A 62,092-nucleotide genomic window follows, 5' to 3' on the forward strand; every position below is an offset into this window, starting at 1 on the left:
GCTTTATGCATACTGTACTTATAGAACAATGTTTAAAATCCCACTATATCATAGCCAAAGTCCCCATACAATAAAAAAAAATTAAAGTAAAAAAAAATAAGTCATCAGGTTAATAAAATAATGTCAATTTCAAGATTAATCCCATCCATATCGATGAGTGTTGGTGTTCGTAAGTCGGGGACCTCCTGTATTATAATTAAGCTCCTTGTATATTATTTTTATTTGGTCTGGTTAGGTCTTTTTGGTTTCATGTACTGTGTCCAAAAAATATATATAAATATTTCTGAAAGTAGATTTTCCTGATGATTCCAAAAATATTTATTTTGGCGCGGGGAACATCTCAGTGGGATGTCCATACCTGGAGCTGGTGGACGCCCGCCCCACAAGGGGTCACAGCTAAGGATGAAGAAGTCACACTCCAGAAAACTGTGAGGGCAAACTTTTTGGAGTGAGAATTGTGAACTCTTGGAACAATCTGTTGTGATGGCACTGAGTGTGAGCTGTTTCAAGACCAGACTTGACTAACACTGGAACATGTTCAGATACATTCAGTAGCCAGTGCATTCCCAGTACTTGTCAACAGTGCATATTAAAGACATAACCGACCGCCCAAGTGGCTAATGAGCTGATCAGACTGTCAGTGGTGATGATAAAAGTAAAAGTATCGCCCATCAGATATTTTCACACATGTATGTTGCTATAAGGATAATAACAAGATAACTCTATAATTTTCATCCCAGAATCATTTCTTCCGTGAAAAGTTTTGAAGTTTATTTTAACTGCACATATATCTTCTTTCCTTGTGGTTATATATATATATATATATATATATATATATATATATATATATATATATATATATATATATATATTTTTGAAGAAATGAGATTAAAGCTTTATTAGATTGACAAGGAGAGTTCCGTGGTCTTCACTTCACTCTCTGCATCAGGTGATCGATGCTGCTATAAGTCGGGTACACCGTAACACAGATGGTATTTTTACTCGTCACGCAGAAATGTACCGTAAAATTAACATGTTATCGATAAAAGAAATGTCAAATTTTGTACAACATTTTAATATACACAATTAATAATGACAATTTATGGGTAAAATATGGAGTGCCTTGTGTTGTTGGTGGTTAAATATTGGCAGTACGGTAGAGTGTTGCTGGCAGCCTGAGTTGTTTACTGTGTAGGTGGGTCGACTCCAATGGAACCTCCTCTAGGGACATCTCAGCTCAAGCAGGTAATATTGTTATGTGGATACACTAAAATACGAAATCATATATTTTAATGACACTCGGAGTCCTGTGGTAGCAGTATGGCAGAATTCTTGGGCAGTCATACATGGACGCTGAAAAATTAAGGAAAGCTGATAGACGTTAAGGCATTTGGTACAAGAGGTAACAATTGTATAGGGTGTTTGCACATTACCCTGCTGATTATATTTACAAACCTTAGACGAAAACATACCTCATAAACACTGGTATATGAATTGTCATTATCAGCATATAACTGCAGTCTTCATGTCTTCTGTCGCTCAGACTTTCAGGAGGAAGTAAAGGTTTCTAGGATGGTTATTTGGGAAAACTTCACTTGTTGCCACCCAAAAAAAATCGAAAATTTTTTGGTTGTAATCAATGGTAATTACTTACGACTTCACAGCTGCTATTTTTCAGAGAAAATTAATTTTAAAAATGCTGCAATTCGGTCCGACTAATTACCCAAATGTAGCCAAATGTAGCAAAATGAAGTCAAATAATGGTCCTACATGAATAAATCGGACTGCCAATCACTTCTCGACTGGTATTTGGTGTCACGAAGTCACAAAAAATTGGTAAACTTAATTTAATCTGAGTTAATAGATCAAGTGCATGTACCTAACCTAACCTAACCTAACCTAACCTAATCTAATCTAATCTGATCTAATCTAATCTAATCTAATCTAACACAACTCAGATTAAATTAAGTTTACCAATTTTTTGTGACTTTATGACATCAAATAATAACCGAGAAGTGATTCACAGCCCGATTTACGCTTGTATGACCATCATTTGACTTCATTACGGCTCCCTCGGTACATGCACGCGATCTATTAACTCAGATTAAAGTAAGTTTTCCAATATTTTGTGACTTTGTGACACCAAATACTAGTTGAGAAGTGATTAGCAGTCCGATTTATTCATGTAGGACCACTATTTGACTTCATTTTGCTACATTTGGCTACATTTGGGTAATTAGTCGGACCCCTGCAATTTCACTCGTGTTTTATAGTGGAGACTGTCGTAGTTATGGCAAATATGTTAAAAAGTGTTTATTTAAAAGTTCAAGTTAAGTTAACATAATCTGATCTTACCCTAACTTAACTGTAACCTAACCTAACCTGAAAGTAACCTAACCTTAAACTAACCTAACCTTAAACTAACCTTACCTTCACCGAACCTAACCTTAACCTAACCTAACCTAGTATAACTTGACACCTGCCATAAGTGAACTTACTGTTATTGAGATGGGGGGGAAGAGGCTGTGAAGTCTTCCATATTAGCCCAATCAATAGTTTAGACAATTTTAAGACCCATTTCTTTTACGACGTTTCTCTTGCAAACGACCTAACCTAACCTCTTAACTGGGGGTTCTGCCCCCTGGGCTCCTGGGATATGTTAAGTCATTTACAAGGGAAATTTCAAAGGTAAAAAGTGTCTTAGAATTGGTTTATGTATTGATTTCAACCATAAAATTCTCAAAATTCTTTGGTGGTAACAAGTAAAATAATACTGGTTATTTTGTTCTTTACACTGACACTAGTAAGTCTGCAGAAATGATGAGGAATACAGGTAATAGCAAAAAATTGTGAAATACAGTACTGTACTGTATTAACTTGTATTTTTTGCAAAATTTCAATTGTTGCCACCCAAAAAAATTTAGAATTTTATGGTTGCAATCAATACTTACGACAATTCTAAGACTTGTTCTGTGATGTTTCCCTCACAAACGACCTAACCTGGCATATTATAGGTACAGTATTTTGGATATGTAATATCCTCAAGGGACTACAGTATATACAGTATACAGTACAAACTCTGCTAGAATTTTGGGAGGAGCAACCACACCTGAGATACTCCCAAAAATGTTTTAATTCATGGAATGGCAATCTTGTAACACACCAAGAAATAATATGATTTTAAATTTACTCATTAAAAAAATAGCAAATAGTCTGTGGCCCTTTTGCGGCATCAGACAATTGATAAAACCCATCACTGAACTGTGTTATTATTAGTACCAAGCCATTGAGTGATACCCTAAAAACAAGTTTGCTAGTACAGGTATTAAGTGGTTCCTTACTTCTAAAGTTATAAATAGTTCAGCTTTGTCAAAACATCAAGCATTCAGAGGTCAGCCAAATTGCCATATAGGGGCAATGAACAGTTTCCGTTTCTTCCTTTTGGTAGCACTGGATTTTAATGTTGTACAGTACAGTATATTGAAATAATGGAATTATGTAAAAAAATTATCACAATGCAGTAAACACCTAGATACTGTACCAGTTAAAGGAAAAAGATTGGTTCAGGATATTGGTGTACAGTAGTTTCCCTTTCCTTCTTTATGGTAATAGTTTAGATGTCAATGTAGACATCATAGCAATCACTGAAACTTGGATGAATCTGGCGAGCAAGAACTTTTTATCAGGGTACCACTTAGAAGGGTACAACCTTTTTCACAAGGACAGGGAAGATAAGGAGGGGGAGGGGTCGCACTCTTTGTCAGGGATACATTAAAATGTTGTATTTATAATTCAACAAAGGGTGAAATAAGAACCGAGTCTGTATGGGTAGAAATTGCGGAAGGAAGATAAATACTAATTATGGGAGTAATTTACAGGCCCCCAAGTTTTGGGAAAGAAGCAGCTCAGCCCATATGGCAGGAAATGAGTAGGGCAGCAAAATACAACAACCTGTGCATTATGGGGGATTTCAACGTCAGAAATATTGACTGGGAGAACATTATAGGTGACTGAATCTGAAGACTTCCTAGACGCAGTACAGGACATTTTTTTAAAACAACTACCTGTAATTACAGAACCTACTCGAGGTGACAATATATTAGACCTAGTATTAACAAATAAAGAAAATATTATCAGAGATATCACAGTAGGGGAAGATCTAGGGAACAGTGATCGCAGAGAAATCAGGTTCACCCTAAATTGAGAAACAAAAAACAATGACAATATGGTCAGAGTCCCAAACTTTTGATCGGCGGATTATGAGGGGTAAGAAGGTACCTAGGTGAGGTCGCCTGGGAACAGTCAGGTCAGTCCCCGGTAGGAACGGGTGAGGTCACCGATGACACAAGAATTGATTATGACTATAATATATTCACTAGTATACTACGTAAAGCACAGGAACAAAATATACCATAAAGAAAAATTAGGTCAAATAAGAATGAGCCAAGGTGGATGACCAAAAAACTTAAACATGACATAGGAACAAAGAAAGGAATTTATAAGAAATTAAAGGGAGGGGAGGAGCATCTCAGAATAGGTATAATGAACTATCTAGGAATGTTAAGAAAAATGTAAGGAAAGCAAAGCGGGACTATGAAATCAGGATAGCAAGAGAATCCAAAGCGAATCCAAAGGGATTTTTCCATTGTATAGGACAAAGGTCAAGGACAAAGTGGGGCCTTTAAAGTCAGAGAGAGGGGAAGTGATCGATGATAGTGAGAAAATAAGCAAAGCATTAAACAGCTACTTATCAGTTTTCACAGAAGAAATTCACGAGGAAATGCCAGAGGTGGAACTGATATTTAGGGGAAATGAAGAAGAGAAACTAAAGAATATCACTATCAGAAAAAAGGATGTTCTTAAGAAGATAAATAAATTAAAGAAGACAAAATCCCCAGGGCCTGATGAAATTTTCCCTTGAGTTTTGAAAGAGTGTAAGGAACAGATTAGCGGACCCCCCGTAAGTTTATTTACAAAATTATTAGACACAGGAGTTGTGCCAGACTTGTGGAAACAGGCAAATGTAGTACCGTATCCATATTCAAAAGGGAGACAGCATCAGTGTCAAATTACCGGCCGATAAGTTTGACATCAGTAGTGGGGAAATTTCTTGAATCAATTATAGCAAATAGCATCCTATCACATTTAGAGAAAAACAAATTAATCTACGACTCTCAACATGGATTTACAAAGGGAAAATCTTGTCTAACAAATCTGCTGACTTTTTTAGGAAAGTCTTCGAGGTAATACTGTAGATATTGACGAAAATTACTATGTTATTTACTTAGACTTTAGCAAAGCGTTTGACAGAGTACCGCATCAGAGGCTTCTGAGAAAAGTTAAGGCTCATGATATCGAAGGGAAAGTTTTAAATTGGATAAAATCATGGCTCACCGATAGAACACAGAGGGTTAGCGTACTAGATGGTGTTAAATCTGAGTGGGGCTGTGTAACCAGTGGGGTTCCCTAGGGTCAGTACTGGGCCCACTCTTGTACATAATCTACATAAACGATCTAGATACAGTACTGGGATCAGCAGTGACATAAGCAAGTTTGCGGATGACATCAAAACAGGGCGGCAGATTAATTCAGGACAGGATGCAAATGCACTAGAGGAGGATTTAAATAAAGGAAATGGTTCTACTGTTCTGGTGAACTGTATATCTACTCTGAAGCAGTTCCCACAAGTGTTTTAGTGTCAGTAATAATGCTTTATCCATTTTGGTAACACAGTTGAATTTTCTATTAGTGTATTAATTTACAGTTTTTGCAAAATCTAGTGTATGCAAATCTAGACTTTGAACATTAATACCAAGGTGCTTGATGGTTAAAACAAAGGATACTCCTAAGGTCCCCTCACCCTCCACCTAACTCCTAGGAGTTTTGAAAGGACCAACCATAGTCTTTCAAGGATTTCTTAGGAAAAATTGTACAGTACTGTGCTCAATGTGGCACATTAAAATCTTTCTAAAACTATGACAAAATGCCTGCATTACATCGGATGGTGGGCTTGTAGCGTAACGTATGTGGCCAGTTGTCAAATTCTCTTTGTGTTTGTCTATTTTCTCTTTGTATGGCTCACATAAATACGTACATGTAGGAGATGTCGCACTAAGGATGGAGGTAAGAAGAGAAACTCACAATGGTGTTTTCTGTATATATATACTGTATATATACAGGTATATATATATATATATATATATATATATATATATATATATATATATATATATATATATATATATATATATATATATATATATATATATATATATATATATATATATATATATATATATATATATATATATATATATATATATTATATATATATATATATATATATATATATATATATATATATATATATATATATATATATATATATATATATATATATATATATATATATGTATATATATATATGCAAGTAAATCACTGTAGCGTGATCTGGGTATATGCTGATAACCAAGGAAAAGAAGAAAACACGAAGTTCCCAAGCGCTTTCGTGTAATTCACATCTTCAGGGGTGAGTACAGACTAGAGAGAGTAATACAAATCAAGGTGTATATATACAGAGGAGGGTGAGGCCAGGTCCACAGTGGTCAGGTATTAGGTAATGACCTTACTAATCTTTAAATAGCACACAACGGTTGGTGGTCAGGATCAGATGGTCAAGTGACCCGGCCTTCTCACCTGATCACAAATCTTCTTAATTACAAAATTGTCCAGCTTGTACATGCCGTTACTCAAATTCATGTTGGATGCTTCGGTATGTTTAATAAGACTAGATTCTATGATTGGATCTGGGGAAAATAAGGACCTCATCCTCCGAATACGAGGGTTAACATCCACACTTCAGGATGAAGGCCGTCCTGTGACATTCCTATGGATACCTAGTCATGTCGGTATCTTGGGGAATGAGGCAGCAGATGACCTTGCCAAGACTGGCTGCAACAAGGCCACACCTGACTACGTTGTTCCTCGAACACTCTTACAGATTAGGACCCAAATCCGCCGCAAACAGAGAGAAGCTCGGGAAGCAGCCATCCCCCTGGACTCCCCGCCCACATGGTACGATGTCCTCCGTAAACTTCCTGACTTCTCATACGTCTACGGGAAAGGGTCGCGGAAGGGGGACGTGATTGCTGCCCGTATCATCATTGGTTATGACTTTGCTTGGGAGATTGGTATCCCCACATCCCCTGAGCAACGCTCTTGTGCGTTATGCAGAAGACCCGACAGCCGCACCCTTATTCACTACCTCCTTAGATGTCCCCACACACAACGCTTCCGTGACGCCTGCTGGACCACCACTCCACGACCCCCTGACAGAGACACGATGATCCTCCCAATACTGGCCAGATATTTTGTAAATAATATTAATTATGTGTTAAAGGAACATCCTTCCTTCCTTAGGCTTTAGTAAGCCCCTTTATAATATTTATACTGTATATACTTTTCACACTTGCCAGATGATTCTGGTGTCATTGTACAGGGGTACCTAGTGACAGCACTAGGATCCCGCTTCCTCTATCAAGGAATAAACAATTGAAATTGAAATTGATTCTATGATGTTCCTACTATCAATTGAATTACATGGTAATATTGAGGAGGCATTATCCCAGTCAATGCAATGCTTGTTATCCCTCAAATGAACAAACAGAGCATTGGATTCCTGGCCTGTCCTAACACTGTATTTGTGTTGTTTAATTCTAGTTGCAAGATCTTTACCTGTCTGGCCTAAGTAAAACATATTACATTCCTTGCAAGGAACTTTATAAATGCAACCAATTGTGTTGTTGGGGGAGTTCTTGATTAACATTTGTTTAACAGTGCATGAGTTTTTAAATGCCACATTGACGTTCCAGGTTTTTAGCTGTGCAGGAATGTGTGAGAAATTTTTGTGAAATGGTAATATTAAGATATTCTTATGGTCATGGGTGGGCTTGGGATCAGTTCTATAAAAAGTTTTCTTAGTAATGTTTAAGCATTTGTCTATGAAAGATCTAGGGTATTTAAGGTTTGAGCCAATATTATATATATATTTGTATTCCTCATCGATGAATTCCGGACTGCAAATTCTCAAGGCACGTAAAAACATTGTTGAAAATACTGACTGTTTGACTTTATTATGGTGGGCAGAATAATAATGAATGTATGAACACACATTAGTTGGTTTTCTATAAATACTGAACTTAAAAGTGTTACCTATTCTGTGTATCAGACAGTCTAGGCCAGACAGGTAAAGATCTTGCAACTAGAATTAAACAACACAAATACAGTGTTAGGACAGGCCAGGAATCCAATGCTCTGTCTGTTCATTTGAGGGATAACAAGCATTGCATTGACTGGCATAATGCCTCCTCAATATTACCATGTAATTCAATTGATAGTAGGAACATCATAGAATCTAGTCCTATTAAACATACCGAAGCATCCAACACGAATTTGAGTAACGGCATGTACAAGCTGGACAATTTTGTAATTAAGAAGATTTGTGATCAGGTGAGAAGGCCGGGTCACTTGACCATCTGACCTGACCACCAACCGTTGTGTGCTATTTAAAGATTAGTAAGGTCATTACCTAATACAGTGAGTTCTGCTATAACGCGTGTTTTGACAACGCGAATTTGCTCGAACGCGATTTATGAATTGAGGAACGATATTTGTGAAACACGAACTCGTTTGCTCTAACGCGATTCCACTCGAACGGTTGTTGTGGCTTCAGTTCACGTTCGACATCACATGTTCAATTGAGTTATGTGTTTTGTTTGTGAAGAATTGCAGAAATAATTTATGTAATATTTATGTATACAGTTAAACCACTCACAAGGTCCTACAGTACCACTAATTATTTTATACTGAAACTTACGTTTGGTAAGCTGGATTAAAATGAAGATTACCGGTATATTAAAATAATAAAAATGTATTATAAACCAGTCTAACATACCGTAATAAACACAGCTGCTATTATCATCCCCCCACCCCCATTTGCCAGTGACAAGAAAGGGAAAGTGTCCTTGACTGTGACCGCCTGTGGCTATTTTTAGCCGTCCTTGTGTTCGGAGGTGGTCAGTAATGCATATCTGTATATTTACTGATCATAATACTTATCTCTTATAAATAATTCATTTAAAATTTATTTTTTTGCAAAGAATATTCAGTAAATGACTGCATTAATTCTTGAAACTACCTACAGTGGTAAATTTAGGATATAAATAATGAACAGAAGTCACGTCATGGATTCGGAGTTTGGTCCTGAACGATCACCATAAATGTAGCCTCCCGTTTTCGCGAAACACGTATATAAATTAAAGAAAATACTTGCAGTATATTTAATATATTACAGTATATTATATATAAATAAATAAACAAATAAATTCAAATTCCCTTATCATCCTGTGTCATATACAGAAATACTTGAGTCCCTGAGCGAGTACACAAAAAGAAAACGGAGGACTAAGACATCCTGGAGTGGATAGAGAACGAACATCTCTACTGGGGGACTCAAACGTTTCTTATGTTTTGTGGGCGCTCTAGCATAATATGAATAATATGTAAATTACAATTGACACACACACATATATATATATATATATATATATATATATATGTATATATATATATATATATATATATATATATATATATATATATATATATATATATATATATATATATATATATATATATATATATATATATATATATGTGTAAATTGTAAAAATTTAAATAAAAGAGAAAAACTAAATACGTAGCGTTTAAAGTGTTAAAGTGTACTGTACAGTGTTGTGGCTTGGCTCAATGTTTTCAGTTCACGTTCGACATCACTTGTTCAATTGATTTATGTGTTTTGTTTGTGAAGAAATACCTGTACAGTATATGTAAATTGTAAAATTTTAAATAAGAGAGAAAAACAAAATAAGTAGCGTTTAAAGTGTACTGTACATTGTGGCTTGGCGCGGGGTTATGCAGTGTTTACAGTTCACGTTCGACATCACATGTTCAATTGATTTACGTGTTTTGTTTGTGAAGAATTGCAGAAATAATTTATGTAATATTTATGTATAGTACAGTATAGCTGTACAGTATATGTAAAATGTAAAGTTTTAAATAAGAGAAAAACAAAATACATAGCGTTTTAGACCCGCGCTCTCTGTTTACTCCCACTCTGTTTGAAACAGGTGAAGTTTTTAAGTGTCCTCAGTGAATTCTGATTACTGTTTCTCCAATTTTGTGACTATGGAAAAGAAGAATATCTCTGGGAAGCACTCTGGTGATCGCATTTCCGGTGGTGATCGTAAAAGAAAGGCTATAACACTTGAAGAAAAGCTTGATGTTTCATGACTCCTCAGCCTCAACATCACCCTTCTCCCCCATCAAGTTATATTCATATTTTTTCAAGGTAAAGTGTAACATTTACTGTATGATTTCATTATTAGATATGAATGTAACATTTATTTAGACTGTGCTATCCTTTGTGTTAGGCTAACTACGAAATTTTTTTTCGATTTGGAGTAATCTGCACCTAACCCTATTTTCTCCATAAGCCGTTATTTCTATTACATGAATTTCTATAACACGATGTTTTACAAGAACACTACTATCGCGTTATAGCAGAACTACCTGTACCTGACCATTGTGGACCTGGTCTCACCCTCCTCTGTATATATACACCTTGATTTGTATTACTCTCTCTAGTCTGTACTCACCCCTGAAGATGTGAATTACACGAAAGCGTTTGGGAACTTCGTGTTTTCTTCTTTCCTTGTGGTTATCAGCATATAGTTGAGAGGTCTTGTTGATTTGAGAGCGTTGAGTAGAATGGCCTTCACGGTGAGGCTGGGGAGTATTTATGCGATTCTGCAGGATCAGGTAGAGAAGTGTGAAGTGAGCGGCCCTACTGATTGGCTGAGGTGAAGGCGGTAACGGGCCAATCACCGCGCAGTCCGAGAGTGAGGCTCTGTCTGTGAAACTCACTGCTGATTGGCTGGTAAGCGGACGGCAAGTGATCAACCAGCAGTTGTACGGGAAGGTATCCACTATAGGGTCTTACCCTTAAATTTGATTTCACAAATGTACTCATTTTGCATGAAGATCTGGTAAATGATCAACTTTGATATCTATTTATTTTCTTAATTCCAACAGTCATATTGTAGCTTGTACAATGTGAACTGTTTACATGGTCATTGTTTATTCCCTACAGGCAGAGACATATGTATAGTACAGTAGTCTCTTATAAATTTTCCTTCCCAAAGTGGTGCTAAATGAATGAGTTTGACTAGTATTTCTCGATACATTATTCCTGACTCAAAGTTTTGTATCATTTAGGCTGATGCACATACAAGATCTGGCCTTGCACAAACACTGACTGTGCCACGTAACCAACAATGGCTACACTTGCAGCAATGGCTGACCTGTTGTATGAGGCTATCAACATTGGAGATGTGGATACTGTTATGGATTTGTTAAAGAAAGGTTTGTATGGTAATACCTTGCTTATGAATTGATAATTTTATAGGTACTGTACTTACTAATCAGTTATATAATAGTACATGTAGTTTTAAAGCATTTTTGCATAATTATGTAAAAATAAAATGTATGGGCCACCTTCTTTATGCTGTTTTTACAAGAATTGAATTTGCACTTACATAATTTGTTTCTTATTATTGTAGCTACCAAAATTTTCTTTATGTCGGGTTGAGGTTTGCACATACAGTACATGGTTGTTCCTTGCACTTTTTACCTTTGTCATACATACCCTAATGCATTGTGGGAAAACACCTTTTATGCCCAAACACACTAGAAGTATGTTGTGTATAGATATACAGTAGGTTTAGTCATTGACTTGATTGATCTATTTACCACTAAAAATAGCTTCACCAAAGCATCCTTGAAGTATCCAATAAGTAAAGAACCCCTGGAATGGGATATGGTTAACTGATATAAAAGACCAAGTTACCCCCGACTCAATGCTGTTATTCACATAAAGCTTTTTTGTCTCATTGATATTTACTGTACATATTACATCCATTGCAGATTGTTGAATAGCTAGCCAAAGTAACATAGATCATCACTGATATCGCCTTCAGAGCGATTATGGGATAATAAGACCAATTCACGTTCCACTCGAAGTTGTAATTCGGTCAAACCTGTTGGATGCAATTCACTCTTAGTACAGAGTATTTCAAATAATAATTCATACATAGGTAATCATACTTAAATGTTTAATCCACTACATACTCTCACCACACTCATACCTATCTTAGCTGTATAATTTGTACTTTCTTAACCCCTATAATGAGTACTTAATGTGCCATATTTCCATGTTGTCACAATGATAAACGATACAATGGACAAAGTCTACCTGTGTAAACTTAGGTACAGGTTAAACTTACATATTGATGGTCTCAAACAGAACAGGTTGAGTGTTCACTCTAAGATGGGGAGAGCTCAAATGCCAGTGCACTTCGTCACATGTGCTGCTTGGGATGACGCATTTTGCTGTGTCAGGAGTTTCATATACAAAACACCTCTCCTCTGCTAATACACCACATCCTTCTCTATGTCTCTCTCTCTATCTCCACTTATTCAATACTCTACATACGGGCAGGCACCCCCGATAAACATGACAGGACTTAGAACCTAACATAATATTTGTTCGAGGGTTATCCCTTTCATTACTGTTTGTGGGAACAATCACAGTGTAGACACAGTAAAATTGCACACGGATTTCATTCAGAGAGAGAGAGAGAGAGAGAGAGAGACCTTTCTTTTAGTAAAATGTTGTTGAGTGGAAAGGCATTTAAGAATACCTGTACCCTGTATTGGTGTGTGCATGATTTAAATAACAAATATTTGTAATACTGAGATCACATTTCATACCCACTGATAGGATTAGATACTCTCACATTACCATTTTCTTAAATGGATTCCTACAGGTGCCAATGTGAATGTGCTTCCATCATGTGGGCGAACAGCATTAGGTCGTGCGGCACAATTAGGACACCTGGCTATTGTGTGCCTTCTCCTGGATGCGGAGAAATTTTTCATTACACCAGAGGAAGAAGATGTGGACACAGAAGCTTTGTTTTCGTGTGTGACATCTAATGCTGGCTCAGGTGTTGCTCAAGCATCCAGCTCATCAGCATGTGCATCACTCGTCACTGCCTCCAAAACAGCAACATCTCCAGAAACGTGGCCTTTACCAGTTACTGTAACTTCAGTCTCGGCTGCCCCACCTTCCAATCTCCGTCCTTCACTTGGGTCTTCTTTACTGAGTCCACAGCCACATAAATGTTGCTCTCCAAGTATTGACTCTGAAACTTGTACATGTAGTGATGAGGTCTGTTCTCGACTCCTGTCATTTTTCATTATTTGACTATTATATCATTCTTACAACCTCTCAGAATAATTCTGTTTATCATTCTATATAAGATGTAAAATACTGTATGTAGATTATGCATAGAATTTTAATTACTGTAAATGTATTCCACTGCTATTACTTGAGGAACATATATATATATATTATATATATATATATATATATATATATATATATATATATATATATATATATATATATATATATATATATATATATATATATATATATATATATATATATATATATATATATATATATTTGTGTTTCTTCTTTCAGCTGTGGGGTTTGGACCTAAGCGACACAAATCAACATAGTGATTGGGAACCTGGAAGATGTAATCTCCCAAGTAACAACAATGAGGAAAGCTCAGAAATTGAGATGGAAGGAGCATATAGTGTTCCTGTGTGTAGTCATACAACAACCCAGTATACATCAAGCAATATTGGTTATTATGTGTATGAATATAGGGAGGAAGATGAAGATACTGGTAAGTGTCTGAAACGGTAATAATGATGATGTGTTTGATAGATTGGTGTTCATGTTGAGAATATATTGTTGAATTAGCTGATCACATTTACATGATGAATTAAAAGTTAATTTCAAATAAAAGAAGGGATGCAGCATGACTTGGTTCCAGGATTTTCATCTCTGCTTCACGTTATGTTATGAATGACGGATTGCAGCTTTTGTAAGATTAAATTAAAAAATTATGGTACACAAATAAGAGGGTTATTGCGTAATTGTGATTGAAAATGCAACTCATCAGGCAAAAAATTATCCCTGAATATTGTACCTGCTACTCTTTCCTATCCCCAGGCTGTAGGGGATTATGATAGGTGTCTGTGTGTGTACCTGTCTGTCTGACTGTAATCATATTTGTAAAATCAACTCATCTGCAAGTATTCAACAGATGGTGTACAAATAGTATACAGTATGTAGATGAATGATGTGGCTACATGTACCCCACCAAGATGGTTCTACTGTGATAAGTCTCTCCATCCCACCTGTAAGGCTGGATGGGATTGTTTTTTCAGGTGCCTTTGTTCCTTTGTTTTCCTTTTCAAAGTAATATATGTGTGGATGATTCTTAAAAGACAAGTTTTTCTTTTTCACTTTAACAAATCTTTTGGGGGTTTTTACTTACAGGGGATTCCTCTGGCCCTGTTCTGTCCTCCACAGAAGATTCAGATTCTGCTTTGATAGAGAAACGCCACCATCATCATCTTCATCGTCACTCATCTTCCATTCTCCTGCAACGCACACTTGGCCGAGGCCGGGCTAATATTGTATCCTCAGATTCTGAATTTGAAACTGAGAACAGAAGGCGTAGAAGACACGCTCGCCACAATCATCGTTCACATCGCCATGAGAGAGAGAATGGTGAGACATAAGTTCTGTCTTGTCATATATATAATCTTTCTGCTGTATATGGATGTACTTCAAGAAGTATTTATTACCTTAGCTCTTCTATGGTGTATCTGACATTTGATGGTACATCTGATATACTGTATGATATCCCCCATTAACTTACATATTTCATCCTTTTCATTAATAGTCTTTTTCTAAATGTGTTGAGTAAATTGATTTTATAATTAAATTTTTATGCTTGTGTTTATTCCTGTTGAATATATATAGTGTTTCCTTGTTTAGTAATGGATGTTTCTCTGGGTCACTGAGAAACATCACAAAAGTTTTTACATCTCCATTCAACCAATTGTAATCACAGGTTTGTCTCCCCCATTACACCTTTGAATTTCCTTAAAATTATTCGCATTACAGTTATTCACTTACTCTGTTCTTCTTTACATAATAGGTGTCCACTTATGTGATGTGGAAGAAAGTGAATATAGTATTGCCTCATAAGTTTCGTGGAGCTATTGTACAGTATATATAGTTTCTGTTTTTAATACATGTGAGAGTTTGAGTTTTTAACTTCTAATCTTCTTTGATGGCAAGGACACTTTCTTAGTAATATATCCATTAGGCAAAATCCCCCATTAGCCGGAACTCTCCAAGACCTGAAATTGAAATTAGCTCAGAATTTTTCTGGAAAATTCTCTCAATTCCAGGTCTGTGAATGAGTTTCCGAGGTTGAAAATCAGGCACATTTTCCGAGAAAATTCAAGAAGGTTCTGAGAAAATCTACAAATCTTTTCATTCTGGGCCTGAGAATAAATTTTCTGGGCATTCCGAGATATTGCATATGCTCCAACCCATCCCCACAAGCCAGGTGCATAAGTGGCCTAGCTGCTTGGATCACTTAATTCATATCCTGTTGCCATTGTAGTAGGTTGTTCCCTCACTAGCTGCTGTTTTTGCATACAATTTATATTGTGCAGTGGTATCTTTACTGTACCATACCAAAATCAGCCAAGAATACAGTGTTAAGAACATAAAAAGTGATTACGATTATGTATACTATACTTGTACTGTACTGTACATTCGGTAAATGGGAAACACCGGTGCATCTTATCTTTTGCCTTGAATCAAGACATCTTCAGGTCTTGAGACCCACTCATCCATCACCCAGACAATGCATCAGGTCAGGTCAGTAACATGCCCCACTAATCCTCCACCTAACCTCCATCGCAAGTGAACAGTGTCTGCCTACTCTAGGCTCAAGATGACAGCATCTGCTGGTGAATACAGTATATTCAGTACGTATAGTAGTAGTATACATTATATTGTTTACAGTATTAACAATATATTGTACATATACAGTGGTGTTTGCATAAATAAATACAGCTCCATGTGAGAGGAGTTGTTTAAACTAGGGAAATTTTCCTGTGAAAAGTGGAAAATTACAGTCTCTGCTGTAACACAGCTTCAATCATGTCGGTGTCATAAATTGTTTTTTGTTTTTAAAGATACATAATTATTTAACCAAACTTTTAGGTAAACTATTCAAGATTATTTGGTAGAAAATGGTGTGTAACTTAATTAGAACTTAATTTACTGACTCCGGTATAAACATTTCTTATTTTTTATATATATATATATAAAAGAATGGAATCCCCATCATTATTTTGTGTCAAAATATTTTTTTAAGGATATCTTATTGGAAATGCCTTATAGAGAATTTATTCAGGATCATTATGGTATCAGATTTATCTCTTAACACAATTAGTACAGATGTTGTTTATAAAAGTTTATTTAGTACACTTTTTCACGTGGGCATATGTGGTGAAGTAGTGCGCCTGTGAGGGAAGCGACTCTTGGGGGAGAAATTGACCACTACATGGTCAGTTTCTCCCCAATGGTCGGTTCCTCCGTCTCACCTCCGCGTCTCACCGCCTCTCTCACCCATTCTACTAATGTATGTCATCCATGATAAAATATTGTACAATATATTTTTTATTTGTTATTCATTAATTAGTAAAGATACGTTAAAACTGGAATACAGTAATCTGTGATTATTAATACGTGTGCCCTTCATATATAGTACAGTACAGGTACTGTATATATACAGTATATCATAGTTAAAAAAACATCAGGAACGCATCTCCCTATAGTAAGTCCTCGCTTAACGTCGTGATTCCGTTCCTGAAAACGGCGACGTTAACGGAATCAATTTTCCCCATAAGAAATAGATAAAATACGGGAGTTACGTTCCCTAGCCTCCGTTTGCCCCATAAAATAAATTACACATACATAAATTCAATGTAATTTTTATAGAAAATAGTATATATTATAACCAAAAAGATAATAAACTAAATCATTTTGTATTGTACTCACTGATGGGCAGAGGTGGAGCAAGTGTGTGGTGGGTAGTGGAGAGGAGGGTGGCTCCTCCTCCCGCTCTGACTGGGTGAGAGAGGGTGATGCACTGTACAAAGTAGTCCTTGATGACGTTATACCGAATCGGCGGGACGTTATCCGAATCATGGGTATCTAAAGAGTAACGACGTTATAACGAAACAACGTTGTCGGGGGCAATGTTAAACGAGGACCTACTGTAAATATTTGATTTTAGTACAGTAATCGATTACTGGCAACTTTCTCCCTTTCGGGAGTGTGATAGAAGGTGCACACACACACAGTCAGTGTAGTTCAGTGGGCTCCAGCCCTTGTCAACAGAGTTGTAAAGTAACAAAATAAATATACTTGAGTACTGTAGTCAAGTAACATATTTGGGTATCTACTTTTTAAAAAGTACTAAAAAAATTATACTTTTACTTAAGTATGATTTTCTAATACTTTTACTTCAATACAATTGAAAAACAAAAATTGTTCATTACATGACCCAAACAAAGAGTTTTAATGTCTGTGGCAAATTAATAATACATTTTTAATTAATTAATCAATACAGTGGTCCCTCGGTTAACGAACACAATTCGTTCCACAGAGTCGTTCATTAACCGAATCTATTATTTCAATGGGATATTGGGAAATTGGTTCCAACTCACAGAAAAAGTACATACAAAGCACTGTATACCAGTAATAGAATTAACAAAACATTAAATATAAACTAAATACAGTACTGTACTGTACTGTACAGTGTACTGTACAATAATAAATAAAAAACAATAGAATATTGTACGGTATTAACTTACTTTGAGGTGTGTATGTCGTATTACCGGCAGCTTTGTTTACATATCAAACAGCTGATTGTAGAGGTCGATGATGACATGCCATATTCTTTACAGAGTGCATTGGTTCTAATGCCTTCTTCATGTTTCATAATAATTTCTGCACTGTATATTATCAATATGTTAACTAAATTTCTGAATGACCAATAATTTTAATGTAAAAATGCAAAAATATTCAAGAGACCAACAAAATCGATGTTCACTCCACTGTAAACAAAGTTAAATTGAGAAGGGTGATTCAATCAGCTGATGAGGACACTAAAACTGTTCCCTATACTGTCTATATTATCAATATGTTAAATAAATTTCAGAATGACCAATAATTTTAATATAAAAAATGCAGAAATATTCAAGAGACCAACTTTCTTGATATTTACTTCACTGGAAATAAATGTAAACATAGAACCAATTACTGTATTGTTGGACTAGCCGATCAGCTAATCAGCTGATGCGCACAACAAAACGTGTTTGTTGTAAGGATTTTGTTAGTCGAATTGAAAATCCTTATGGGAGCTAATTCGTTAGAAATTTTGTTAATCGAACCGTTCGTTAACCGAGGGACCACTGTAATGAACCATTATAAAAGAGTTGTGTTGGTGAAGAGTATGGTATGGGTGGAGCCGTGAAGGGTAAGGTGTGGGGAGACACCATGCAGTGGTTTCGTGAGGTGAGGTGAAGTCAGGTCAGGTCTGTGGTAGTGGCCATGAGAGCAGACTTTCCCTTTGATCTTCTTGTGTCCATTAGCACCTTGACTACCCACCTCACCTAGTCTACCCTCTTATCCCGCCTCCCCCATCGAATCTCCTCTCTTCTCCCCCACCTTTCCGTTATAATTCGGTTGCTCTTTGCATATATTGTACTTTACCTAAAATGAATTTCAAAGAGGCTGTGATTCTAAAATGCTTTACATAATTCCATCTTAGATATAAAGTAGGTATCTCTCTCTCTCTCTCTCTCTCTCTCTCTCTCTCTCTCTCTCTCTCTCTCTCTCTCTCTATATATATATATATATATATATATATATATATATATATATATATATATATATATATATATATATATATACATATACAGTATATATATATATATTTACAGTAGTACCCCGATTTACGCGGTCAATTGAACCCACAGGGTACCGCGTAAAGTGAACAACAGAACATGTGGGATTAATTCCAATAGAGACTGGCCCGACCCCCAAACTCCACTTTTTGACGACACACAACTATGTTGTAGTAAAAATATAATCTTAATTTATGATGGTATGCACACACAATTAATAATTAAGAGAAATATCAATAATATTAGTTTTTTTAACACTTACATTAGTAGAAAAGATGGCTGGACACACAGGGATGGGGGGTTGGTTCCGAGGCAGAGGGCACATTATTGGCCCTCATCTGTATCACTTGTATCAATTGTATCACTATCCACCACATAGGCTTGCAGGGCCTCTTTGTCAAACCCCTCAAAGTCCATATAAGTCCATATCCTCACTATCACTGACTTAGGCCGGCTGTGGTGGGTGGCGGGTGAAGAACTCGGTAATGTTTTGATGACTGGGCGACCAATTATCACTAAACTGGTTTGATCTGGATAGCTGTGTGCAGGTGTGGTCCTGCCCAGGTGTCTTGGTTAGGTGAGATTGTAGGTCACCCGGCTAACACACCTCATTAGCGGGCGAGGTCAAGTCCCTAGGGTCGACCTGAGGTGTGTCAACCCGGAATGTGGTGGTACCACGAGGTCTGTAGTGTACTTGCTGTTATATGCGACATACTTCTGGGCTGTAAGCTTTGGTCTGACAATCAATCATTACACCTCCCGCCAAGACCAAAGCTTCATCACAGAGACTGTTGTCACATATAGACAGCGACATCACGTGTGATATCAAAGATAATCCCTGGGGCGATACCATAGTCTCACATTTACAAACAACAATCTCATAGGTGTATGTTTTTCTACTGGCACTAGTTTGATCTGACAAAGCTCACTATACCTCCCGCCAAGATCAAAGCTTCTATGCTAGGAGAAAAAGGAAACATAGCAAGTGAACATAGAATGAGAAAATCCTTCATATCTAGATTTGTATCCGAGACAACTTGCAAATCAAAACAACAACAGGTGTTACATCTCCTTATCAGCCCATGTCAAAATAATAATTCATCTCAGTCAGTAATATGGCTACAACATCGTGTTCCATAGTCCAAAACATTGATCAAATGAACTCATAGAAAAAAGTGAGACTAAAAAAAGACATTCTTTGTAGTAAACATCAACAAAAATCAGAGAAAATACTTCAAAATACACAAAAAATGTTCCTACTTCACATATTAGGGTATTACACATCGACAACATCAACAACATCAGTACATTAGTTGGGTCCGGCATAGCTCACGTCTTACATGCAGCTGGTATCTGAAAAATAGGGGATGCCTGCAATACAGCAGCTGTAGTGGGTTGGTCACCTCTTCATCGTCGTCTTTCTTCTTATGTCAGCGCAGCACATCTTCTGTCTTCTTTCTTCAATACACGTCTTCTGCCTTGTTACTTCACATAGCACGTTTTTCTTTCTTCAATACCGCACCTTGTAGGTCGTTTCTCCACACCTTCTGACTTCTTCTCACTTCCTCCTGGTTTTTATACTATTCCAGACGAGTTTTCTGTCCCATCTGCGTTCTTCCTCTACTTTTAGAGCCTCATTTTCAACATCTTCTAGATGAATTTTCTGTTCCATCTTCCTTTTTTCTCAGTACATCATCATTTTCAACATATTCCAGACGATTTTCTGTTCATCTGCCATCGGCCCCCTCCGGCCAGGATGAAGGCGGAATCACACTAACTAGACAATCTCCTTAGATGGCTAAATAAGGCAGGTTCAGCCAGTTCAGGGCTGCGCCCTCCGTCGTGAGAGAGTGTCGAGACCAAAGACGTCTGTCTTACCTTCCCACTGTTGATGAATCTCTCCTGGCTGGGCTCACCAGGATTAGTTGATATTGGTGCTGCATTCACACTCTTAACTTCCTAAAGTGAAAAATATAAATCTTCTTAATCCTGAATAAAGGAGGACTTGAAAAAGTGGCGTGGTGTGTGGTGGGTTAGGCTGCATTCATCCCATCACCCTTCTTCTTCCTTTGCTTCTTCTGCTTCTTCTCTGCTACCATTATGTACTGTGGTTGGCGGCTTGACTTAGCCACCGGTGTGTGACATTTGACAGAGAAACAATCCTAAAGGGATGATGGATTAGTTGGAAGTGCATTCGCAAAAATTTTTTTTACTTTATACGTTACGTCAATGTTTGGCAACTATTATTTCCGTCACGACAATGTTCTCATCAGGCTGGGTCGGGGAGAGGACCTCTGCGCACTACACTGAATATCATTTATCACTACGCGTCAACGAGTACATCACAAATCATAATAGCATAAAAATACACTGAGTGAAGCTCTGCATTCATCTCAATATTACTTTATATTAACCATCATCATCAACATATAGCTTACGGGACAAAAGACGGGGAATTAGTGTGGTCAAGCGAGGCGGGGCGGGTCAGAAGGACGTGAGGTCACATGAGCGGGGTGGGGCGGGGCGGGGCGGCGCTGGGCGAGGCGAGGCTGGCCAGGCCAAGCCAGGCTGGTGCGTTGGTGAAGAGGTGGGGAGGAGCCGGCGTGGTTGGTCGGGCCAGGCCGGGCTTTCTTGGTGAGGGCAGGAGATGGGAGGAAGGGTAAGGAGGTGAGGTGAGGATTTAGGACAGGGAGGAGGATGTAGGTTGCAAGACATGTTAAGTTATAACAGTTAGTACCAGACACCGCTTTCATCACTGAAACACACTGAGAAATCATGTCAAGCACTGAACAAATTGCTAGTAAAAAAATCACGCATACCACGACAAGAGACATTTACTTGAGCTGTAACGGTGACACACTAGGACACTTTTCACGCTACTATGCAGGAACTCCTTATCACGCACCTTTGAACTAACGAGCCAGGTGTTATGGCTAACGGGGGAGGGCACGGGTTTACTTTAAGTACACTGTTACCAATAACAAGGGACGAGGAGGGCGTGGGTTAACGTTATAGTTTGCTGCCACCAATATAATGAGACAATACACAATGAGAGGAGAAGATTACATATAAGTAGGAGAAGTATAGAGAGTAGGAATGTAAAGATAGGAAACTTGGTAGCCTGGCCTGGATGTTATTTACTCAGCGTCAATACGCTTATCTTATCTCTTATGTCAATACACATATATCACTTCTTAAAGGGACAACTTGTTAAAGACCTCTTCTATACAACTATTTATTAATTCACTCAATGACATGGACACATTAATATCACTATTATATCGGGGTACTAACACATTATGTTTTACGTTACTCGACACTGACTCTCGGACACACCTGAATAAATACACTTCCCACAGTAGGTAACACACCCTAGAAATCGTTCTGACAAGACTCACGTGTACCCTGACGTAGGCCCAGTGGATGCTTGGCTGGGCTGCCTCCTATGGGAGGCTTCTGCTTAGCTGGGGTCTGGTCGGGAAGTCCCACTCCCGACCAGGGGAGAGAACAAGCGTGACTCTGAGAATCTCCGGAGTAATGTTCGAATGGCAACCAGAATCAGAATGATAATCCTCGTGGACGGGACTGTAGGGCCTTTATATGGGGTCGGCCCAGCCGGCTTCTGACCTCTAACCAATTATCACTAAACTGGTTTGATCTGGATAGCTGTGTGCAGGTGTGGTCCTGCCCAGGTGTCTTGGTTAGGTGCGGTTGTAGGTCACCCGGCTAACTCACATCATTAGCGGGCGAGGTCAAGTCCCTAGGGTCGACCTGAGGTGTGTCAACCCGGAATGTGGTGGTACCACGAGGTCTGTAGTGTACTTGTTGTTATATGCGACATAATTCTGGGCTGTAAGCTTTGGTCTGACAATCAATCATTACACAAGCCTAACACCCCACAACCTGCATCTGCTGCTTGTGAGTGTCTGTTTAGTCATGCTGGGCTTATTATTTAATATTTAATTAATTCATTACACCCTAGGGGGCGACAAGCTGAGTCACAAGTCCACGCGGTCAGACACTAATACACTATTACTCGTGTTTCGCAGGACACACTATGACTTGTGATATGGAGACAATAATGATATGATTTAAGGACAATGGGAGTTAGCACCCACCAAAGCCTGGGTAGCGTACAAGAATTAAATTAAATTATTATGAATAAATGACTCCCTGTGGCAGGAGGTCCCTGAAAGTGGGACAGTCAAGGCAATAGTGTTGAAGGATGCTAGCATTGGTACAGTTACAGAGTTTACAGGAAGAGAAGTGCAGGTCATACCCCACCTCAGATACGTGGCAGATAGGTCTCCTTACCTAATGCGAGCAGAAACAACATTATCTATGCAGACCATAAGTCCACGTTGACGATACTTGTGTGGATAAGGAAGAAAGTGATTGTAGGGAGAAGAGTGACTGGACGTATTCTCTTTTGGTAGGTCATGCTGGGCTTATATTTAGGCCTAAAAGAACCTGATTGTATAACCATTATTTTGAGAATCAGTTATTGATTAATCTTAATAGAAAGGTTTGAAAATAAACATGTGTAATGATGTGTCTTTTATTTTTATCTTTAGTTAACTATTTTTTTATAATTTACTGTGGGTTTATTTTCACATTTGAAGCATAATAATTTTTTTGTACTTTTACTTTCAGTACTTGAGTAATTTAAGAATGAGATACTTTTTTACCTCTACTTGAGTACATTGACATTTGGATACTTTTACTTCTACTTGAGTAACATTTTGCCAATGTAACAATACTTTTACTTAAGTAACAAAGTCCAGTACCTTTTTATAACTCAGCTTGTCAAAGAGAGGAGATCTGTAATCCTCTGCAACACACTATATCAACTTGTATCTAAAAATTAACTTTTCCAACGCTTAGATTGGAATTTTTCAACCAGTTTTTGACCAATTCCAATGAAAGAAAAACAACACGGAAGAACCTTCCTTAATGTAATTACATCTTCCAATTTCTTCTATTTTTTAGGAGTTATTTTCGGTTAAATATTTTCTCAATATTTTTATGAAAATTGCTACCGAGATTGAAAAATTCATATACCTAAACAGACATATTGTTGGGTAATGTTCAAGGACAATAATAGATCTCATAGCAGTATCGATTTCAAGGCAAGGGATAAAATAGTACTGTAATGGAAAAATACTGCCCTGAAAAAATGAAAGGGTATAAGGGATTTAGGGGGCTAGAATTGATATACATGTGATCCTTGATTGTTGATAGGAATATCATAACAATCTACCAAAATTAAAAGCACCTATTCCTAAGCCAGACGTTCCTTTTAACCAGACTAGAAAGAAGCAAGTGTACATTGTTACTTTAGGCCAGTGAATACAAATATTATTATAACATCAAAACCTTACTTTATTATGTGTTCCAGAGATCCTTACTTTACTGTACTACTTTAAGCAGGAGATTTATGATTAATATTTTTATACTGCACAGGTCGCCATAAAACATTCGTTAACTCACATCGATCAAGTCCCTGGTTGGCTCAACTTCACTCAGAATATTTGTCACTCGGCTTGACGTCTCCATGGTCACTAAACCGTAGCTGTGATATCAATCAGCAGGATGTATATGGGAGGTCAGCACTGCACTATGCCACTGAACAAGGCCATACATATATTGTTCATATGCTTATTAAATCAGGTAAGTTTTTTTTGTTTTTATTTATTTATTTCTTTTTTCTTCCTCAATAGCTGTTGGTTTATTCATGACCCCATATACAGTATGCCTACAAAAGCTCCCGGTTAGAGGATTTCCACTCCAGGAAGCAAAGAAATGGGAAAGACCTGGAAGTGGATGAATCGGCATTCAAAGATGTTCATAGTATACAGTGTAATGTTGTCTCAATTTGGGAAATCAAACCCACAAACAAGATTTAGTCTTTGAATGTGGGTTGGATATCCAAGTTAGTGCATGCTTAACATCATATTCACACCTACATACCTAGCCACCAAATTTTTCAGAGGTGCAGCCTACCTTCTAACTCTTGACTGGTACTTTCTTTCCACTGAAGATTAGCTGATAAGAACGACTTTCTGCATCTCAATACAGCCCTGTATTTAATTCTCATATCACAAGAACTAAATTTCCACAAGCCTTCCAAGAGTGGTTCATAATTTTTAAACCAGGATGCAGGTATCAAGAGTACCTCTCTCAGAAATTTATTTTTACTAAATACAGTGGTCCCTCGGTTAACGAACGCCTCGGTTAACGAAATTTCGGTTAACGAATTTTCTTCCATAAGAATCTTCAATTCGGTTAACGAAAAAAAATTTGATTAACGAAATCCTTACGAAAATCAAGTTTTGTTTTGAACATCAGCTGATAAGCTGAGGAAGTACTCAGACAATTCAGTTATCTCTTCTATGTTTACATTCGTTTCCAATGGAGTAAATATAAAGAAAATTTTGCACTTTAATATTTGTGCCTTTTTTTTATACAGTATTAAAGTTATTGGTCATTCTAAAATTTAGCTATCCAAGCTCTGTCTACATAAAGTTTTTCAACTATTATTTTTGGCTCAATATATGTAACTTTATTCATTTATTGAAACTCATTTACATGCACACACTGTCCTAAGGGCAAAGCTGAACTGTACATGTAATCAAAATAATGTACAAAATGATTACTAAAATTTTTGTCTAGTGCAAACTATGGCATGTTTACATTTAAATTAATCACTATCTTATAAGAATTCCAGCAATGTAAATTATATTCTCCCCGGTCACTTCTATGCAATTTTATGAGCAAAAAACAAAAACTCAACTTAACGACATAAATAAACAAATTAAATACTTCACCAGACCTTCAGCGCTAACTGTCAAACATGTCACTGTCACCCCCCCTTCCCTCCCAACCCCCCCCTCTCCTCCCAGCGAAGGTTTCTGGTTATACAGTAGGCTTTAAGTTTGTATCTTATATAATATCACAGACTAAAGTTGGGAGAATATAATTTGCATTGCTGGAATCCTTGCAAAACAGCGAATAATTTGAATATAAACGTCATATATTTTGCACAAGAGATAAAATTTTTGCTCTGTAATAAAATTCTTAAATTAGATCTAAAATTTGTATGTCTAATGCAAATTATAGATTGTTTATATTCAATTTAATCACTATCTTATAAGAATTCCAGCAATGTAAATTATATTCTCCCCGGTCATTTCACTGGCATTTTAAAATGAGAGAAGCTTAGTAGGACTGTTAAATAAACACACAGGAAACCTTCGGCTCAAACTGCCAAACATATCCTTTAGCTCGCTCCCCTCCCTCCCTCCCTCCTCCTCCCTCCCAGGCAAGGTTTTAGGCTTGCAGTTTTTATCTTATATAATATCTCCAGACCAAAGTTAGGAGAATATAATTTGTTATGGAATCCTTTGCAACACACAATAATTTGAATATAGCAATCATAAATTTTGCATAAGAGATAAAAGATTAAACTGCCTGTGTATCATATGTATATGTGTGTATGTGTGTGTATATATGTGTGTGTGTGTGTGTGTGTGTATATATATATATATATATATACACACACACACACACACATACAGCTCCTCCCCGACTTACGACGGGGTTAGGGACCCAAATCCAGGTCGTAAGTTGGAAATGCTTAAATAATACAGGTACATAGAAAATCGAAAATGGGTGTCTCTTTTTCTTCTCAGCACCACAAAGACTCACTTTAAAGCTTGCCAGCCATTTTAAAGTGAATTACAAAGGAAAATTTTGTCTGTGTACCGACTGGGACTCGAAAATACGTAATTTTACCAAATTTTGGTACGACTGAGGCAGGTCGTAAGTGCGGGTGGTCGAAAGTCGGGGAGGAGCTGTAGTGATTTAAGGGCGATTTAGGGGAACTTTAGGAGTGTTTCTGACTTTATGCATTTTTGGCTTTACTTTGTATGTACTTTTCTGTGAGCTGGAACCAATTACCCAATATCCCATTGAAATAATGGATTCGGTTAACGAACGACCCTCTGGAACAAATCGAGTTCGTTAACCGAGAGACCACTGTACTGTTCTACTCACCAACCACACAAAAGTTGCAAATTTCATTGGAAACAAAACATGCTTCACACAAGGTTTTTGATAAACTTAGTGTATGCAAGGTCCACATAGGCCAAGAAAGACCTGAAAAAGTCTTGAAAAACTGTGACCTGAAAGTCAGTCATGGAACATGATTGGTATGGCACTTTTCTAGTTTAAGGAATAGAAAGAAAAGGCATAATTTTTTTTTTTTTTAATACCTGTATTACAGTATGAAGTTTTATGATTTTGATAATGGGCCTTGTAGGAATGGTGTGGATACAGCACACTGTATATTAAGCTTTAGGTGGACAAGGACGTAGTGTGGCTGGCTTTACTACACTCTACTGCCTTCATTCTTCCTTGACAATTATCATAACTTTTCTGTTTAATAAAATCAAGTGAGTTAAACAGTGAAGTTATAAGGGATGATGTGGAGTCCAAAATTAACCTTAAAAAAATTATTTATATTTATATGTTCACATAATTCGTAGATATAGTACTACAGTGGTCCCTCGGTCAACGAACACAATTCGTTCCACAGAGTCGTTCGTTAACTGAAAATTTCGTAAACCGAATCCATTGTTTCAATGGAACCAATTAGGTTCCAGCTCACAGAAGAGTATATACAAAGTAAAAAAAAAATGCAGTAAAGTACACTTACTTTGAGGTGTGTATGTAGAAGGTTCCTGGTTGTTGATGATGATGGGAATTAGAAGTGAGGGTGGAGGAGAAGGGAGAAGAGAAGGAAGTGGGTATGGAGGAGAAATCACCTTTCAGGGGACCCATGCTTGATGCCGTCATTTCGCCAATAAAATTTTAAGTTCAATAGGTGTAATTCAAGATTGTTTTATTTAAATCAACACTGCACTGCGCTATATATTATCAATTTGTTAACTAAATTTCAGAATGACCAATAATTTCAATGTAAAAATGCAAATATATTCAAGACACCAACAAAATCGATGTTCACTCCACTGTCAACAAAGCCAAACTGACGCCTGGTGGCTGAGTCAAGCGGCTGATGGGCGCACAAAAGACTAGTTCCTGTACTGCATATATTATGAATATGTAAACTAAATTTTAAAATGACTAATAATTTTAATACAAAAAATGCAAAAATATTAAAGAGCAGAAATATCTTAAACTGGATTCCTGGAATATTTATTGATAAGAGTAATGCAAAACCTTATTATATATATATATATATATATATATATATATATATATATATATATATATATATATATATATATATATATATATATATATATATATATATATATATATATATATATATATATATATATATATATATATATATATATATATATATATATATATATATATATATATATATATATATATATATATATATATATATATATATATATATATATATATATATATATATATATATATATATATATATACATATACACACACAGTTGTACCCCACTTAACGCGGTCAATAGAACCCAGAGGGTCCCGCGTTAAGTGAAATCCGCGTTAAGTGAACAACAGAACATATGGGATTAATTCCAATAGAAACCAGCCCGACCCCCAAACTCCACTTTTTGAAGACACATAACTATGTTGTAGTAAAAATAACATCTTAATTTTATGATGGTACATGCACACAATTAATACTTAAGAGAAATAGAGAAATACAGTCGCCAAGTTAATGTCCATTCAGATAATGGACTCGACCCCCTCCCCCTCTTCTCACACTACACTGCTGGCTCTTCCCTCTCTGAGAAATTTTTGGGGGAAACCACTAAATTTTAATAAACAATACCTCAAACTAAAGTTAGGATAATACAATTGACATTGCTGGATTCCTTGTAAGACCAGGAATATTTTGAATATTAATGTCATATTTTGCACAAAAGATAACATTTTTACTCAGAGAAAACATTTTATCTAAAATTTGTATGTCTAATGCAAAATATATGATGTTTATATTCAAAATGATCATCAAATTATAAGAATTCCAACAATGTAAATTATATTCTGACCGGGTAATTTGTATGAATTTTATGAGCTAAAACAAATATCTTCAGTTAATAAAAAAAAAATATTCTTCACGACACTATCTGTCAATCAAAGTACCCCACCTTGCCTCCCCCCCTCTTCCAACCTCGCGGTCAGTCCCAACCCTCCCCCCCACCCCCCACCAATCCTCCCTTCAAGAGAAGAGTGGGTGAAAAAAATAAATTTTAACATTTTGTATTAAATAATACCTCAGATTAAAGTTAGGATAATATAATTGACATTGCTGGATTCCTTGTAAGACCAGGAATATTTTGAATATAAATGTCATATTTTGCACAAAAGAGAACATATCTACTCAGAGAAAACATTTTATCTAAAATTTGTATGTCTAATGCAAAATATATGTTTATATTCAAAATGATCATCAAATTATAAGAATTCCAGCAATGTAAATTATATTCTGACCGGGTAATTTGTATGAATTTTATGAGCTAAAACAAATATCTTCAGTTAATAAAAAAAAAAAATATTCTTCACAGGGTAACAGATGGTCGGTCGGTCCCTCCCTCCCCCCCACCCCCCCACCCCCCACCAACCGTCCCAAGGAGATGTGTGGGAAAACCAGAATATTTAACTTTGGTAATAAATAATACCTCAAACTAAAGTTAGGATAATATAATTGACATTGCTGGATTCCTTGTATGACCAGGAATATTTTGAATATAAATGTCATATATTTTGCACAAAAGGTAACATATTTACTCAAGAGTAAACATTATATCTAAAATTTGTATGTCTAATGCAAAATATATGATGTTTATATTCAAAATGATCACCAAATTATAAGAATTCCAGCAATGTAAATTATATTCTGGCCGGGTAATTTGTATGAATTTTATGAGCTAAAACAGGCAGTCAGGCAGGGTGGCGGGTGGGGCAAATCTAAAAATAGCGTCTCGAGGCGGACACTCACCGCGTATATGTGGAAAAAATCCGTGTTAAGTGAAAGTTCAGCTCTGGCGAGGCACCGCGTATATGAAAAAACGCGTTAAGTGAAACCGCGTTAGGCGGGGTAATACTGTGTGTGTGTGTGTGTGTGTGTGTGTGTGTGTGTGTGTGTGTGTGTGTGTGTCTATATATATATATATATATATATATATATATATATATATATATATATATATATATATATATATATATATATATTATATATATATATATATTTATATATATATATATATATATATATATATATATATATATATATATATATATATATATATATATATATATATATATATTTATATATATATATTGGTCCCTCGGTTAACGAGCACAATCCCTTCTAGAAGGTTACTCGTTAGCCGAAAAAATTGTTTCCATGGGTTTTTGGGTAATTGCTTCCAGCTCACCGAAAATTGCCTAAATTCAACATAAAAGGTAGAAAAGTACACTTACTTTGAGGTGTGTATGTAGAAGGCTCCTGGATGATGATGATGATGGGAATTAGAATGGGGTTGGAGGAGAAGGGAGAAGAGAAGGCATTGGGGTGGAAGAGAAGTCACCCATGGTGCCATTTCACCCATAAAATTTTAGTTCTCTTGGTGTAATTCAAGATTATTTTCTTTAAATCAACACTGCACTGCATTATATATTGTCAATATGTAAAATAAATTTCAAAATGACCAATAATTTGCTTGGAAACACAGAAAAAAGCGTTTAGTTGAAGAGAGTCTCAAGCAAGATGTTACCTCCACTGAAAAGACACAAAGACTGACGCCTGTATGGTGTGTTGAGAGTCTGGATGGCGCGCATAAAACTAGTTTCATTACCTTAAATTATGTTCAATAATTATTAAAATGACTTAAAAATTTAATATTAAACTTTTAAAGTTATTGAATAGTATAAACTTCTTGATATTTGCTAAAATGGTAAGGAATTTAAGCCCTAGAACCGAATACTGTATTGGCGGACTAATACTACAGCTGATGGACCGCCAAATGCAAGCGAAAACATGTTCAGGTCGGCTCGTAAGAAACTCATTAATTGAGGGATTGCTCGTTAACCGAAGTTAAGAATCTTATGGAAGGTAAATCATTAACCGAAATCTTGTTAACCAAGGCGCTCGTTGACCGAGGGACCACTGTATGTGTGTGTGTGTGTGTGTGTGTGTGTATATATATATACAGTTGTACCCTACTTAACGCGGTCAATTGAACCCAGAGGGTCCCGCGTTAAGTGAAATCCGCGTTAAGTGAACAACAGAACATATGGGATTAATTCCAATAGAAACCGGCCCGACCCCCAAACTCCACTTTTTGAAGGCACATACCTATGTTGTAGTAAAAATAACATCTTAATTTTATGATGGTACATGCACACAATTAATACTTAAGAGAAATAGAGAAATACAGTCGCCAAGTTAATGTCCATTCAAATAATGGACTCGACTCCCTCTCACACTACACTGCCGGCTCTTCCCTCTCAGAGAAATTTTTGGGGGAAAACCACTAAATTTTAATAAATAATACCTCAAACTAAAGTTAGGATAATACAATTGACATTGCTGGATTCCTTGTAAGACCAGGAATATTTTGAATATAAATGTCATATATTTTGCACAAAAGATAACATAGTTACCTAGAGAAAAAATTTTATCTAAAATTTGTATGTTTAATGCAAAATATATGATGTTTATATTCAAAATGATCACCAAATTATAAGAATTCCAGCAATGTAAATTATATTCTGACCGGGTAATTTGTATGAATTTTATGAGCTAAAACAAATATCTTCAGTTAATAATAAAAAAAATAATCTTCACGACACTATCTGTCAATCAAAGTACCCCACCTTGCCTCCCCCCCTCTTCCAACCGCACGGTCAGTCCCAACCCTCCCCCCCACCCCCCACCAATCCTCCCTTCCAGAGTTTTTAACATTTAGTATTAAATAATACCTCAGATTAAAGTTAGGATAATATAATTGACATTGCTGGATTCCTTGTAAGACCAGGAATATTTTGAATATAAATGTCATATATTTTGCACAAAAGATACCATAGTTACCTAGAGAAAAAATTTTATCTAAAAATTGTAAGTTTAAAGCAAAATATATGATGTTTATATTCAAAATGATCACCAAATTATAAGAATTCCAGCAATGTAAATTATATTCTGACCGGGTAATTTGTATGAATTTTATAAGCTAAAACAAATATCTTCAGTTAATAAAAAAAATAATAATTCTTCACGGGGTAACAGATGGTCGGTCGGTCCCTCCCTCCCCCCCACCCCCCACCAACCGTCCCAAGGAGATGTGTGGGATAACCACTAAATTTTAATAAATAATACCTCAAACTAAAGTTAGGATAATATAATTGACATTGCTGGATTCCTTGTAAGACCAGGAATATTTTGAATATAAATGTCATATATTTTGCACAAAAGATACCATATATACCTAGACCTAGAGAAAATTTTTATCTAAAAATTGTAAGTTTAAAGCAAAATATATGATGTTTATATTCAAAATGATCACCAAATTATAAGAATTCCAGCAATGTAAATTATATTCTGGCCTGGTAATTTGTATGAATTTTATGAGCTAAAACAGGCAGTCAGGCAGGGTGGCGGGTGGGGCAAATCTAAAAATAGCGTCTCGGACACTCACCGCGTATATGTGGAAAAAATCTGCGTTAAGTGAAAGTTCAGCTTTGGCAAGGCATGATATGCAAAACGCTTATGAAACTGCGAGGGTAAACTGTAACATATATATATATATATATATATATATATAATATATATATATATATATATATATATATATATATATATATATATATATATATATATATATATTATATATATATATATATATATATATATATATATATATATATATATATATATATATATATATATATATATATATATATATATATATATATATATATATATATATACACACACACACACACACACACACACACACACACAGTTAACCCTCACTTTACGTGGTTAATGTAACCCGGAGGGTACCGCGGAAAGTGAGAAACGCGTAAAGTGAATAACATAACATATGGGATTAATTGAAATGGAGTCCGGGCCGATCCCCAAACTCCACTTTTTGACGACACACAACTATGTTGTGGTAAAAATATTATCTTAACTTTATGATGGCATGCACACACAATTAATAATTAAGAGAAATATCAATAATATTAGGTTTTTTAACACTTACATTAGTAGAAAAAATGGCTGGGCACACGGGGATGGGCGGTTGGTTCCGAGGCAGAGGGCAGATTATTGGCCCTCACCTGTGTCACTTGTATCAATTGTATCACTATCCACCATAGAGGCTTGCAGGGCCTCTTTGTCAAACTCCCCAAAGTCCATATAAGTCCATATCCTCACCATAATTATCACTATCACTGACTTGGGCCGGCTGTGGTGGGTGGGGGGTGAAGAACTGGTAATGTTTTGATGACTGGGCGACCTTGTGCGCACTATGTTCGCGCAGCTTACACAACATGGCGGATGGCGGGAGGTTTGGATCCAAAAATGGCCCGGCTCGCCAGCCGCTCTCCGCGTAAAGGGGTACACGCACCGCGGAATGTGAGCATCCTGGGTTCCGGCAGGGCACCGCGTAAACGTGGAAACGCGGAATGTGGGACCTCGTAAAGTGAGGGTTAACTGTATATATATATATAAATTTTTTTTTTTTTTTTTTTTTTTTACTGAATAGTGTTAGACTTCAGTCAAATGATAAAACCTTTGAAGTTGGCATAAAAATTGGACGTACCAAATGTGAGTTTTTCTTTGTTTCTTTCTTCAAAGGAGTTCGCGTAGACACCCCAGATGCAGAGCACATGACTTCCCTTCACCTTGCAGCTCAACGAGGATTAGCAGAGGTCATCACATTGTTGTTGGAAGGTGGAGCAAAAGTCAACACAAAAATGAATGATAAGGTAATTTCTCTTTTGCATCTGTTTTTGAATATTCATTGCAGATGTCCCACTTTATAAAGAAAAGAAAGAAAGTGGGTGTCTGTTTGTAAGTTATTTTGCAGAATTACCAATATATATATACAGGTTGTACCTCTCTAGTCCGGCAACCTCGAGACCTGACCGGTGCCGGACCATGGAAATTGCCGGACCATGGAAATTCACCCTTTTCCTAGATAGATGTGACTTGTGCTTATGCCTGGAAGCACTAGCATCACTTTCTCTGCGTCATGGTCTCTTTGAAGACATATTGAAGGGTTAATTGTCGTATAGTAGCTTCTCAAATTTCGCGAGTTTTTAATTCTTAACGTATTTTATTGGAACACGCAAAAAAATAAATAAATAAAAATTTTGACGGCGGAAACTTGAATTTCGACGGGTTTGAACGGCCCGCCAACGTGCAGACGACGTGCATAATCGTGTAAACAGTGTCATTTCTCTTATGTACAAAAGATTCATTATTGTTTATTACTGAATGTCTTTTTTATTGAATTAATGTTTATGTGTGCAAAATGAGCAATACAATTCATTAATAATACATAGAAAATTAAAACACACGAGGAAATGACACAGCATTATTTTCGTTGATTACAAAACCAGTGACTGACTGGTTCTACATATAAAACTGAAGAAAATAAGACCTTGGTTGTAGCTGTAGTAAAATTGATATGGTTGTTTTAAGTAATGTTATTTAATGTTAATAAATGGAACAATAGAAGTAGCTAACGATAATGGTAAAGAAAAAGAGAGATCGCATATGTAAGTGCGCATGCGCACACGTGAAAACATATCGTCATTACTTTACATAAGAATATGAAAGCAACACTTATTTACTGTTCATATATATTTTAATTAATGTTTCTGAATTTGTTTTTATTGAATTAATGTACGTGTGTGCAAAATTAACAATACAATTTATTAATAATACGTGGAATATTAGAGGAGACGAGACGGCTGCCGGCATTGTTTATGTTAAAGCTTACGAAACCAGTGACTGATTGGTTCTACATATAAAACTGAAGAAAATAAGACCCTGAGTTTAGCTGTAGTAAAATTAATGTAAAAAATGAATATGGTTGCTTGAAGTACCTGTAATGTTATTTAATGTTAATAAATGGAACAATATAAGTAGCTAACCATTAATGGTAAAAAAAAGTGAGACTGCGCGTATGTAAGTGCGCACATGTGAAAATATATCGTCATTACTCTACATAAGAATATGAAAGCAACACTTATTTACTGTTCATATATATTTAAGGATTAAATGTTGTACTCTGTATAGACAAGGAGAGAGAGAGAGAGAGAGAGCAGCCGAACTGCCGGATGTAAACAAACCTTAATTTCCCGCGGCTTTTTTTTTTTTTTAAGGGGATTAGCCCACCCGGGCATAGGTGACTGACCCACATTGGGGCCTGAGGGGCAAAAATTTAATGCTCCTCTAATAATAATAATAATTCAGATAAGGGAAAAAAAAAGAAAAAAAAAGCTGCCTATCTACCTATTGGACCAACTAAAATCGTTCCGGACCAAGGGAGTTTCCGGACCACAGAATACCGGACTAGAGAGATACAACCTGTATATTGTTTCTCACGATTAATTTTTTTCATTTTTAAATTTTCTTTATGGTTCTTTATTATTATCATTATTATTGTTATTAGTGCTGTTATTATTATTATTATTATCATCATCATCATTATTATTTTATTTTTAATTTGTATTTTTATTAAATTTTTTATTTAATATGAATTATTATTATTATTATTACCCCCCAGGCCCTAATGTGGGTCCGAGACCTTTGTCCCGGGTGGGCTAATCCCTATAATAAAAAAATATATATATTAATACTTTGTGTTTTGAATGTTATATGTGCATACAGACATATTTGTAGCAGTGTGTGAGTACTTGTGTGCATGTATGTGTGAGTGCACATGGGTGGGAGCTGGTGAATGAGAATGCATGTACCGGATATGTTAGTTGGAGAAAAACATTGTGCTTTCTAAAAAAAATATTTTTAGATTTTAGATTTATATTATTTTGGCACCTTTTCAAGTCACATTATCTTCTCCCTCAGGAGATTTCATTACCAAATTTCACCCAAATATTATTATTTTTTTCTTCATATACTGGACAGTACAGTATTAAAGAAATGTAAGTTTAGATAACTTGGGTGAAATAAGCTCTTCTCTTTGTACATCCTCAGAGTTCCCCTCTACACATAGCAGCCTCAAGAGGTTATACGGATATTGTGGAGACCTTGCTGGACCGTGGTGCAAAGATTGATTCTTTGGACAGCTCTGACCGTACTGCACTCATTGTTGCTGTTTCACGCTCAAACTACAAGGTCGTTCAACTACTTCTCAAGAGAGGGGCTAAAGTCAACATTGAGGAGATTCATGGTACAGTACTCAGTCACAAGCTTCTACTAATGATAACAGTTGGATGTACAAATTTGATTGCAGTACAATTTACTATTGAGGTGTAAAATATACTGTATACAGTATATCCATTGTAATTCAGATATACAGTTCTTTACATACAGGTGCTATTAAGACATTAAATTTTTTAATTGCCTGATTTTCAGTTAATTTTTATTTTCCACCTTTTGTTGCTTCATAAAGTTATTTGGCTCAGAGCGCTCTAGTTTTTATTTATTTATTTAGGTATACTGTATATAGTATAAGTAATGTCTTTTTTAATTTGTATGAGTTACATACACATGTGGGACTGGCATATTACAGAAGGAGACTTTACAACTTTTAATGCAAACACACACACCCACACAGTACAACACACTCTTTTTTTTACTACTTTCACATACATAAGCATGTTTTGTTTGTCCAGGATATACTCCATTGTGTGAGGCAGTATGGCACAAGGACATCAAGTTGGTCCAGATGCTTCTTGGAGCTGGAGCCAAAGTCACCCAGTCACACTACCTGCTTCACTATGCTGTTCTTCATAGACACTTTCAGGTAAACAAAACTATCAATGGAAAAGGTAAACAATGTGAAACATTGTTTGGACATGTCGTACACATTCTTCTAACTCGTTATTATCATTGATCAATGTTCTTCAATTTGAGAAATTGGCTACATACTCATAATGTTCAGGCCCGGACACAAGTAAATTTTGCTTACTTTGAGAATAACACTGTAAAAGAATAAAGAATAAAGCAGAAAGGAAAAATAGAAGGAAGGAGAGAGAATATATTATTAGAGAATTGTAAAACTCAAAGTTCAGAAATATCGAATGGTTTTCAGTTAAAAAAACTGTTGCATCACAAGTGAATTAGGATAGAATATTATTGTAATACAATAGTTTTTTAACTGAAAACCATTCGAAAAGTGATTTCGGTAACATCTTTTGAACGAAAGAAAGCGAGTCATTGCTTTCGTCACTTTCCACTGTAATACGTACGTCATTTCAGCAAAATATTACATTTCCATATTCTCAGAAATAAATAGTAGTTTTGCTGAAACGTAATGCATTTCAATGTAAATTTGGATAAACTACATGAAAACAAAAGACTTTACCTAGCCTTCCGATGTTCAAGATATGTTACTCGTTTTTTTAGTAGTTTTCGGTTAAAATACTCTTACATTAGTGATATTCTATTCATACTGTGCTTGATATAATACATTCACGGAAATGTAATATTTTTGCAACTACAATGCTGATGTCAACACAAGCGTGGTTACAGCGAGACTGACTGAGTGAGGGAGAGCTATGCGTGTGTGTGTGAGGTTGCGGGAGCGGGCGGTGTCCCGTGTTCGGTGCCGCGCGCGAGTTGAATGGCGCGCGATTTGAATGTAGTACTTCAATTACTTCAATGTACAGAATATTCCTCCGGCGGGGCAATCCGCATATTTGCAAATCCGTGTATTATAAACCCGGGTATGTTAAGGGCCGACTGTATTGAGGACTTCCTCGCCTGCAACCCACCACAACTACAGCCAGCCCAAGTCAGTGATAGTGATATTGACAGTCAGGAAATGGACTTTGAGGGGTTTGTCTGGGAGGCCCTGGAAACCTCTGCGGGTAGTGAAAGTGACTCACCGGAGGGCAACTAATCTACCCTCTGCCTCGGAACCAGCCGCCATCCACGTGTGTCGACCCAGCTTTTCTACTAACGGAGGTGTTAAAAAACCTAATATTATTGACATTTCTCTTAATTATTAATTGTGTGTGCATACCATCATAAAATTAAGATGTTATTTTTACTACAACCTACGTATTGTGTCGGAAAAAGTGGAGTTTGGGGTCGGCCCAGTCTCTATTTCAATTAATCCCATGTGTTCTGTTATTTCATTGACGCGTTTCTTGTTTTACGCTGTACTCCACGGGTTCAATTGACCGCGTAAATGCAGACTATACTGTACAGTATAAAATATTTTTAATTTTATTTATTTGTCTTAGTAAACATTTGGTCAAAACTGGGAGGAAAATATAAAAGAAAAACAAGCAAACCAATAAAATTAGAGATATTTTAATCAGATGCCACCTTACAAAGCTTGTTTTTCTGTAATTCTGATTTGATGATTGATCACACGAAAAGTTTTTGTGATTTGTTTCGGAGTGACGTTTGAAGTTACTGGCTTTGTAGTGAATGAGTGACACCTTGCAGATAAGGCACAAAGGTTTACCTCCTTTCACAGTAATTGCGAAATCATCCTCCCACTCTGGCATAAAATTTCTGTTTTCATCTTCATACTTTTGCTTCTTACAGTTGGATGATACCATCTCCCTTCACAAAATTTTCACAGACACTGCTATCAAATAAATTTAACAGTATTTAAAAGCAACTTAATTTTATGAACTGTAAAGTTTGTAAACACAACTTACATCTAGAGCATACCATTTAGATCTGGACAGTTCAATGTCCTGTGTTACACTACATGTCATGAGGCTGGGCCCCCTGCCCCAAGGATAAGAGGTGGCTTCACAATTTATAAATATGAAGCTTAAACATTTTTCTTATTTGCCAGTACTCTTTATATTGATTATAAGGCAAAAAGGAGTTCAGCCAATATATTTTCGCAAGCCACGGTTTGGCCACCCCTGGCATATAGTCTTCTAGAGTCTAGACAGTACTTCCCCCTTTTAACATTTGCCTATTTTTCTTTTATTATTATTAAAGGAGTAACAAGGATTTTGTTTATACAGTTGGCAGAGTTCCTGTTGGGTGCCAGATGCATTGTCAATCTCCGAGACGACAATGGAGACACTCCTCTCATTATTGCTGCCCGCACCTGCCAACCCTCAATCATAAAGCTCTTGTTAAAGCATGGTATGTGCAATTCATTTAAGTGCAGTGCAGTGTAGTTTTATATATGTACAGTGGTCCCTCGGTTAACGAACACAATTCATACCACAGAGTCGTTCGTTAACCGAATCCATTGTTTAAATGGGATATTGGGTAATTGGTTCCAGCTTACAGAAAAGTACATACTAAGTAAAAAAAAATGCAGTAAAGTACACTTACTTTGAGGTGTGTTTGTACAAGGTTCCTGGTTGATGATGATGATGATGGGAATTAGAAGTGGGGGTGGAGGAGAAGGGAAAAGAGAAGGAAGTGGGGATGGAAGAGAAATCACCTTTCAGGGGACCCATGCTTGCTGCAGTAATTTCACTAATAAAATTTTAAGTTCACTAGGTGTAATTCAAGATTATTTTATTTAAATCAACACTGCACTTAGCTATATATTATCAATATGTTAACTAAATTTCAGAATGACCAATAATTTTAATGTAAAAATGAAAAAAAATATTCAAGACATCAACAAAATCGATGTTCACTCCACTGTAAACAATGCCCAACTGATGCCTGGTGGGTGAGTCAAGTGGCTGATGGGCGCACAAAAAACTAGTTCCCTGTACTGCATAGATTATCAATATGTTAACTAAATTTTAAAATGACTAATAATTTTAATATAAAATTTGCAAAAATATTAAAGAGCACAACTTTCTTGATATTTACTCCACTGGAAACAAATGTAAACATAGAACAGATTACTGAATTGCCAGACTAGCCCATCAGCTGAGCAGCTGATGCTCACAACAAAACGTGTTTTTCGTTAACCGAATTGAAGATCCTTATGGGAGGTATTTCGTTAATCGAACCGTCGTTAACCGAGGGACCACTGTATATATACAGTTCCTAACACTGTTTGTTCATGTTAGGAACAATAATCATCCCATGGATTGGGAAAACAGCTTAGAAGTGTCCAAATTATCATGTGTCACAGAAAGACTTCTGGTTGAAGCTAGCTTGATTAGGGATTTGAATTCTATAAACCTTAGTGATGGTCAGTACAAAACCGATATGTTACACAAATTTATTTGTTAGTGGCTCAAGGTTAAAAATGCTTTTAAAGCATTGGAGTTAGATGTAGGATAGATGATTAGTGGGTCCCATATTTTTTACCTGACTTAACTTAGACTAGTCACGTCGCCCTTTCTCTTAAGCTCCTTTGCGTGTGTGGTGGTGTTGGTGTGCGGATTAGTGGATGTCATGTTTATGACCTGATATCATGTTTAGGTAGGTCACCCTGTGTACTTAGGCCTCGCTCTGTCCATGTAATTCAGTTGCCTCTGAAGTTGTCTTGAATAAAGACGAAAGCTAAAGTGCTACATTGTTTCCCTCTTCCCTGTGTGATTTTATCAATATATATACCTGTATATATAGTGGTCCCTCGGTTAACGAACACAATTCGTTCCAGAGGGTCGTTCGTTAACCAAAAATTTCGTTAACCGAATCCATTGTTTCAATGAGATTTTGGGTAATTGGTTCCAGTTCACCGAAAATTACATACAAAGTAAAAAAAAATGCAGTAATGTACACTTACTTTAAGGTGTGTATGTAGAAGGCTCCTGGTTGATGATGCTGATGTGAATTTGAAGTGGGAGGTGGAGGAGGAGAAGGGAGAAGAGAAGGAAGTGGGGGTGGAGGAGAAGCATTTTACTGCTTCTTGGAAGGCGAGTCACCTTCCATAAAAATGTCAGGAACCTCTGGACTCACAGATTCTCCAGCAGGAAAATCCTCTCTCCTTTATGAAGTGGAAGGCTGAGGGGTAGCATCTTTCTCCCACTGCCTTTTAGAGAAGAAACTGTCAATTTTTGTTTGTAGGGCATTTCTCCTCATCATCATTAACTGATTTTTGAAGAAGGAAACCACTCTGTCCTCAACATTACACAAAATAGGTTCTGTTGTTTCCACATCAAGGTGCCTTGAAGCCAGTTTCCTGAGCTTCTCCCAGTAGTGAACACCATCTTTCAAATCCTCCTCACCACTGTCAGCTTCTAACATCTCATCCAGTTGCTGCAAGTCTTCAGGAGTAAGTTCCTGCTCATGAGACATCAACAAGCTCTTCCACATCATCCACTTCGAGGCCCATTGACTGACCAATGGACACAATCTCCTTGTCCAACTCCGCTTCTTCCTCAAATCCCTCAAAATCATGGACTGCTGATGGCCACAGTGCTTTCCATGCAGAATTGAGGGATCTAATGGAGACTTCTTGCCATGATGACACAATCAATTTTACAGCCTCCAGGATGTTAAATTGTGTCTTCCAGAACTGTGCCAGTGTTAGTTCAGGATCAGTGGAAGTTGCCTGATAACACCTGAACATTTTCTTCATGTACAGCTTCTTGAAGTTGCTGATCACATTCTGGTCCATTGGCTGTATAATTGATGTAGTGTTAGGAGGCAAAAACAACACTTTGACAAAGTCAAATCGAGCCTCCAAAGTGCTGGTAAGTTCAGGGTCATGACCAGGAGCATTATCCATAAGGAGAAGAGCCTTTAAAGGGAGTTTATTGGTAGTTAGGTAGCTCTTCACAGAAGGGCAAAACATCTCAACAGATACAGTGATCCCTCGGTTAACGAACGCCTCGGTTAACGAAATTTCGGTTAACAAATTACCTTCCATAAGAATCTTCAACTCGATTAACGAACAAAAATTCAGTAAACGAAATCCTTACGAAATCGTGTCAACATGTTTTCGCCTGCTTTCGCCTGCTCACCAGCAGGAGTATCAGTCCGCCAATACAGTAATCGGTTTTAGGGCTTAAATTTGTTACCATTTGAGTTAATATCAGGAAGGTTGTACTATTCAACAATTTTCCAAGTCTTATATTAAAATTTTTAGTCATTTTAACAATTATTTAACATAAATGAAGTACAGGGAACTAGTTTTTAGCGCGCCAAACAGCCACTTGACTCACCCATAATGGCGTCAGTTTGTGTCTCTGCTCAGTGGAGGAAGCATCTTGCTTGAGACTCTTGAACATAAACTATTTTTATGTTTTTACAGTACTGTACAATTATTGATCATTCTGAAATTTATTTTACATATTGACAATATATAGTGCAATAGTGCAGTGCAGTGTTGATTTATAGAAAATAATCTTGAATTACACCAAGTGAACTTAAACTTTTATGGGTGAAATGGTGGCATGAAGCATGGGGTCATTTCTCTTCCACCCCCACTTCCTTCTCTTCTCCCTTCTCCTCCACCACTTTTAATTCCCATCATCATTATCATCATCATCATCATCAACCAGGAGCCTTCTACATGCACACCTCAAAGTAAGTGTACTTTACTGCATTTATTTTTAGTTTGTATGTAATTTTTGGTGAGCTGGAACCAATTACCCAAAATCCCATTGAAACAATGGTTTCGGTTAACAAAATTTTTGGTTAACGAACGACCTTCTGGAACGAATTGTGTTCGTTAACCGAGGGACCACTGTAGACGAAACAGTCCCATCATAAACAGTTGATGAAGATTATATTGTAGTTCTCCACCACAGAATTTTACTTGTGACAAGTTGATTACTTACTGTGCTTCTACATTTCAGGAGCTAACACCAACTTTCCCAATGGTCTCACTGGCACAACTCCTCTCCATGAAGCGGTTGAAGGAACTCGTGATGCTCTGTTTACAGATTTTGGGGTTGTATTTCTTCTTCTTCGTAGACACGGTGCACGGTTAGATGTGGAAACAGTAACTACAGGAGACACACCTCTGTACCGTGCACTCTTGCTGGAGAAAAACAAAGCTGCTGCTCTTCTAATAAGACAAGGGTAAGAAGAGACCTCTTAACAATACCATTACTTTTTCATTTTTCCATTTGTATAGGTTGACCTCGTAAATTCATGCTAATTGGTATCCCATCGTGGCCAAATATCTTAAAGGTAAGGATTTGCGGAATAAGCATTAAAAACATAGGAAAATTTGCTAATCATTTGCTAGAAAATAAATCAAATTGTGCAACATAAATCTTTGTTGTTTTAAACTTACACTCCAATGCCATATTTATTGTACAGTTCTTTAATACTTATTCCACTCTATTTACACAATATTGTCAAGAGTTAAATGATTTAGTGAGCAAAAGATTAGCCTAATTTGACAAATTTCAAATTGCATGTCAAAAATGAAAAAAAAAATGCTATGATAAACAATAAAATTGATGAATAGCATATCATAAAATTCAATACAGCACATATTTTATGAACAAAAGATCCATGCTCAAACCATCTTCTGAATGACACAACCCAGTTCAGCCAACCAGTCAACCAGCTGACTCAGATGGGTGGCTGCTGCACTGCGTTCTTTGCATGTCATGATGTTACATCGGGAGGGAGCGTGGCCACATAGTTATAGCCCACCACCTCCACACATGTTCACTTCTTACACACACACACACACACACACACACACACACCCATGCTCTTAATTTTTCTTGTTTTATATTATATATTTTTTTATTTTTTTATTGTCAAGCCATGTCATATACAGTACTGTATATGGAATGGAATGGGTGTTAAAGAAGTCAGTTTTTGCTTAGATTCGTGGACGATTTTGTATTTTACTTCATAACTTAGGGCGCGTCGTATCTTCTTGGACTTGGGGCGGCTTGGTCCAGGTAATTCAAGGTTTTTCTGGGGTGGTGGGGGTCCAGCGAAAGCCATTGTTGAACAGATTAGCGGGCACAAGAGAGAACAGTATACGCGGAGACTGAGAACAATGAGACTGGCCCCGCTAGGTCAGTGGCTTCTTCCCTCACGTCATAATGCATTAGACCAATCATAGCTAGCGGCGGAGGGAGGTAAGTATGCGTGACCCAATCACAGTCCAATACGTCATATGACGTCAGCGATAACGCAACAGTGACATACTGCACACCCTCCCCCTGCCGCTTCCCGCGTATGGTCAAGAATGTACCGCTTGAATCATAGTTAGCACGGCGCGGCTGGACCTCTCGCCGCGTAAATGATGCAATGAACCGCGTAATTAAAAATTTTCATTCTGGCAAGGTGCCGCGTAAATCAAGACTATATTGTACGTACTGTATTTTACAACATATAAGACGCACCCCTCATTTTAGCAGGGAGTACTAAAGAAAAAACTTTTGTGTGTACTTTTAATTATACAAAGTATTTATCTCCAACACACTGCCACAGTGAGAGCTCTCGAACACATTCACACACTATAAACCGATGATAATATCACACAGACCATTTACACTGATGGATCTCTTAACACTGCCTGCGGGAGGGCTGGAAGTGCTATCGTTGTGGCTCAACCTAATGGTAATACAATTGAAAAAGGAGTTAGAATTAACAACTGGGCATCCACTCTACAAACTGAATTAGTTGCCATACTCAAAGCTATTAAATTTATTGAAACTACTGTCACTGACATTCTCATCAGTTCTTTGATTCTCTATCCACACTACATGCCTTTGATACCCTCAACTTAAGTTGTCACATTCTTGCCTCTGAAGCCAGACACAAATATATGTACTGTATCTTGTTGACCGGGGTGTCAAGATGAAACTCGTGGATCCCCTCTCACATAGGCCTCAAAGAACATGACAGAGTTAATGCCCTCGCCAAATTCGCGTCTAACAAAGACACTGTTGAATACAATCTGGGTCTGTCAGAAAGAACCCTTAAAACTTAAATTAAGAAGGAACTTATTGACGAATTAGACACAAGCAGACCAGTGCAAACAGGCACTAGTCAATCCATAGTTTACCATGATTAGATGTATCAAGTAAAACATGTATGTGGAGCAAGTAACAAGATAACTAGATTACAAGATGTTGTAGCCACTAGACTAAAATTAGGTATAAGTCCCTTTGGCAGTATATCCCTCAAGCAGATGTGAACAGGACAAAATGTAAAGTGTATGGCCAGACATATGGTCACACACTCGAACACTATTTCCTTGACTGTGTGAAAATAAAACCTTTTAGGGACGGGTCCAAGCACACTGTGTGTGAAATGACATAACACTTTATCTTTAATGGCAAGATAGCTGACATATTAAGATTGTATCCACTTTTGTGCACGTAGTAGCTATATGAGTTCCCATGTATGGAACCAAACACACAATGTGCTTGAATACCTCGCCACGCAAATGTGAATAACAAAGTGTGCAGTCGGACATACTGCCTCACACTCCTGTACTCATGCAGTTGCAAATAAGTTACCCTCTATGTATAGAACTAAAAAAATTTTTATTTGAAATACTCTGTAACATTCAATGCCATAATATCTTGATCACGGGGGTTAGTTATATAGGCCATTTGTGAACTCTACCCTGTAATCCTTTTGCGCTACCACTCTCAGAATAAATATGGGGTGCACAGTAAACTCGCTACTGTAAGTGGCAAAATTGTTAACCCTTCTGTGGCTATAGTTTTCTTAAAATAATCTATACATTACCAAGAAATGTGAGGAATAAATAATAATAATATCAATAAATAAGTTAGAACAAAAAATACTGTACTGTATTGTCAAATTAATAAATAAAAGCCAAATGAAACTTTAACACAGTCGCCATTTGCATATAGTCCCTACTTCACCATAGTAACAAAGACCATAGTATGTGACTGATTCCCTAGCAACTCTCCACACCCCATACACTCTCTGCTTTCCTCCCACTATGTGTCTGCCGTTTGGACAATTATTTCTTTTACGTTTTCTCACAATATGTATGTAGGATGGTGTGTGCATGTAACTGAGTAAAAAATAAATGAAGAATTTATATACATATCTACCTGAAAATACGAGTTTAAAAACAATCATAACACCTCACAGCTTGGACCAATAGCCTGGTGGTTACAGTGACGAGTTTAACCTGGCTACAATGTCATTATTAAGAACTATTATATCAGTAAACACTAATAATAACGACAAATCCAGTGAAATATGGCAGAAAACGAGGAGAGTTACAAGAGCAGACAATGCTCTAACTAGTGGTCGCTCACTCGCACCTGTTGCCAGGCGTACTCTCGAAATACGTATGGGAGAAATACATATTTGTAGTCTAATTTGAAAATGATGATGGGCACAGTGATAACAAATTATATAAACCATGGATTTACCTACAATAATATAATAAGAAACATTGTATCATTACTAGAGTGAATGAAGTAATATTCCCACAAACAACAATTGACAACTCTGTTTATGTTTCCCACCTCGGGCACCTGTGTCCCGTGCACTCACATCTTAGTTATACAGGCCTAAGATGATCTTTGCTCTGTTTTGGGAATGCTTCTTAGCCCCCAAAACCCTCATATTTTGTCCAAATCTTCTGAAATCCAGATTTATCAGGTCTGAATCTTCGAGGGTTCACTGCATTATACTATATATTACGGCGGATTAGGCGACCTTCGGATAAGGCTAGGCCTAAATTTCATGGTTTTTGCTCATATCTGTGGTATAAGACGACTCCCCAAACTACCAAACCACTTATGGTAAAGTTTAGGTCAATGACCACCAAACCACCAATACCATGATATGTTTAATGTATTAAATACTTTGAATGTTTAATGTATTACCAGTAAATCATTTTAATTATGTTATCAGAGAGGCATATAATAAAGTAAATATCATGTGTAGACTATCTTCAGTAGTGGTATGTTAAGGTCATTGACTGTATTGTTTATATATCGATGTGTCGTGGTGACTCATCACTTGATGTGTATGACGAGTTCTTTGCTAGGGAATTTGATGGATTTTAAATGTATGTAATATTTTTATTTTATTTATTTTTTTTTTATACAATGCTTTCATTGGTTTAACACCATATCGGTATATGGATTTTAGTAAGAATTAAACATTGTAAACACTACAACAGCTGTTTCAAGATTGATGACCCCAGCTACCTTTGCTGACTCAAATCATTAAGGTAATTTGTGCGGAATTTTGAGGTCACTTTGTTTTTCAAATTTTTTATATGGACTATAAAACAACCCCCTGGTTTTGGGGTGGTTTTTTGATGATTCAAGTGTCGTCTTATCCGTCAAAATATATGCTAATTAATTTCCTCTTGGCTTCCTAATTTTTCTTTTGAAACAACTTTATTGCATTCCACCAAAATTGGACAAATGAACCTTCATCTCATTGATGTCATGTACATTTTGGAATCACGGGGCTCCCTTAATATTGGGACAACCATCTACTGCTAGCTCTAGATACACTTCTCTGATGTCTGTAATTGTTCTAAATTATTTTCACTTAACTAATAAAACTCTGTAGCATAAACTGTCATACCTTAGCTGCTCAGAAGTATGATTTATTCACTACATAATACTGCTGAAAGATGATTCATATACAGTATCTGAAAAAGAGTACTACTATAATGAATTGTATTCTAAAGTAATAAATCTATTCACATGTAATAGATTGTCATATTTTTTTCTTAGGTGTAGTGTGAATCATCGAACTCCAGCTGGTACCCCAGACTACCTTCATATGACTGCTCTTCGTGGTAATGCCCCTTTGGCAACACTATTGATCTTAGCAGGTTTTAATCTGTGGCAAGCTGAGTGGCTCAACGGGATCTTCACACCAGGAACACTCATGTCAAGACTTGCTGCTGTTAGGTGATATTTTCTTGATGTACATAACAATAAGAAGATTAGGAAAAGTTGTAGAATAAGAAAATTGAAATTGAATATTGTAATAAAAAAGTAAAGAAGGAGTGAGGGGAAGAGGGGCTCTAGCCCTTTACGAATTATGAGATTTTACCAATTATGAGGGACACCTCCCGAGGGAAACACAAAACAAAAAAACATTGGCTCTTTCCGATTTTTGCCCCAATCAAAATTTAACTGTTTGCAAGTACAATACACTTACCTCCCCATATTTGCGAACTCCATATTTGCAAATTCACGAAAAATTATTAGTGACCCTTTATTCAAAATTTGTGATCGAAATTCACCTATCTGCGAGGCTGTTAGATATTTTTTGGCTGACCATTGGCAGTTCTCTCGTGTGTGCATCACCAACCTCCCCCTCTCATTCCATCCAGTACATGGATGTGGGAAGGAAGGGTATAAGGTGCTGTACATTGCACCACAGAGTATCTAGGGCACCAGAATTAATATTTACACCTCCTGGTAAAATTTGGTTCCCACACTGCTGACCCAATAAGACTGAAAATCCTCACCATTCATGTCGGTTCACTGTATGCAGAATGTCTTCACTTTTATGGTAAATCCAATGTTGTCGACTTTATTTAATCTATGCTTGTAGTGCAATTCCTCTTATGATTGTGAACAAAGCACTTATAATGGTTTGGCTTGGCTCATGATGGATCAGTGGATGTCTGGTCAGACCATACCCAGATTCTGGTGGTCTTGGCTCCAAAACATTATGAATGTGCACGTATTATCGCCTTTGAACTTAATATTCTAAAAAAATATAAAGTTTTCTGGTGTATCCAGATTCTGGGCATTGATTTTGTGTGTATATATATATATATATATATATATATATATATATATATATATATATATATATATATATATATATATATATATATATATATATATATATATATATATATATATATATATATTATTATTTATTTATTTGGGTTTATGCGGTTAATTAAACCCACGGAGGTCTGCATTATGAAGCTGAACGTCGTGTGTGTGTGTGTGTGTGTGTGTGTGTGTGTGTGTATATATATAATATATATATATATATATATATATATATATATATATATATATATATATATATATATATATATATATATTTCATGTAAATCCACAATGAAAACGTGGATAAGATAAATCTTGATAAAATCACACGGGAAAATGGAAACAACGGAGTACCTTAGCTTTCGTCTTTATTCAAGACATCTTCAGAGGCAACTGGATTACATGGACAGAGAGAGGCTTAAATATACAGGGTGACCTAAAAACATGAGGTCAGGTCATAATGATGACATCCACTAATCCCCACACCAACATACACGTAGAGGAGCTTAAGAGAAGGGTGATGACGTGACTAGACAGGTCAGGTCAGAAAAAAGGGACCCACAAAATAACTATCATACATCAAGATCAAAGGTTTTCAAAGCATTTTTAACCTTGGGCCACTGACAAATAAATTTATGTAACATATTATCAGTTTTGAACCCATGGAGGTCTGCGTATGAAGCGAAACGCGTAAATAAAATAACAGAACATATGGGATCAATTGAAATAGAGACTGGGCCGACCGCCAGACTGCCCTTTTTTTGGCTATCGCCGACACAATATGTACATTGTAGTAAAAATAACATTTTAATTTTATGATGGTATGCACACACAATTAATATTTAAGAGAAATATCAATAGTATTAGGATTTTTAACACTTACGTTAGTAGAAGAGATGGCTGGGCACACGGAGATGGGGGGTTTGGTTCCGAGGCAGAGGGCAGATTATTGGCCCTCACCTGTATCTCTATCCACCACAGAGGCTAGCAGGGCCTCCTCGTCAAACCCCTCGAAGTCCATATCCTCACTAGCACTGACATGGGCTGGTTGTGGTGGTTGGCGGGTGAAGAACTCAGTGATGCTTTCTTGACGGCTAGCATCGATGTGATCATGATACAGCTGAACATAGGGCTCCAGGCATTTCAACAGATGGTTATTCGACACTTCATAGCAATGATTACCTGACTCTTTGGCAAGGATAAACTTCATTCTCTCAGCTAACTCGATGACCTCCTTCACATCAGCATGTGTTGGTTTCTGCTCTTGTTGTTCTGTAACACCTGGCTGCTCACTGACGTCATCATCTTCCAACATCTCGTCCGCAGTCACCACAGGTTGCCTGATTACCTTCAGGATGTCCTCGTTGGTGGTCTTGGAGAAGCCTGCAGCTCTAACACTGTGTGCAGCCTCTTGCATTCTCCAATGCCACAGCAACAGACTGAGCGTCGCCAGCCACCACTTGCCTCTGCCTCCCACCTTGGGCCAGGTAGTTCAGGGCTTCTCAGGGGTGGTGGAGGTCCAGCAGAAGCCATTGTGTAGAAAGAAAAAAACAAAACCGGTTCCTGGGCACGAGTGAGTATATTTGGGGACAGTGAGACTGGCGCGGCCAAGATCATCAGCCCTGGTGGCAGGGCAAGCAAGGTTAAATAGACCAATCACAGTGCGCGGCGGAGGGGGTGTGTGGGTGGTAAGGATACGTGGCCCAATCACTGTCCGCGACGTCATCAGCACGAGTCTGATGTCAGCGCCCAGCACCTTGCCTGCCGCTTGCCGCGTATATGATGGAATTTACTTCATAAATAATAATTGCCGCGTCTGGAGAGTTGCCGCGTAAATGGCAAGTCACGTATAAAATATCCGCGTAAACCCAGACTATACTGTGTATGTATATACAGTTGACCCTCGTTAAAACGGACTAATGGGGGGGAAGGGGGTCCGTTGTAGCCGATTGTCCGAATTAACCGATTTAGGGATTAATATTGCATTATACAGCTATGTATATGTTTATTTGAGTGCCCCGTCATAGGAGTCCGTTTTCTCTCACTTTAGGACGCCTGAGTTGTCCGTTTTCTCTTAATTTTAGAGTGCACCAGAGACTTTGCTATTCCTTAGTAATGATAGAATTTGAAATTTGCAACCCCAATTGCAACTGGAACAATCCCAGAACCAGTTTACAGTACTGTCAATCCATGCCCATTATGTTCCTTTTTAAACCTATGTCACCTTTTATGATAATATTTTTATTAAGTTTTGTAGAATGTACTGTACTATCATTGTAATTTTATTTATATAATTATTAATTTGGCAGGTCACAGCCCCTGACACTTGCCGATCTCTGCAGAGTTGACATCCGCCATCGACTTGGGGAGAGGGTCCAAGTGAGTCTTGAGGCCTCTTCTCTTCCCCCTCGAGTAATAAGATTTCTCATGTTAGAAGATGTAGCGGAGGTGGATCTCTGACAACCAACATAAGTTTTAGGCACTTGGGATTTTCACAGTTTGAGTTTATGAAAATGTTGAAGGTAAAGTATAAAGGTTAGCACTAAAGGTTCTTTTACAGTTTAAAAATGTCTGGATACTGGCAGTAGTATGGAATTCTTTCTTTGAATTCGCTGTTTTCGCATTGGGAGGAAATGATACTATACTAAGCTTTACCATACCACTTGCAGGAATCTGTAATACAGTACACCCTCGGTATAACGGACAATGTATATCACGAAACTCGGTTATAACGGACACCCTAACCCTAGTGGACAAATCCTCGGAATAATGGACAGGGGTTCATTATCACTTGGAGTTGTCTGATAGTTTGTCACTGCATGAATGCTAGCTGGAATAACTGTAATATACAACAAAGAATAACAAACAAGCTGAAAAACTTGAGCAATAAACAACCATTATCACACACATGCATTTTTCTACTCATCATCACCACACTTATTATATGCGCCTTTATCCTGGGCTTCCTTGCTGTACCCCCTGGACCTTGCTACCAGGCCAAAGGGAAAAATTTCTAACTGTTCCCCATCTGTAAGGTGTATGTTTTTATGGTTATTTTTTCACTTAAAATGTTGGATAGATATAAAAAAATTCAAATTTTCTTTTACTCTGTTACATGAGCACAGAAGCCTTCAAATGTATACAGTATACAGAAAGTGAAAAAATAAAATAAATAAATCTATACAGTATATATATATATATATATATATATATATATATATATATATATATATATATATATATATATATATATATATATATATATATATATATATATATATATATATATATATATATATATATATATATATATATGTATATGTATATATATATATATATATATATATATATATATATATATATATATATATATATATATATATATATATATATATATATATATATATATATATATATATATATATATATATATATATATATATATATATACTGTATAAAGTTTTAACACTTTGGGATTTGGGTAGGCGCTCTCCTGGAAGAAGCACGTGGTCTGGCCTGTTACTCACCTCACCACACGAGAGATAATTGTACATAATGAGTCATAGCAAGCTTGCTATTTGAGATAAAAAGGTGGAATTTATTGCATTAGCATTTTAAATAAATTATCTACAAACAGTTTTATATCAGTAATCACAATAAAGTAATTATTTCTATATGTAAGCGTGAGTAGAACACAAAATTTTTGTTTATCCTTAATATAAATGCTTATATTGTACATCACTTTATACTTTCATTATTTCATGTGATTGCAATATGAACTTTATTCCGTAATGAAGCGTACTTATTTAGAAAAAAAATAGTTATAGAAGAAAAGTTGTCAAAAAATTATTGCAGGTATTTTGCTAGATAATAGTGGTGTAAATTGTGCATACTGATGAGCGCTCCCAGGCAGAGTATTGATTATACATTTTTTCCCTTTGGGGGCAAAACATATTTGTATATACTGTATTGAGTCATAGCTTTAGGACTGCTTGTTGAAGGGCCAGACAAATTATCACTTACGCTGGGAGAGGCATCTGGAGGCACCACACTATCATAACGTGGTGCAATCTCCTTACACTTTTTACATTTCCCCACCCTTCCACCCTCACTAGCAACACGGGGCATGGTTTAAAACTTTCACAACACTGTTATGAATAATTAAATCACTGTGATGCACAAGAAATCAGCACAAGCTGCTTGAAAATGCTTGGGAAATGGTGGTCAGCGTTATATCCTGGGTCTTTTAAACACAAAGGGGAGACTGGTGTGGTGACCTTGGAGTGCAGTCTACTTAGTTGCCAGATCACACTGATATTGCCAAATGTGTGTCTTGAGTGTCTAGCATTCATACGCAAACAAAATTATTTTATTTAAATTTTGTACTTCATATGCAAATTTGCATATGTAAACCCAAAAGAGTTAGTTTAGGTCAAAGCCAATTTGGCATATGAAAACCCCAAGAGTGTTAAGCAGCTACAGATTCCACTGTGAAGCTGTGTATTGAGCATGTGGAAAGGACAGAGGGTCCGTGGAAGAGCACCTTTGCTAGGAAAGCCAGCTGGGCTGAATTGCTAAGGTGTGTGTTTGAGGCAGCCAGTATCCCTGAGACTGGGGCACAGTGTGAACAGTAACTTGTATAATTTTTGCTTTTTTTACGCTTTCATTATTACTATTTATATGCTTTGGTATTGCCTTTTATATACTTACAGTTTTAAGTTTTAATGTAACATTATACAGTTAAAGCTACTTTTGGGGATGAATGTAGTGATCTGAACAGAGGCTAATGTATATATTTATGGACAAAATATATTCAACTTATTATTTCTTCAATAATTAGGTTATTTTAAGAACATGCTGTATCTTAAACATTACTGGAGGATTAATGTAAAATATTTCGTTTCAGGAATGTACTTAAAATTTATACGATAAGTAGCAAAATCTCCTCCAATTTCAAAATACTGTAGCTTGTATTTCAACACCCCCCCCCCCCTTTACTTTGAAATAATTATTGGACGATCAGTTTTAACAGATTTTTGGCTTTAGTAACCATGGTTATCCCCCAATTAGTCCATTATCTTGAGGGTTTACTGTGCAGTAATACTTAAATACTCTTGTGTGCTGTATTGTAATACATAATCTATGTGGCCTTTATATTGAGGATTACTGGCCAGCAGGTGTATGGTAACAAGTGAAAACCCGGTTCTTTGGGTATGGTTTCTGACCTTTGATGTTCCTAAGATATAATGGTGCTTATGAATCTAAAAGTGATATTCATTTCAAAATTCTGTTAAACAGAGAATCTCATTTAATTTTCTTCTGGATCCAATTTTTGTTTTTTGATGGGGGGTGGTTACAAACCTTTTCTTTTTTAAGTTTTAGGATTAAAATTTTAATCAAACAACTGGAGATGTGTGTTTACCAGTCATACATTAATAGCACAGATTTTTAAGACATTTGAATAAGTACCAGGTATTCAATGCTTTAACCCCATAATACCCAGTCCCCCATAGAATTTACCCTCACCCCCTATCACATTTAGGTTTAATTATGTCTTGAAATCCATGTACGTATCCATGTTTTTTAGTATTTCTTATGTGTTCAGTATTAAAAATTTTTTAATCAAGTAAAACGAATTTGAAAATATTTAGCCTAAGCTGACCTGACCTAATAGAAGACAATGTACAGGTCACCCTCATTTATGTTGGCTTCACAAAAGGCAGATTTGCATACAGTGGTCCCTCGATTAACGAACACAATTCGTTCCAGAAGGTTGTTTGTTAACCGAAAATTTCGTTAACCGAAAATTTCGTTAACCGAAACCATTGTTTCAATGGGATATTGGGTAATTGGTTCCAGCTCACCAAAAGTACATACAAAGAATAAAAATGCAGTAAAGTACACTTACTTTGAGGTGTGTATGTAGAAGGCTCCTGGTTGATGATGATGATGGAATTAGAAGTGGGGTGGAGGAGAAGGGAGAAAAGAAAGAAGTGGTATGGAGGAAAAATCACCTTCAGTGGACCCATGCTTGATGCCTCATTTCACCAATAACATTTTAAGTTCACTAGGTGTAATTCAAGATTATTTTCTTTAAATCAACACTGCACTATATATTATCAATATGTCACCGTATTTTTTGGCTTAAAAGACGCACTTTTTATGACAAAAATATATCTCGAAAATTACCATGCGTCTTCCAGGACACTAGCCGATGAGTTGTAGCAAAGGTTTTTGAAATCAGCCCCTTACAAAGACTGTTACCTCATTACAGTACTTACCATTTATAAGTATTCTCTATACAGTACTATAAAACTATTGATTTAACTAATATTGTTGGTATATTGCAAAAAAAAAAAAATATATAAATAAACCCTTGCTGCTGTGCGGATTGTTGACTAATGGCAGTGGTGCGGCAGCGCCATCTATTGAGGAATTGCTAAAGGTTGTCTGCTGGTCTCAAATGCAGGAATGTTTGTTTCTTTATATGTAGGCTCTCATATTTGGACACCTATTTACAGTAGGCTCTCATATTTGGATACCCATTTAGACTGTAAAAACCCCACAAAATTAAAATCTTCCAAATTTAAATACAACTTCGTCATCCAAGTAAAAACACACACAACAACAACATTGGCTGTCCATATGTTTTCAACTTTACCACCACTGGTGGGTAGAATTTTTTTTTGAATTCTGAATCATTAATTTAAATATATATGAACAATAAATTAGAGTTGCTTTCATATTCTTATGTAGAGTAATGATGATATGTTTACACATGTGCTCACTTACATACGCCATCTCACTTTTTTCTTTATCATTAATTGTTTGCTACTTCCATTGTTCCATTTATTAACATTAAATAACATTACTTAAAACAACCATGTTAATTTTTCTACATTAATTTTACTAAAGCTACAACCAGGGTCTTATTTTCTTCAGTTTTATAATTATGTAGAACCAATCAGTCACTGGTTTTGCAAACAACGAGTTGTTTTTTACTTTTTTTTCTTGTTTTTAAATACCGATTTTTTGTTTTATTTAGACGTTGATATACATGTTTACATTTGCTTACCTTCTACTGTTGGAAAATATTTCCCGTCGTTGACATAACGACAAAAACAAGAGAAAGAATGTAAATATTACAGCCCCCAAGATGCTGAGGTGACCAGGTGTATAAAATGAGTGCTGTATTAAAGATTTCACCTTCTTGTACAGATTTTTTTTTTAAATTGATGAAAATGATGACTGATAAGCAGTTCTAAGTGATGATATTCAAAGAGGTGTATATACTTGTGCCAAAAGGGCTGTATAATTATCAAGCAACGGTTTCACTGGTGTCAGCAGTAGGCAGCTTACCAAACAGGGAGGTACCGGGTACTACTGCCTGGGAAGATATTGGTAGACCCTGCTGCCATATGGCATCACGAAAATTGTGACCAAGTCCCAGGTTGCTGATCTGACTTTCTGCCTCATTTACACACAATTACAGGGTCTCAATTATTTCTCTTACTTTGACAACACAACATACATACAGTATATTGTTTCTCACTTTTGATTTTTTTTTTCATTTTTGTATTTCCATATGGTTCTTTATTATTATTATTATTATTATTATTATTATTATTATTATTATTACATTTTCGCCTGTCTTCTTGCATCCGGGGTATTCCTTTTTGTTTGGCATTGTGAAAGCACAAAAAGAGACAAGGAAATGCTAACAAACTGCCTGTGAAGTCCCTGGCAGCATTAAAATTTAATACCAGTCAGAAGAAAATAGATGAAAGTGACAGATGAGCAAAAAAAAAGAAACAAAGTGTTGGAAGTTAAGCAGCACCCTCCCCGTTGGTTCCATTTGCACAGACACAAAGTGTACTAACAGTGTGCACTGTGAGCAGGTGAGGATAGGCTACCCTACCTCCTAAGAATAAAGCACATTAGAAGTGATATAGATGATATACAGTACCTTTAATAATGATGCAGGTTATGAGCTATTGCTCGAAAAAAGTAAATCTTCGTACCTGAATTATATTAAGTTAGAATATCCTGCAGCTGTTTGTTCAAATCCTTGAACTTATTTTTGGTCCCATTGTTCTCATCCCACTCAAACTGAACTTTCTTCAGTTTTGCCAAGCATTCTTCTTTTTCTGAAGTTGAAATTAATTTCCAAAGATTGGGATGCATGCACATCACTGAACTTTGAAGTGCAATATGGTACCTTTTGAAGTTGTTGTTGGTACAATGCATATCTTGTTCTGTTAGGTACATTCCAACTGTCAATAGGAAATATACTGGAGGAGTAATTCTTCATCTTCGATTAGCTCTACCTCTTTCACATCCAATGTAGAGCATTTCAAAAAAAGACACCAGCTCTTAATGGAGGTCTTCATCAACTACAAGCTCTTAAACCATCAATTACATCAGGTGGAAGAAATGCTAAATTCATTACAGTATTACCCTGCTTTACACGGTTTCACTTTCCTCGATTTCTCATTTACGCGGTACCTTGCTAGAACCGGACTTTCACTTTCCGCGGTGCATCTACTCATATACGCAGTGAAGTATAATTTTTTTTTTTATTTAGCTCATAAAATTCATACAAATTACCCGGCCAGAATATAATTTACATTGCTGGAATTCTTACAATATGATGATCATTTTGAATGTAAACATCATGGATTTTGCATTAGACATACAAATTTTAGATCTAATGTAATAATTTGGTTTACACAAAGCAAATATTTTATCGTTTGTGCAAAATATATGAAGTTTACATTCAAAATATTCCCTGACCTGCAAGGAATCCAGAAATGTCAATTATATTATCCTAACTTTAGTCTGAGTTATTATTTATTACTAAAAATGTAAATTACTATTTTCTCCCAAAGCTTCTCTGGTAGGGAGGGAAGGTGGGGGGTGGGGGGTAGGGAGTGAGGGACCGACCCAGCTAGGGCAGAGTATTTTGATTGACAGATAGTGTCCTTGAAGAATATTTCTTTGTATATTTACTGAAGATATATGTTTTAGCTCATAAAATTCATACAAATTACTCGACCAGAATATAATTTACATTGCTGGAATTCTTACAATATGATGATCATTTTGAATATAAACATCATGGATTTTGCATTAGACATACAAATTTTAGATCTAATGTAATAATTTGGTTTACACAAAGCAAATATTTTATCTTTTGTGCAAAATATATGAAGTTTACATTCAAAATATTCCCTGACCTGCAAGGAATCCAGAAATGTCAATTATATTATCCTAACTTTAGTCTGAGGTATTATTTATTACTAAAAGTTAAAATCTAGTGTTTTCACCCAAACATTTCTCTGGTAGGGAGGGAAGGTGGGGGGTGGGGGGGAGGGTTGGGACCGACCGACCCAGCTGGCGTGAGTGTGAGGAGGGGGGAGGCAAGGTACTTTGATTGACAGATAGTGTCGTGAAGAATATTTTTTTTTTATTAACTGAAGATATTTGTTTTAGCTCATAAAATTCATACAAATTACTCGACCAGAATATAATTTACATTGCTGGAATTCTTACAATATGATGATCATTTTGAATATAAACATCATGGATTTTGCATTAGACATACAAATTTTAGATCTAATGTAATAATTTGGTTTACACAAAGCAAATATTTTATCTTTTGTGCAAAATATATGAAGTTTACATTCAAAATATTCCCTGACCTGCAAGGAATCCAGAAATGTCAATTATATTATCCTAACTTTAGTCTGAGGTATTATTTATTACTAAAAGTTAAAATCTAGTGTTTTCACCCAAACATTTCTCTGGTAGGGAGGGAAGGTGGGGGGTGGGGGGAGGGTTGGGACCGACCGACCCAGCTGGCGTGAGTGTGAGGAGGGGGGAGGCAAGGTGGGGTACTTTGATTGACAGATAGTGTCGTGAAGAATATTTTTTTTTTATTAACTGAAGATATTTGTTTTAGCTCATAAAATTCATACAAATTACTCGACCAGAATATAATTTACATTGCTGGAATTCTTACAATATGATGATCATTTTGAATATAAACATCATGGATTTTGCATTAGACATACAAATTTTAGATCTAATGTAATAATTTGGTTTACACAAAGCAAATATTTTATCGTTTGAGCAAAATATATGAAGTTTACATTCAAAATATTCCCTGACCTGCAAGGAATCCAGAAATGTCAATTATATTATCCTAACTTTAGTCTGAGGTATTATTTATTACTAAACATTAAAATCTAGTGTTTTCACCCAAACATTTCTCAGAGAGGTAGGAGCTAGTGAACTGGGAAGAGGGGAGGGGATTTGAGTCCATTATTTGAATGGACATTAACCTGGTGACTGTATTTATCTTAAATATTAGTTGTGTGAGCATACCATCATAAAATTTAGATGTTATTTTTACTACAACATAGGTATTATGTCGGAAAAAGTGGAGTTTGGGGGTCGAGCCAGTCTCTGTTGGAATTAATCCCATATGTTCTGTTGTTCACTTTACGCGGTTTTCACTTTCCACGGTACCCTGTGGGTTCAATTGACCGCGATTAAATCGGGGTACTACTGTATCTTGATATTATTCTTTCAAGCCAATCTCAACTACTTTTCAATACAGTGAACCCTCACTTTACGCGGTCAATTGAACCCACGGAGGCCCGCGTAAAGTGAACAACATAACATATGGGATTAAATGAAATAGAGACCGGCTGACCCCCAAACTCCACTTTTTCCGACACAATACCTATTTTCTAGTAAAAATAACATCTTAATTTTATGATGGTACATGCACACAATTAATACTTGAGAAATAGAGAAATACAGTCGCCAAGTTAATGTCCATTCAAATAATGGACTCAACTCCCTCCCCCTCTTCTCACACTCCTGGCTCTTCCCTCTCTGAGAAATGTTTGGGGGAAAAACCACTAGATTTTAAGGTATAGAAATAAATAATACCTCAAACTAAAGTTAGGATGATATAATTGACATTGCTGGATTCCTTGTAATACCAGGAATATTTTGAATATAAATGTCATATATTTTGCACAAAAGCTAACATATTTAATCAGAGTAAACAAAATACTTACAGTAGATCTAAAATTTGTATGTCTAATGCAAAATCTATGATGTTTATATTCAAAATGATCATCAAATTGTAAGAATTCCAGCACTGTAAATTATATTCTGGCCGGGTAATTTGTATGAATTTCATGAGCTAAATTAAAAAAATTATACTTCACCCGCGTATATGAGTAGATGCACCGCGTAAAGTGGGAATTCCGGTTCTGGGAGGTTCTGGCAGGGTACCGCGTAAATGTAGAAACGCGTAAAGTGAAACGGCGTAAAGCGAGGGTTCACTGTATATATTTTGAGAAAGGTGAAATAAACAAGATGAAACAGAAGCAGTAGGAAAGATTGATATGTAGCTGTTAATATGAACTTTTTCAAAATCCTTCATGAAATATTCAGGATTCAATCAAGGAAGTAGTTCTAGTAGCTTTGTGAATAGTCAAGTGTGCGTTTCTTGTGTCTTGTTAGGAAGAAGTGCAAATTATCTTGGAACACTGAATGTCCCTACCTGAACATGAAAGTCATATAGTACAGTACAGTACAACTGATTTAAAATATTTTGATAGCATTTAAAAGCTTCATCACCTGCCCAATGTTTTACATGCACCAAGTCATCCAGACCCTCAACCGTTGCAAATACGAGTATAATCTGTTTATGTCATTCTGACCACTATCAAACTGCAGAAATAGTTTGCCATTATCTAGGAATCTGTATTCACTGGGAATTTTATAGCCAGACCGATTTTGGAGAATTGGAGGGGCACTCACTTTTGCTTGATGCCAGTTCCTTATATTTTGACTTCGACATGAAGTGGATAGTAGCTCTGCTATTTCATTTTCATCCAAGCTTGCATTAGCATCGGCAATAAGTGTACAAGAAGATTCTTGGGAAGATATTGCTGAAGCCTTCAGGTCAGCTAAACTTTTATGAACTTTAGGTTTAGCAACAGAAAAACTATAATAATTTTCACCAACACATTTAATTATACCATAATCCTCATCATGCGTCAAAGTGTGGACTTGAACTTTGCAAGACTTCATTTCACATTTCCAACAAATGTTAGAGCCATCGGTATTTCTTTTTTGTGTCTCGTATACAGTATGTAATACATATATTCTACAAGTTCTTCCTTTCCCGAGTGCTGTTAATGATGTGAGGCATGGCCATAAGGGTGGACAAAGGAGTTCTACTGAACCCTCACCTGTTAGCAACAGTTTAACAACTGAATGGGTTAGGCCTCTTCTGGTGGTGCCATCTTCTGGATGTCTAAAATTCTAAAATTTAAACTAGATTGCAAAACTACTTAAATTAAATCTTTAATTTTTAAATACTAAATTCAAACTATATTTACAGCATATTAGATGTATTACTTTTATAATTATCTATTGTATCTGAGTGGATTATCATAACTCTGGCAGCTACTACTGGCAGCAATTATGGAACACTGAAACATATTTTAATGTTAATTTTTAATATTCATAAATTTTTTAATGTGTGAAATTACCTGGAACCCTTTGGTTATACAGTACAGGTGCTCCTCTACTTACGAACTAGTTATACCTGTATTCCTGAGGCTTGTTTGCAAGTCCAACTTTACTCTTGTAGATACCAAACATATTGTAAAAAATGAAAAGATTATGGATATTTAGTACAGCTATACCCTTTAATACAGCCTTAAAACCTGACTCACTCTTCTCCTCTTAGGTAATGTTTGTTCTCTCTGGAATTTTCTTCAAAATAATCCAGTCTCATCCACATTAAACACCTGTTCTGTCAGGTAACCCCCCACAGTGATGATGTTTGTATCTCTGAAAGTTTGTAAGTTGAACGTTCTTAAGTAGAGGAGCACCTGTACACATAAGGGCAGAGGACAAAAGTATAAGAGCTGGGCCTATTAGAGTACAGCCCCCCCACCCAAAGTTGCGGGGGTTAGGTTCTCAAAATGGCCACGAATCGCCAAATCTGCTAATAACATTTGCGGGGAGGGGACATTTTTCTTGTGTACAAAGAAATTTATATTCCCTTTAATGTATGTGTTTGCCCTGAGGACAATTATTTTTTATTTTACCTGTATTGGATATACAGTATGTGTGTGTGTCTACACACACACACACACATACAGCCACTCCTTGACTTACG

General features: G+C 36.4%; 1 protein-coding gene across 1 annotated transcript; it reads left to right on the forward strand.

Annotated features, from left to right (window-relative positions):
* The first annotated feature begins 953 nt into the window (after window positions 1–953).
* On the forward strand, window positions 954–52,042 carry LOC121866793 (ankyrin-3-like). Its single transcript, XM_042366526.1, has 13 exons — window positions 954–1,245; window positions 11,335–11,481; window positions 12,945–13,348; window positions 13,667–13,877; window positions 14,537–14,770; window positions 24,502–24,708; window positions 33,923–34,053; window positions 36,290–36,485; window positions 36,931–37,061; window positions 39,253–39,376; window positions 42,952–43,177; window positions 47,815–47,994; window positions 51,189–52,042. Exons 2-13 carry the CDS (start codon window positions 11,394–11,396, stop codon window positions 51,337–51,339), a joined length of 2,283 nt encoding a protein of 760 aa, XP_042222460.1. The 5' UTR covers window positions 954–1,245; window positions 11,335–11,393; the 3' UTR covers window positions 51,340–52,042.
* Window positions 52,043–62,092: the final 10,050 nt, after the last annotated feature.

The sequence above is a fragment of the Homarus americanus genome, unplaced genomic scaffold (assembly GCF_018991925.1).
Source record: "Homarus americanus isolate GMGI-L3 unplaced genomic scaffold, GMGI_Hamer_2.0 scaffold32583, whole genome shotgun sequence".
In the NCBI taxonomy this organism is placed as follows: Eukaryota; Metazoa; Arthropoda; class Malacostraca; order Decapoda; family Nephropidae; genus Homarus; species Homarus americanus.

What these genes read in the sequence shown, in the direction of transcription:
- LOC121866793 (XM_042366526.1), top strand. Translation starts at nt 11,394, where the DNA reads ATGGCTACACTTGCAGCAATGGCTGACCTGTTGTATGAGGCTATCAAC. An exon ending in CTTGTACATGTAGTGATGAG is followed by an intron (nt 13,349 to 13,666) that starts GTCTGTTCTCGA and finishes TTCTTCTTTCAG; the next exon opens with CTGTGGGGTTTGGACCTAAG. An exon ending in TCAAGACTTGCTGCTGTTAG is followed by an intron (nt 47,995 to 51,188) that starts GTGATATTTTCT and finishes TTAATTTGGCAG; the next exon opens with GTCACAGCCCCTGACACTTG.